The sequence below is a fragment of the Lacerta agilis genome, chromosome 3, assembly GCF_009819535.1.
Source record: "Lacerta agilis isolate rLacAgi1 chromosome 3, rLacAgi1.pri, whole genome shotgun sequence".
NCBI classification, from domain to species: domain Eukaryota; kingdom Metazoa; phylum Chordata; class Lepidosauria; order Squamata; family Lacertidae; genus Lacerta; species Lacerta agilis.
This window is the reverse complement of record NC_046314.1, coordinates 58,743,041-58,815,129: the sequence shown is the minus strand read 5'-3', so window position 1 is coordinate 58,815,129 and position 72,089 is coordinate 58,743,041. Positions and strand designations below refer to the sequence as shown.

Genomic DNA, 72,089 nt, shown 5'->3' with positions numbered 1-72,089 from the left:
AGTCTAACAACATCTTGAGGGTATAGCATTGACTACCTCTGCTCTAAAGCCCAGTTCCAGCCACCATCTCCACCCCCATGTTCCTTGTCCAGCAACTGACCCTTAGGGACAACAAATGGGCTGGAAAACATTGTCTCAACATCTAGGTGGCATATGGCTTCCTACAGTCCCACCTTGACCCTGACAGTCAGATGCCACTTGTAAATACTTAGGTGGATGACTTCTTGAGGGTTGGGTGTGATTATATTCTAACATTATAGCAATTCCCTTGATAATATAAAATAATTATGAAATTATGCATTAGGTTAATATACAATAGCCCAATTGAAATTTAAAAGACCTGTCTTCTCTTGATTAGAAGTGCAGTGACTAGGAGAGGTGTGGTGCAGAGGAATATGACCTCAAATGGACACTGGCCCAAGCCACATTGCATATGGCAGTACAGGTCCACCTGCTTCAGCTCTCAATCTTGAAGGCAGTGCAGATGATACAGGAACTTGTGGTATTGCAGGCATGCCCCACATGCATCGAGACAAGCTCTTTCAGAGCACAGAGAAGGCAGAAGGCAGGTGTGAGGCTGCTGAGCTCAGAATGTCACCTAAGGACCCAAGAGGCCAAGACTTCAGGGATACATTGCATTGCTGCTGGGAAACCTCATATGCTCTGTGTGCACAAAACCGAGGCAGCCATTTGCCAATTATGACCGTGTATACTGTAATCTAGAAGAACTGTGAATCATAATATCTTCAAAGTGCTTTGAAGATGCAAACAGGGTAGCATTAAATTGTAGCTGGTCACCAAAGGCGATGGAGGCAGATGGTTTCCCAGATGCCATCAGATCACCTTATTAAGAACCACACACCTCCCTCTAGGCAACTGCCAACAAGAGTCCAAAGAAATGCTAGCATGGTAAAGATGATGCCCACAATGACACTGAACAGGAAATTGCAAAAGAGGAAGAAGAGAAACTGTGCTAGTTTGTAGTAACAGTAAGAAAACGGGGTGGGGAGAGATCGAGCTTTTGGCTGCCTAGAGTCAACCCACTTCACTTAATGGAGGATGGGCTGGAAAGTTCAGCAATTTATATACAGTGGCAAAGAAACAGCATCTTTCCTCAAGTCGCACAGCACAGACCATGGTTGGCTGTTGACTGGCAGCTCCTGTGACATGAAACAGATATAGAGCTGAGAAGGAGAGGTGCTTTTGCTTTGATGAATGAGCACCACAGTCACGCAGGGCAAGTCGCTGGGCGTTGCCTTAGGACCTGCAAGACAGGCGGAACCAAAAGAGCTCTATTTTCACACTCAGAAGGAAAGTAATATAACAAGAAAGACTGCGTTACATACAACAAAGGTCTCAGAGTACACTGTGAATGCAGAGAACATCTGAGCACAGGAAATTGCCTTATACCAAGTCAGTCTGGTCTGTCTGGCCCAGTACTGTCTACACTGATTGGCAGTGGCTCTCCTGGGTTACAGAATGGGGACATTCCCAGAAGTTCTGTCATTTGGAGGAGTATAAGGCACACAGCATTTGTGAATGTGAATCTAAAAGAAGAAGAAGGCATATTTCCATAAGCTTTTTACAATGCTTAGGAATGAGACCCGTGTTCAAAACCCCACTTAGCCATGAAACTCACTGGGTCACTTTGGGCCAGTAACTGCTTCTCAGCCTACCTCATAGGATTGTTGTGGGGATTAAATAAGGAAGGGGAGAACAATGTACATCACATTGAGTTCCTTGGAGAAAAGGGTAGGATTTGAATGCAACAAATAAATAAGGCCACCAATGGCAACTACTCATGAAAGTTATACTCCCTTTAGTAATAACTGTATACCTCTGAGTACCAGTTGAGGTGGATCATTAACAGGAGAGTGCTGCTGTGCTCATGTCCTGCTTGTGGGATTCCCAATGATGGACCAGTGAATTCTGGAGTAGACAGGCCTTTGGTCTGACCCCGCAGCAAGGCTGATTTGCATGCTTTCCTCCTGAACTTGGAGCAAATTCAGAGCATGTTAATTACAGCTGCCTACAAAGCAAAGAAAACATTTGATTGGCCTATCTGAAAGTCAGCTTGCTTTTCAGAATGCGACAACAGTGGCTGTGGTATTTAAAACACGCCCATGCTTTTTTTTTTTAAATGGTGTTGAAAATGGATGTGGCCACAAGATAAAGAAGCAGTCATATGATTCCTTTTCCCACACATCTAGCTGTGAAATCCTTTGAATGCACTTCACATACGGGAATAGTCAAGGGACATGTATATCAGGTCTGGCTAGTTTGTGTAGAGTTAACAATATGGCTCACTATTTTTTATTACGGTTGAACTGCTGTAGCTGCAATTCTGCACATAGTTCTGCTGTTAAGTAGAGTTTCTCGGCTTAGCTTCTGTTCATCAAACACTTTCTGCTGGCTGCTAAAGAACCATTTCTGCTTCAACTGGCAAATTATGTTCTATAATTTGTCTGGCCTTTCCCTTATTCTCTCTGTTTGCTATCTGTTTAATTCACTTAGAGATTCAAAGGCAATGAGTGGAGATTCTTACCTTCCATGTGAATATTTCATAGATACCCAGGTCAGATTGGATATGCAGCTGCAGTAATCCAAATCTTTAGGAGAAGACAGCTTTTGAGTTATAACCCTCCCCCCTTTTTGGCTTCACATAACTGAACAAAAGGCACAATTATCCTATATTATATTTCTCCATTGAAATACAAGGTGTGGATGAAAGGAAAGCAAAAGCCACCCAAGAAAAGGAGAAGAAAACTGGGAATGCTCACAGGTAACTTGCTAATGAATATCTGCACAGTCCTTGTCTTCTGAGGTCCTACACCATTGTTGTTATTACAGAAAAACACAGGTCAGACAGCAGTTCTTTTCAGATAATCATCTCTTTGACTCCTATGTTTAATGTACTTTTTTTTGATACACTAAACACAGGAGCTAAAGAGTCGATTATCTGAAAAGGAATCAGATATAGCAGGCATGTCCAACTCCCAAGAGACTGTGATCTATTCCCAGAATAATAATAAAAAACTGACAGTGATCTACCCATTGTCATTGGAGGGAGGAGGAGCGTGCGTGGGGTGGGTGGATTGCCCAGAGTTGTTGAGCTTTTTGAGCTTTTTTTTGGAGGGAAGTGCCCAGAGTTGTTGAGCTTTTGTTGGGGAGGATTGCACAGGTTTTTTTGTTTTTTTTTTTAGCTTTTTCCTTGTAACTTTTTGTACACAATAAGGATCCCATGATCTACCATGATCATCTGGGGAGTCTACCTGTAGATCACAATCTGCTGGTTGGACATCCCTGAGATACAGAATAAACAGGGACGCGGGTGGTGCTGCGGTCTAAACCACTGAGCCTCTTGGGCTTGCCGATCAGAAGGTCGGCAGTTCGAAAGCACGTCAAAAGTGCAAGTAGATAAATAGATACCGCTCCGGCGGGAAGGTAAACGGCGTTTTCGTGCACTGCTCTGGTTCGCCAGAAGCGGCTTAGTCATGCTGGCCACATGACCCAGAAGCTGTACGCCGGCTCCCTCGGCCAGTAACGCGAGATGAGCGCCGCAACCCCCGAGTCGGGCACGACTGGACCTAACGGTCAGGGGTCCCTTTACCTTTACTTTGCAAGTAGATAAATAAGTACCACTGCAGCAGGAAGGTAAACAGTGTTTCCGTCCGCTCTGGTTTCCATTACGGTGTTTTGTTGTGCCAGAAGCAGTTTAGTCATGCTGGCCACATAACCCAGAAAGCTGTCTGTGGACAAATGCCGACTCCCTTGGCCTGAAAGTGAGATGAGTGCCGCACCCCACAGTCGCCTTTGACTGGACTTAACTATCCGGGGGTCCTTACTTTACCTTATAGAATAAACAATATGCACAAATACATAGATGTGCACACACTCCCTCTCCTTTCTCTCTTTCTCACATACACCCAGGCCCAGGGTGGGGAGCCGGGTACACTTGCCCTGGGCCTTAGAGGGCTAAGCTGGCCAGGGCAGGGAGCTGCCAGAGACCTGCCAGACTTAACACTGTCATGCCAAGAACAAGATTCCTGCCACGAGCCTCAGACAAAGCTCTGCACAGGCTTGCATACACCACAGGGAGCTGCAGCAGAGGGAAGTTTTGCACAGAGGGAAGTTTTGCACATATCCATTTGGAAGATTAGTTCTCATCATTAAATGACTGTTAGAACAAGTGAGTGTTTGAATGCTCATGAACACACATGAAACGTAACAGATGGAAATTCATACTGCCTTTAATTGAACATCATCCATGGGTATCCACTGGGACATTAAGAGATGAACTATATACAGAAGATCTGTGAAATATTTCTCTCCTCCCTATCTGTGGATGACTGCCCATTTCTTTGGAATGTAGGTGGGGGAAGACGGTGTTTTACTCTTCCTCTGCTTCCCCATCAAAATAGTCTTTATAAGATCCAAAGGCCTTCTGTTCCTTCAACTTACCCCAGACAAGGGAGAAAAACTATGCCAGCCCAGGAGCTGGTGTAGTATTTTTCTTCCCATTGAAACAACGGGAGAGGGTTGTTGTTGTTTTTTAAAGCAAAATAAAGGGGATTAAAGGGGACCAACACGAGCCCACTTTCTGCTCTGGGGGTACAAACCTGGCAGGATCAAGGCAGTGATGGTTCCTCTGACACAGAATCCTCATCTCCCTCACACCCCAAACAGGAATGTTCTGCCTCTGAGAGAATTTTGTAAGTTTTTACAGCTTTGTTGTTGTTGTTTAACCGTTTATTCGTGTCCGACTCTTCGTGACCCCATAGACCAGAGCACGCCAGGCACATCTGTCTTCCACTGCCTCCCGCAGTTTGGTCAAACTCATGTTTGTAGCTTCGAGAACACTGTCCAACCATCTCATCCTCTGTCATCCCCTTCTCCTTTTGCCCTCCATCTTTCCCAACATCAGGGTCTTTTCCAGGGAGTCTTCTCTTTTTGTTTTAAAACAACAACAACAACAACAACAACAACAAAACCAGTGGATGACAACCATACATAAATTGTCTTGCAGAAGCAACACCATTTATTTCAGCAACTATGTCTCACTACTTTTGCACCAGACCAGAATGACATACGGTTATGTCTGCGCTGAGAAAAGCACTCGCCACACCCTCATGGAAGAGTATAACATGTGCAATAATGAAACTCCAGTATTTTAAAATGTTCTTCATCTTTGCTCTCTTTTTGTGATGCCACACTGATAATTTTTCTCTGTTCTATTCTATTCTGTTTTTTAATTGGAAACTATATGAACAGGTGGGAACTGCATCAAAATATTGCCGTGTGGGAGTGCTTGCCCTGTTCTAGAACACTGCATTCCATTAACCCTCTACCCTGGGTGTCTGTTTCCTTCTCTCTCAGCAACAATTGTTAAATATTCCATGGTCACTGGGCATGCTCAGCTCTTACTGGGCATTTTGGTCCCCTCACCCAAAGATTTGTTTTGCACTCTGCAGTTCCCCCAGCCTGGCTGATTGCTCCCTCTTGTGCTTGGATGGTGCCTGTGGCTGCATAAGAACAGAGGATATTGAAAGGGTGTTCTGTTGAAAGATTGCCAGGGAAGGAGGGCGGGGCAGAGACTTCATATATATTGTAGAAGACAAAAGATTCTGTGAGAAACTGGTTCTGTGTCAGCAGCTAGTCAGCTATTGAAAGCCACACCAAATGCTGCTTATTATTTCAAGAAGAAAGTTCATGCTCTGGAAGCTGCCACTCCTGGTTCTGCAAGGAAGAATTTCTGCAAGGATATAGGAAATGCCGAACACCCAAAAGATCCCCATTCTGTCTTTCTGGTCCAACATCAGGTTCATACTTTCACACCTGGCTTCCAGACGAATTGATTTATGGTGAGAGACATGGAATCCCTACGGCCAACTGCACCCCTGTCTCCCCCCGGGGCCCCACCTCTCCAACCTGTGCTGGTACTGCAGAGTACCCAGGTGAGTGGAGCAGGGTCAGATCTGGTCCACCCAGCTCACCCACCCAGCTGGGTGGGTAAGTTGGCATGGCTACCAAGACTTCCTGGATTTGTTGTTTAGTCATTTAGTCGTGTCCGACTCTTCGTGACCCCATGAACCAGAGGACGCCAGGCACTCCTGTCTCCCACTGGTCAAACTCATGTTCGTAGCTTCGAGAACACTGTCCAACCATCTCATCCTCTGTCGTCCCCTTCTCCTTGTGTCCTCAATCTTTCCCAACATCAGGGTCTTTCCCAGGGAGTCTTCTCTTCTCATGAGGTGGCCAAAGTATTGGAGCCTCAGCTTCAGGATCTGTCCTTCCAGTGAGCACTCAGGGCTCATTTCCTTCAGAATGGATAGGTTTGGTCTTCTTGCAGTCCACAGGACTCTCAAGAGTCTCCTCCAGCACCATAACTATTAGACTTTCTGGATAGGGGTTGCATAGATTTGTTTATCTCCTAGGGTGCATGGCTACCTCGTCACAAAATACTTCTTCTACCCTTGATCCTGCCAATGGTGGCACCCCTGAATGCCTGGCCCACCCCATCCTTCTCTTGGACCCAAGCAGTGATACAAAAATACAAGCAGTAACAATAACAGCAGCAGCAATAATACTTGTGCTGCTGATATAAAGTGCCATACCACAAAATCTCAAAAACATAGTCTAAAATACAGGAATATTAAAATACTGCAATAACAGTGCAAAGCATTCACATCGTTCTTAAAAGATATGAGTCTTAAAAGATGGGATCAGGAAAAAAGTTAATAACAGGATTATTGAATTATTCTACTCTATGCTTTTCAACTCCCTTTGCTTGAGAATGCTAAACTGTATGACCTACACCCAACACCCAAAATTGGACTCTGTGGCTGAATATTATTATGATGTCTGTGCTCATTGTTAGGCACACATATGCTACCTGGAGGAGATTTATTACAAAGAATAATGAAGCAATATTGAATGCAGTAATGGATGAAATGGGTGGGTGGGGGAAATACAATGGAGGGTGTTTTCCTAACAAGTATTTGACAAAACCTTTATGCATTTGGAATATTGGAGGCTGCTTATTGCACTTGCCACCTCTGCCCCTGAAGTGGGAGGCACTTCAGAAAGCAGCCTGGCAAGCACCTCCCACCTCCTAGGATGTTTGCCACAAGCACTGCTTCCTTGCCTGCCTGCTGCCATCACACTAGATTTGCTGTGGTGACCTATTGGCAGCCACACAAACTGTAGCAAGATGACAGACTTACAATATTATTATATAGTAAGATATTGTGTACAGATGAAACTCATAACTTACTATATTGGCTGCATACACACCAGGCCTGTAAAGCACATTCAAAGCACAGCCCACCCACAAATAATTATGAGAATTATAGTTTGCCCCTCACAGACCTACAATTCCTAGCACCCTTGGCAAATTGCAGTTCCCAGGAATATGTGTTCACAGTGGTATGTATGGAAGACATTGTCTTAATTTTAGTCACACTGCCTATATCCCTCGCAGCACATTATCTTGAACAGTTTTGATGTAGGCTGCCCTCACCAACACCACCAACCTCAAAAACCACTCAAAACAACTGATATAGAAAGACTTGCGTATGTGTACACCCAGCACCTGCCTAAAGGCTCTTCTACCATCAGCTGAGGAGGAAGCTGTTCAGTTGAAGTGAGAGTGGACAGGCCAGCTGGGTCCAGAAGCATCCATTTAGCTTTTTTCTCAGGCCTTGAAAAGCTTAAGACTGACCCTGTGATAGAAAGACCTACTATCATTGCTCCAAAATTGTCCTGAGGCCTAGGAACATGCCTTATACCATGTCAGACCGCTGGTCCAACTACATCAATATTATTTCTATGAACTGACAGGGGATTTACAGAGTTTTAGACACATCTGATGATGCCATGGGTTGTGCCTGGGACTTTTACATGCAAAAGATGAGCTCTGCCACTGAACTATAGCTTTTCCCCATGCAAAGTTGACTGCATCCTTCTCTAGAACCTTAGAAAAGAATGCCACGTGAGACTGTACAATAACTGTTGAAAGTGTGATGATGACCTTTCCCACAGTCTCTTAAAAAGAAAACATATTTTGGACAAAATAAAAAAAATAAAAAAAATTCCTTCCAGTAGCACCTTGGAGACCAACTAAGTTTGTTCTTTGTATGAGCTTTCGTGTGCATGCACACTTCTTCAGATATTTTGGACAATCTCTGTTTGGAGATCCAGGAAAATCAAAGCATCTTCCAGGAATGGCTGTTCTATCTGGAAGTGAATTTGGCACCTGGAGCTAGAACGTTTATAGGCAATTGGGGGGAGGGGCACAGAAGGTGTGTGCAAACCCACAAAACCATATTGGGAATCTGGCAATACAGTTTCTATTAACTGATGGTGGCACAACTTTTTCGGATAAGTGGCTCCTCTGCTCTGACTTTCCATTGGATTCCGTACAGCAGCATGGAATCTCCCTGCATTGCTGGGGGAAAGTAGGAAAATCCTAGGAAAATCCTAGGAAAGTAGGAACTTGTCCTCCTAACCAGTTGGTCATCTGGAGAACCCCTAAATGATGGTGGAAAGTCAGAAAATAAGTCTGAAAAACTCTGGAATAAAATGACAGAAGAAGTGGAATAAATGTGGGGAATGCTGTGTGACTCCTAAACAAGAAAGAAGTACCAAAATGACACACAACGTAAATGGAACTGAACCCTCTCACTTCCATCAATCCCAGGAAGTTCAGATCCGTGTCCCCCGCCATGATTTGCTCAAAGATGCCTCTTTCCCTGTCCAAGCTGTGCTTTAAACTGCTCAAGATCCACCTGTTTAAGCACAAGTAAGGAAACATATATTAGATACTTTGGATGCCATTATTGTTTATTAGAAAAAGTAGGGTACATCACAAAGAAATCATTTTAAGACCAGTAGATGGACCTGTGCAGAATACAGAATGGAAGCAGTGTGATGGGATGAATGTGGCAGCAAAGGGGGTTACTTGAGCCCAGTTCTCATTGTTACCTGTACTGCATCCTTGTGACTAAATCGGATTCTAAACTGCTTGGGGTTTATGTATGTAAGGAGGGGAGAGCCTCAGACATGTGATAAGGCCATTCTAACTTCATCAACAGAATATCTAATGTCTGTCTCACTTTACACTGGAATCCACTGTAGTCTAAAATGATTCTGTTTAGGGATGTATTTTATGCGAGATTCTCATTCTTGTGACCCAGGTTTGATTCCTGGGCGGCGCAAAAAGCATTTAAAGTGCTGCCGGTATAGTTCAGTTGGTTAGATCATGGTGCTGATAATGCCAAGGTTGCAGACCCGATCTCCAGCTGCATATTCCTGCATTGCAGGAGGTTGGACTAGATGACCCTCAGGGTTTCTTCCAACTCTACTATTCTATGATTCCACTACATAAATAGAACCAATAAAAATATGTGTAGGATTGTAAGCTTTTTGGAACAGAGACTTACCCCATTATGTGCTGGAGAGCATCGTGCACATTAATGACTATATATATATAATTGACACCATGCAAAAATTATAACAGTAATCTATTTATTTACTCTCCCGATAAACTTTCTAAATTGGTTTATGTAAACTCAATTGTCCACAAGATGGCAGTGCTCAGCTAAGAAAGAAAACAGGGCGAAATGCACTAGGTAGAGGATGGCGTCATCTTCCTTGTCCTAAATGTCTTTGTGTCATATTTTATCCAAACAGAAGGTGGATGGGACTGGAAAGAAAGCACTGGTGTTGGCATGAGTTTTAAGAAAAGCTTGTAGAATGGAGAAGGAATAAAGTTGCCATCCTCTCCCCATCCCTGCTCGGCTCCTACATGACAAGCAGAAATTCAACTAGGGAAGCTTTTCCTCTCACCGTATTTGCATAGCTAAAAAGACTCCCTGGATTTACACTTGTCCTGCAGCTACTGCTACAGACACAGCAGCAAGGCCGGGGGAAGGAAAGTAGACAAACCTAGGAAGAACCTAACATATGAACTGTGGCTGCGACCAAATCTGCAATTATCCATGAAATCTCCAAGACAGCACAGCACAGCCATTCATGTGTTCTTGGTGCTGGTGTTTCAGCTGCATTTGGGAGACAGCTGGAATATTTAATCCAACCTTTGCCAACCTGGTTGTATTGGATGTCGTCTAGACATTTTGGACTCTAACTCTCATTAGCTGGAAAATGTAGTGGGTGGGGCATGGGGAGGTGGAAAAGGGTGAAAGCAGCCTTGCATAATAATAATAATAATAATAATAATAATAATAATAATAATAATAATAATAATAATAATAACAACAACAATAATTTATTTATTATTTATACCCTGCCCATCTGGCTGGGTCTCCCCGGCCACCCTGCGTGGCCTCCAACAAATATTAAAACACAATACAAAGTCACAGATTTAAAACTTCCCTAAACAGGAATAATAATAATTTGTGGGGAATGTAAAGGCATTTCAAATTGTCTTTCTAAAAAAAAACCTGTGGATTCAGCCATCTCCTCCTGCCCCCTCCCCAGGAGTGCCCTGCTGTCTTTAAAAAAAAAAAAAGATTTTTAAAGGATCTCCCAAGACCACATTATGCTGGAGATGTGGTCAGGACAACACATACCGATATGTTTATACAGTGTTCTGTACTTACTAAATTTTGGGAGAAACTGCTGGATTGTATAACTATGACTGTTCAGAAAAAAACTAAAAATTTCAGCAGAGAATATCATTCTGAACTATATACCTACTATGGAAGTTAACAACCGGACAACAAAAATGGATTTTACACACTCTAATGGTAGCCAAGAGGCTGATATTGAGGAACTGGAAGAGTAAATACACGATCTCCTATAACCAGTGGATAGATAATATGATAACACTTGCAACCCACAAACGAACTGCTTACAGACGTAGACTCTGCTTGGATACATATGACAATATTTGGAACAAATTCATACAAAATGTACCAGGCTATCAATAGTTACATTAGTATCAGGATAATACTATCAAATTTGTAAAAGAATGTATGGGTTAAGGTATTTTTGTATTTATTCATATAATGGATTTTTCCCCCTTTACACAGTTGCGTATTTTGTTCTTTTTTCCCCTTTTGGTATCACTCTACTGCTTTATATTTGAAAAATGTTCTATAAAACATCAATTAAAAAAAAAAGAATTTTGGCTGCCCCCCCCAAAAGGTATTTTATTATGAAGGTTTTTATAATATGTATGTAGAAAGTCTAACACAAGGGATTGGGCACACAGAGGAACTCCTCTAAATTTGGAGTCATTTTTTGCATACAATACTCTTCTGCTAAATTGGGAACAGCCTTTCCATGAGTAAGAGAGGCTTTCAACCAGCACAAGAGCACCTTCCAAGCCACTCTCTTGTTACTCATGACTCCTCCAATAAATGTGGTTTCCAGGAACCGATGTTTCGGGACAACTCACCAGGAAGTTCCTTTCGCAGATCCCATGGCACCAGACGAGGCCTTCGCAAGGCCATTATGGCATTTACCTTTTGTTTCCGTGGGGTTTCCACTTGGAGTACTGCCAGGCAACTGTTTACTTTTGCTATTTTTTCCCCATAGTCCCCATCATTACGTTTAATGGCAGTAGAATGTTGACACGTCATTCACAGCAGAGTATGAGAAACCTGTGTCTTGAAGTCAAATTTTTAGGACTTCACAGGAAATGGGGCCCTAGCGTAAAGGCAATTGCCCTGTGATAACTATCAGAGCCAGACAAATCAGAGTACATTTAAGATGATGTAAACTGGAAGTCACAACATTGCTCTGGTGTTCTAGGGAAATTTCTTGGCATTGTAGTGATTTTGTTTTTAATAATATTTCGTCCTTTTATTGCTGTCTGCCAGTAAACTCCAGGAAAGTCCAATATTAGAAATGAACTGGCATGCCGAGACATTTCACCGAACTTCCCATTGCTAATAAGGCAAGCGACCTGGTGAAAATATTTCTACCCAGTGTCATTTTGTGAGGAAAAGAAGCAAAGAGTCTGGAGGGGTTTTGCATACATTTCAGTGCAAGGCTATGGTAAGTCATTTGTGTTCTGAAAAGGCAGGGTGCTCATCTGCTTCCTGAGGGGAACTTTCAGGAAATCCTTTCATTTCTCAGTCCCCACATTGGCAGTCCGGTGAGTTTAGCGCCTTAGACTATGCAAGCGTTTATATTCTAAATCTGTGAAGCACTTTCTGCTAGGTATTGGAACCTGGGCTTAGCAACTTGATCATAAATAAGAAAGAGGTAGGGGGTGAACAGACAAAACTACATTCTTCAGGGTGGTTAAAGCAAAAAAGGATTGTGAAGAGCTCCAAAAGGACTTCTCCAAACTGAGCGAATGAACAGTAAAATGACAGATGCAACGGAATGTACACATGTGTGAAATGATGCAGGTTGGGGCAAAAATATATATCTTAATTTCACATATACACTCATGGGGTCTGAACTGACAGTGCCAGATCAGGAAGGGGAACTTGGGGTTATAGTGGATAGCTCTGTGAAGATGTGGACCCCGTGTGTGGCAGCCATGAAAAAAGCATATTCCATGATAGGAAACTTCGGGAAATGAAATGAAAACAAAACTTGCTGGTGTAATGCCATTATACAAATTTATGGGACGACACACTTGGAGTACTGTGTACCGGTCACCACACCTCAAAAAGGATATTGCAGAGTTGGGGGAAAGTTCAGAAAAGGGCAACCCAAATGATCCAGAGGGTGGAGCAACACCCCTTTGAGGAAGGATTACAACATTTGGGTGCGGTTTTTGTTTTTGTTTTAGTATAGAGAAAAGGTCAGTAAGAGGGACATGACAGAGGTGTATAAAATTATCCACGGTGTTGAGAAGGGGATAGAGAAAAGCTTTTCTCCCTCTCTCATAATGCTAGGACTTGGAGGCATCCAAGGATGATAAATGTTGGAAGATCCAAGACAGATCTTCACACAGTGCATTGTTAAATTCACTCGCCGAAAGGCAGTGATGGCCGTCAACTTTAAAAGAGGATTAGACAAATTCATGGGCAACAAGGCTCTCAATGGATGCTACCCAAGATGGCTATGTTCTAAATACCAGTTCGTGGAAACCGCAAGAGGGGAGGGTGCTGTTACACTCAGGTCCTGTTTGCGAAATCCACACATGTATCTGGTTGACCACTGCAAGAACAGGATGCTGTACTAGCTAGATGGACTACCGGCCTGATCCAGTAGGTCCTTCTTATGCTCTTAATTCTAACAGCAGCTTTAGGTTCTATACACTTTGTTCCAGAATTAAGGCACTGACTCTTGATTGCTACAAGGTGCCTTCAGACGTGTTGGGTGCCTTCAGGTGCCTTCAGACAGACTACCATCAGTCCCACAATGGGAATCATGGTTCAAAACATCTGGAGGGCACCAGGTTGACACAGGCTTCAGGTTTAAGAAAAGAGCAGAGAGGTAAACTTTTTACGAGCCTGTTGAATTTCTTTTGGAGGTTGTTTCTGGAATGTCACTGGAATGCAGTCTCTGATCTCACAATGCACCCAGCCTACTTCAGGATAGTCCCGCAATATCTTCTCTTCCCCAGGGTAGGTCTATGTATCTAAGGCATGCAGGAGGTAGTTCCCCTGATTAAACCAGAAGAGGCATGCAGATTACCGGAGGGTAGGTACCGGTACCTCAGGGTGAAAACGCTCCCAATATTATTTTAGTTAATTAAGATTATTTACTTTATTCCTTCGCGTTCTTAAAGTGACAGCATATTCCTGGGGAAGTAAAGAAAATGGTTGATGGGGCCTCATAGGTACCCAGGAGTCACCAATTATAGAGAACACATTGAGCAGAGGAAGCAATCAAAAGTTGCTGGTTGGTAAAGCCTAGCAAACTTTTTCAGCAGCCCAGCAAACTTTTTCACCATTTTACCCTCACAACCATGTGGGGTAGGTTAGGCCAAGAGAAGATGACTTTCCCAAGGTCAGTCAGTGAGCTTTTTGCCTGAGTGGGGGTTTGAACCTAGGTCCTAGTCTAGCACTCTAACCACTACACCATGTTGCGTAGGATGGGCACATCTATTATAATTTGCAGAGCCGGTGCTCCACACCAGCAGCTGTATTCTTGCTGTGTGGTACAACTGTGCAACCCTCTTACCTATTATGAGCGAGAATTGTGATTCAGGCCACTGCATTTGAGATCCCTCCTGGAAAATACTTGTCAGCTTGAAACCTGGTTATAGGCTATGCTAGTGGTCTAAAATGCAGCCTCCCCCAAAGAAGTCAGGGAAATGCCAGTGTGTTTAAAATGCTTAATTTGCGGTTCACGCAGAAGGCTTTGTCATTTGCATGAGGTACTTCAGCGTGATATAGAACACCTCTTGTGACTGAAAGATATGAGTAACAGCTTTGCAATGCTGAGCAGATAAGAATAAAAAAGAAATTTCGTAAAGGACATTCTTTGACCATTGACATATCAACATTTAACGATGCTGCCTCTTGAGTGCCTGCATATGATAAGGGAATGCGACTTTGAAATCTGATTAAGATCCAACCCAGTCACCATTCTGGCTCCGAGATTTAAAGCCACCAAACAGCTTTAGGCCAGGCATAGGCAAACTCTGCCCTCCAGATGTTTTGGGACTACAACTCCCATCATTCCGACAATGAAATAATCCAACAGTTTTTGGAGGAAAATGGACTGCGTAAAATACCAGAGGAGAATAAGACTACTCTCAACCACCCAATTACAAGGCAGGAGATAGAAGAAGCAATAAATCACATGCAATTGGGTAAGGCTCCAGGACCGGACAGACTTACAGCAAAATACTACAAAACCTTAAAAGAATGGATGATTCAACCGATGATGGAGGTATGCAACGAAATACTAAAGGGGAAAAGGGCATTGGAGTCGTGGAAAGAAGCCTACATTACCCTGATACCAAAACCAGACACAGATAAAACCCAAGTGAGAAATTACAGACCAATCTCCTTACTGAATGTGGACTATAAAATATTTGCAAGTATATTGGCTAAAAGGTTGAAAAGTGTTAGCTAGGGATGATGGGAGTTGTAGTCCCAAAACATCTGGAGGGCAGAGTTTGCCTATGCCTGCTTTAGGCTGTTTTATGTGCTTTTCAGAGCTAAGTGTTTAGTACCTAAGAAGGTGATGACCTTTGTCTTATTATCCTCCGCTTTGAAATTCAGGCTGCATCTGCACCATATAGCTAAAACTTTATTATACCATTTTATTAGTCATGGCCTCCCTCAAAGAATCCTGGGAACTGTAGTTTGTGACGAGACTTGTCAGGAGACCTTGATTTCTCCCACAGGGCTCAAATTCCCAGAGTTCCCTGGGAAGAGGGATTGTTAAAACTACTCTGGAAATTGTATCTTTGTGAGGGAAATAGGGGCCTCCTACAACTCTCAGCGTCTTTAACAAAGTACAATTCCCAGGATTCCTTGGGGGGAAAGCATGACTTGTAAAGTGGTATAATTGTGCTTGATGCTATAACAGTTTATGATGTTGATGTGGCTTCAAAGTAGAGTGGAGACAGCTTTCTGTCTGAATGAATCCAGAATGTTCCAGAGCCAGAGCCAGTTTAAGATTTTTGGGGGTGAGGCTTGGCAAAGATCCCCCTCCACTATTGGTGCTCTAAGTGCTTCTGGGTCTAGCTACCATTTTAAGTTCCCACAAAGGAGTTTTACTATGGGGCATTGTGAGAAATCCAAAATGGAATCTAGACCGACCCACTCTGTGCTGATTAGAGCACAAGAAAAATAATGTGGAGCCCAATGTAGAGCCCATGTTGACCATAGTGGTAAGTGCTGACAGGGAACTGCCAGGTCAGTAATACTAGTGTGAAAATGCCACCCCTGAGCACAGATACCTCTTTCAAAGACTCTCCAATGGAAATTATTGTTCAGTGGAATGTATGCAAAGTTATGTTTGGTGATGTGGTATGTAGTGATGTGCCTGCAGATATTATTATTTATTGAATTTATATACTGCCCTACACCCAGAGGTCTCAAGGCGGTTCACAGAATATGATAGATATGAACTAGCACATCACTACATACAGATCAACACTGCAACATTTCATGATATACTGGCCCTATCCAAATGTTCAAAGATGGGGATATAAAGTACGGAGAATGAGCAGAGACCCACCCACCTCTGAATACCAATTGCTGGGATTCACAAGCAGTGAGGGGAGCTGTTGTACTCTGGGTCCTGCTTGCAGGCTTTCCATAGGGATCTGGTTGGTTACTGTGAGAACAGGATGCCGAACTCTGTGGACTTTTCACCTGAGCCAGCAACGCTCTCCTCATCTACCTGCACTGGTTCTACCCCTAACCTTCACATATTGAGGCCAAAGGTCTTAAGCAGGATTCCTAGCAATGACTGCGAACTTTGCACAATCAAGGTTTCTGATCGCAAGGAGGATTCTAAGCATACTTAGCTGAATGTGTGAAGAATTCCCCTTTGGGCTTCCCACTCAGTGTGGAAAAGCAGAGACAAGGATATTCAGAGGCAGATGCACATGTCCTGGCCCATTTTATTCTGTATTACTTCCTTCCGCATTCTTTGATGCCTAAATAGGGCTACTGTAACTGGTGCAGGGGGAAAGGTTGGGTTATATCCCCCAGGGTTATAAACACAGCTTTATCTCAAAGGAGGAGGGAGTGTAAACTCTCTTTCTCCCCCAGCATTCCTAGCATGGTCTGCTGCATACCCCTCTCCCACTTTCCTCTACCTCTGGGAAAAGAGGTGAATAAAGCTGTTAGACTCAATGTTCCTGACAATCTGTTAGGAGGTGGTCATGTTGTGTGGCTTGGTGCTTCCTCTCCTGGTAGGGCAGCTGTGTGAGCACATTTACCTACTTACGGACAACAGCTGCTAGACTGGAATGACAGTTCTAAGAATAGCAACTGCAATAACTGCAAGAATAAAACAATGCTAAGAACAATGAATCCTTAAATAATTTATTTTTACCACTGGATTCTATCCCTCCTGCCCCCTCCGACAGTTATACACTTGCGCAGCTTTGGAGGTAAAATGAAATAAAAAAAGTAACCATACTTAAAAACATAACTGTGCAAATTTAAAAATTACACTTCTGAAATACATAATATAAATATTTTTAACACGTCTTCACATTTAACAAAGTTTACAAAACAGAGCGTAGGATTTTCACAGGAAATGGGTCTGGAGAAGAGAGAGCTATGGAAGGATTACAGTATATACGAAAGTAGAAGCACAAGCAGCACAGCAGAAGCAAGAGACTCATCAGGCCAGGTGGGGAAAGAAAGGACGTTCTAGACTGTGGGGCTTCAGGTGCCAATTTATTTAGTGCCTAACTCGTGCAGATCTGATAGTGGCTTCGTGATAACGGCAAGGAGAAGTTCTCCGATTGAAAAGCTGATCCCAAACACTATGGAAATAAACGGGGTTTCTGCAGAAGCAGCACTTTCCAAACTGCACTCCATTCATTCCCTTTAGATGGGATTCACTCACAGGTCCTTTGCAGCAGCAATCAGGTAAGGAGAAAAGGGAAGGGCTGAGCCCAGCTCTCCTGCCAGTCCCTGCTCCATATGAGTATGCAGGAGCTCAATTAAAGCCTCATTTCCCACTTGGTTCTGTAGAGATTGGGACGGCTTGGCTCCCATTTGGATCTAAAATCCACTACCAGGCAAGTGGAGCAAGCGGCTAAGTGGGCCCCTGGTATGTTCTGTTTGGCAGAGAACAACACAGGGCGGGACATACACTGGTCACAGCAGGCACTGCAGCTCCTCCACTGTTTTAACTTCACCACTGTAGGCACCCTCTTGCATTGTCCCCCAAGACAGACAGATGCCAGCCACAGTTTGCATCGAGCACAGGGTCTTAATGTGCCTAACAAAACAACCCCAACCATGTCCTACTGGAAGCATGTTTGAAGAAATTCAGTGGGACTTGCTGCCAGGTAAGTGGGGTTAGGATTGCACCCTTGGGCATCTTCATTATGCTTTCGTTATGATTCCAGCCTAAGCCCTGTCCTATGGCAGCAAGTATGTATGAACAGTATGTATTTAGGTGAACTTTTCATATTGGAAGAGATGCGTACCCAACTGCCTTCCATATTTCTAAATTATGACAGCAGGGTTAGAAGCAAACAAGCAAACACAGATTATGAAATGGAGAAACAGTGGCCAAGTTGTTGAGGATGACTGCTGTTTTACACCCATGAAACTCTGGTTAAGAACAAAGTGAGAAAGAATACAACCAGTTTCTTAGTTTTTAAGCGAAACTATCAAGGCTTCTACTATGACTTGCTAATAACCTTGTTTCATTCACGGCTTCCAGCAGACTCTGTTCAGCATTTTCAAGGACAACAAGCCCCAAGTTGTGTGGTAGTTGCAGTGCAGGAAACTCTTCATCTCAGGCAGGTTTCCTTAGATTTTGAACGCTTCATATTCAGACAGTGTGCAAGAGAAGTATCAGCAGAAAGAGGGGTGCAAGAAACACAGTCTTTATTCATTTCTTATGGTTGCGTATTAGCATAGAACAAAGTCAAGAGTACTGAGAAAGGAGTTTGTTTTCAAGTATTCGGCATAAGCATCCTGCATCTGCAAACTGTGTTTCTGACCCAGGATACAGAATTCTGGAGAGCATATTGTTCTTTGTGCCACAATATGCATTTGTAAGTACACGCACAAGCAGGTGTACGTGTACATGTACAATTCAGCTTATTGTTTTCCCCACAAAGTCACGTGTACTTTTTCCACAGACTGTGAATGAGACTGGGTTGAGTGTTTTGGAGGTTAGCACCATTTTCCTTTCACAAGGTAAAAGCCGGCATTTATTCTCTCTTGCTAGCCATAGATCTGCTTGAACTGGTAGCACTCGTTGCAGTAGCCGTTGCACTTGTTATTGCCATAGTGGTCGCAGGCTGGGGCTCGGCAGCGCTCCTTGGGGAGTTCAGCTGCTGGAGGGTCCCCCCGAGGTCCCCCCAACTGGGCCTGCTGACCAATGTGTAGGCACTCCGGACACAGTTCCCCGTTCCTGGAAGCTAAGTTGTTCCTACAAGAAGCTGTGGCACACTTGCGCTTCTGAGAGCTTGGGAATGTCTGGCGTAAATCTCTGTGTTGTCCTGTTCGCTAAAAAAAAAAAGAAGAACATTGTCAGGTCTAATTGTAACAGTCACAGCCTTTATCTGAGCTTTAGTTACTTTTATTCATGTCACATTATTGACCAGAAGTTCCCAAAGGTGAAAACCAAAATGAAAACAAGCAGTGGTGTGCTTTTTAAGTTAGAAAACAATCATGCTGCTTCTGTTGCAAGCACCCTGGATAAGACACTGACACAGGCGGCATGAGAAGTGGCTTGCCGAGTGGATCACTGTGGCAGGTGGATCACTGTGGCTTACAGGAAGAGGGCAGGACGCCCTGTGATTTGGGGTAGGTCTTCTAAAAGAGTTTGGTGTTAGGCTAATCTAAAAACTCAGGTTTTCCAGTTTTGGTACAGGCCAGATTTCTCTCTCCCTCTCCCACTCACCTCTCTCTCACACACAATACAGATTATGTACATTTTCCATTCCACTGTATTGTGACAGAGCAGCACCAGCAGCAGGGTAATTTCGGGGATGTTAATATCAACAGGAGTTAACACTTCTGAGAACAGCTACAGAAATAACCCCCTGTTCCTCTATATGCTTTGGATGTAGCATTTTTTTGGTTAGATAATAAACGCAAGTTTTAATTTTTTAATTGTTATTCACGGGCCTGTATCCATCATCTCCACAATCCTAGGCAATAAACTACTAACATAAAGGGATGATAATGGGAGTGTATTTTTCCTTCTTCTTAAAATGGGCTCATAAAAGACTTTTCTAGGAAGAAAGGCACAAAGTTAAATCAGGGAGAAAGATTTCGTTATGTTGACTGACCTCTGATTGTCTCACTAGCTGGTCTTCGGTTCTTCTGGCTTCACGCAGCCGCTTGCTCTGTGCTTTTATAAAGCATTTCTGGCAGTAGCCCTCGAGCATTGTGCTCCCAATTGTGCCACACTCTCGACCCAGGCAGGAAACAGTGTTCTGGTACACTGCAGCTGTGACTCCCGAGTGCCCTGAGGCAGGAGAAGCCCGCTGAGACCTTCTGTGATGGGGCACTGAAGCGTCTATGATGAGAGCAAAGGAAGAAAGTGGTCACTTAGGGATGCAGGATGCAGCCATCTTGCTCAGTCTTGTCTACAGTGATTGGCAGTAGGTCTCCAGAATTTCAGACGGGGGACATTCCCAGCCCTACCTGGAGATGCCAGGGAATGAACCTGTGACCCACTGAAGAATGATGACTGGTCCATTAGGGTGAACAGGGTACTGACCCACCAATCTCAGTCAGTCACAGCCAGCCCCAACCTGCCAGGGTGTGGCCCTGGCTGTCAGCTTCCACCTCCTCTGTCCTGGTACTGCCACTATAGAACTCAGAAGGGATGGCATGGAGGCAAAACTAGAAGTAGCTTGCTCTGCCTCTCATTAGCTCTGCCTCCACCTACTGTTAGGCTTGCCGCTTTCTGCCCCACCAGTCCCAATGATCAACATCTGCCACTGAGCTGTGACTTCGGCGATCAAACTTTGAAAACACAGAGCGGGAAAAGGGACTGTTGTCTGTGCTCCATCTTACCCATCACTTGGCTATTACTGAATGCAATGTTACATGAACTATAGAGGCTTAAAATGGTCCCTTTTGAAATATACTAGCAAGGATGCATTCTTGTTTTGCAGGGCCCCCCTGTAACATGGAGCAATTTTCAGCAGGTGTGCCTTTTAGCACTGGGATACGGCAAGGGGAAAGAAGGACTGTCTGAATTTCTGCATGCCACACAGCAGCTGGACGCAGAGAACAAATGGCAACTGTAAAAATGAACTGTGTGGATTCATTTTTAAAACACTCAGTGTTACAGCATATGCATTGCCTGCAAAACACCCCAGGAACAATCCCTGGAATCTGAAGATCCCCCAATTGACCCCTATTTGAAAACCCGGAGAGCCTCTGCCAAACCAGATAAGATAATATTGAGCTAGAGTGACCCCACATTCTGACTTCAAGCAAGTTATTCAGCTGCCCTCATATGATTAAAAGCCCTGTGGTCTATGGCTAGAATTTTCTCCTCTTTAACCCTAACATGCCCCCCCACCCCAATCCGGACTGGACAATTTTTCCAATGCAGTTTAAATGGTTTGTTCAGTGAGCATGTACATTTTGCCATATTGGAGAACTGCTTAGGAAACTATCAAATTTGTTCTATCGTGTTTCCACCCACACCCTATAGTGAACTTTTAAATTGAATCTCTAACAGGATTTCAGAAAGGAATCTGGGGACCTTTCTGGGGACCTGCCCTGGTAACCAAATGCATCCCCAATACAGCAAACCCTTGAAGTTAGGTTGCTGTTCTGCCTACTTCAGCAAAACATGAAAAGTGCACTGGAATTCCTCAATATTATAAGTGACTAATGCAGCTGGAAGTAAGCTGAGCTTTTCCGCTGCAGGCTTGCATTCCATCTTGCAGTTCAGCATTACTGACGCTTCAGAATTACACTTCATCTCACTGCTTCGTCCTGTTTGCATCTTACATCTCCTTGCAACCTGAGACTGAACAGGAGCAACTTCAGTTCCACCGCTCGCAAACACCCCCTCTCCCCGCCAGCCCAAATCTCTGTAACGGTGATGGAGAAGAGAAGCACATTCCTTTACGCTCACCTTTGTTTTCCCGGTACTCAAAATAGCACAGTGTGCAAAAGCCTTCGTTTTGAGGAGTCCCGAAAAAGCTGCAGCCGGGCTTCCTGCACTTCCTGCTTCCCTGCTTCCACTCTTCTGGTCTCTGGGGCGGAGGGCGTGGCGGTGGCAGCTCTGTTGCGCTGCTGCCGCTTGCCGTGTGGCAGGACTGCTGAAGGAGGCTCTGTGACAGATGGGTGGGGTCCGATGTGGACCTCTGGTGGCCTGAAGGTGCGACACCTGAGTTGCTGGCACTTGACAAATGGTCTCTCGTCCTTTTGAAGCAAGAGCTGCACATGCCATTAAAGGTCCTATTGGCGCCCTTGAGGCAGAACATGCAGGTCACCTGGTCCGGCGGCCTCTGCTCGCCTGGGCTGTTGCAAGGGCTGAGCTCTGCAGTGTTGTTGTAGCAGCGTTCGCAGAGCCCGTTGTATTGCACGTTCAGGGTGAAAGGGCAGCCGGGAGTCCTGCACTTCATGGCAGTGGTTTCGCTGTACAGAAAAAGGCTCGGGGCTGTGGGGGGTGCAGAGCGAGGCCCTGACACTAGTTCTTCGGATGTCCGTGTGGCAGGCTCGCGGTGTTCGCTCTTAGGTGAGCTGGATTTACTTGTCCGGGGCTTCTCAGACCCCATCCGGAGGTTCTGCCTCCTCGCTTTGCTCCCTCGCTGCTTCTGCTCAAAGCACTCATGGCAGTAAGGCTGGGTGCTCACGGACATGTAGAAAGGGCAGTTGGGAGTCTCGCATTTTGCTTCCACGAGCGACAGCTGGGGCAAGTTCAGCTCCACCTGGTTCCTCTGACCCGGTTCCCTCCCAGCGGGCCGAGCATTTTCTTGCCACTTCTTGTATTCGTGCTGCACCAGCTGGAAGTAATCTTCCACTAGGTTAATCTCTTTGGGCAAGTTTCCTTCATCCAACCTTCAAGGCAAAAGAGACAAAGGAATTGGTATCACCAGGTGGGGGAAAGGCAGCAAACTTTATACAGTCTGGGATGACATAATAACACTGCGGAAGCAGGAAGAGCTGCCATCCTACATCAGCAAGAGTGCATAATGGAAAGCAGCACAGCCTACACTTATGAAGCAAGGTGGGGAATTTGAAAGAAGGAAGAAGGGTGTGAATAGAATAGAGGGTCCCAAACATATGGAAAAGGAGAAGCTGACAATGGTCTTTAATGTCTCTTTTAGCAAGATAAAGAGACACCATCTCAGTCCTAGTTACAGGACTGGGCTAGGCTGAAAGAGAACAAGCAAGCTGTAGTTTCTTTAAAATTGGCTCTCCTTCTCTCCCTATGCAGTGTCGGATGTCTTCCCCATTAAGGGGGAAAGAACTTGACTCTCAGATATGACTGACAACTATTCTCAGTGGAATTCTACACTGTGCTTTTACAAATGTTCCATCTGTCCAAGAATATCAGCTTGCCAGATGGAATGATTTCCCCTTCCACCTTCCTGGGCATAGTTTTTTTTTTTTGTGTCTCTTGACCCCCTCCCCCAAGCCAATTTTGGGGAGCACAGCGGTAGGGTGAGGGAATCCCTGTTGCGCAAATTGAAGCCCTTCTCTGAAAATTTATTTACCGGTTTTCTAACAGAAGTTGCTAGGACCTTTATTAGTTCTGTAAGAGCCAGCCTGAATGTTGTTGTTTTTTTGTTATTTTAGACATCTCTTAATTGTCCGGGATTAAATGACACAGTAAAAGCAGAGAATGCACCCTTTGAAAAGGGCATCTGAAAGTGAGAGGCTGAATACATTGCCAATTTAAGAATATATGTTATCAAGTTAAGTGCTGGACAGTGAGAAGATGAAGACTCACTTTGCAGCGTTAATGAGATGTGTTGTCCCAGAATCCCAGCCTTGCACGGGAATTTCTATCACCATCAGGTAATCTCTTAGCAGCTTTTCTTTCTCCCTTTCTTCAGAATCTGTTAGAAAGTGCACCTTCAAGTCTTCAAACCTGCCTCTTTCACAGCTGACCAATGGAACTGCCCGGATCTCTATGGAAAGGGGGGGGGGAAGAGGATTGTTGTGAATTAAATGGGAAAAGACAGGCACAACACAGCAGTGAGCAATATTAAAAACCCTAAGGCTGATAACCAAAAACAACCATCCAGAGAGGTAGTTATGGAAATTGATTGGTATTATAAAAGAGCAAAAGTTATGAGCTACTTCAAGGTGAATAAATTGCCCAAACGAAGGATTTCCTATACAAAAGGAGTGGATAATTCCCCCCTCCCATTGAAGGCTGCATTACCTTGGGGGTAATCTGTTGGGGACTATGTGCCAATACAGTGGAACCTTGGTTGTCGAATGGCTTGGCTCCTGAACAAATCGGCTCCGGAAAGCCGCAAACCTGGAAGCAAGTGTTCCGGTTTGCAAATGTTTTTTGGAAGCCGAACTTCCGACGTGGCTTCCGCGGCTTCCGATTGAATGCAGGAAGCTCCTGCAACCAAGCAGAAGCCCCGCCTTGGTTTTCAAACCGTTTCGGAAGTCGAACGGAGTCCCGGAATGGATTAAGTTCAACAACCAAGGTACCACTGTAGTGGACAGAGTCTGCAGAATTGCATTGCGCTCTCTCTCTCTCTCTCTCTCTCACACACACACACACACACACAATGCAGAAGAGGAAGCAATTCCCAGAGGGGTGGTCTGGAGAGCAAGAGTGACTCCCAGACTGCATCTGATGTATAACAGCACGAGAGAGATCAAAATGGATTTGCTGTTGGTTTTAAGAGAAGAAACAGGGAAACACCAGCGCAGAACATAATATACCGGTAATGCCTGAGACCTACCTGGGCCACTCTCTTTCAAAACAACCAGAGGGGTGAAATGCATACTGTCATAGGCCAGGATGATGGGGTATCGATAACACTCTTCTGCTGGCCAGTGGAGAGGCAAGTAAATTCCGCCAACATTCAAAGGGGAGAAGCTTGAACCTGACTGCAAGCTTCTAAGCATTTTATCTGTTTCAGGAAAAGAAAAGCAAGGTTAAGTTAAACATGACTCTTGTCAGCAACAGAGCAAGGGAACCATTTCCATTTTAATTTCGAAACTATCAGAAGAATATCAATAACTCATTGTGAGGAAATATTAAAGCTGATGTAAGAACAAATAAACCCAAACCCTAAATCGCTTTCATAAGTGAGGTCACCAAAACTTTTTGTGTCATAAACAGTTTTTTGTTTTAAGTTGTAGATGCTGTTAACCCGGGGGTGATGGCAATTGCCTCTTTCAGAGGATAATTTGTAGAAATGTAGAAATTTCCAGGAAACAATCGCCATGAACAGGTGTTCTTCACATTATTGGTTGCCCACCTCCACTTCCATGACACTGAAACACCTTCCGAATGCTCTTCATAGAAGCGTGGGTGTTCCACACTAAAATTGGATCGCCAGTACTTCGAAAGCAGAAGACACATTCCTACCTGCAACAACTATGATTGGGCGCCGTAGGATGTTAACAAGGACAAATATGTGGATTTCTTCCAATGAGTTATACTGAAGGCCTCTGTGGGCGACTGATGTTTCTGCAGATGCCATTTTGATGAGGTTCTCCCATTCGTCCTCCCAATTCTAATGGAGAAAAAGAAAATACATCTATTTAGCTTTGGGTTACTATCATGCAAGCTGGGAGGCCTTGCATGCCAATTATTTTTCCTTATCCGAATACCGAGAAAGTTAATTCATACAATATGCATTCCAGATGTATAGAACCTGAAACACTAACTAATTAAGGGCATGGCTGCAGTTGATTTGATGTTGCATTCTCTCTTCCGATTTACAAATGCTCTCTTGCCTAGCAGGCAAGTGGTTACTTGCAAGCCTGCAACTTGAGGACTGTGAAACAACGCGGTTGCTTGAATCTTATTTTCTTGATACTTCTGTGAGTTGGAGGCACCAATGCAACTGTGTTGCACCACTCCACTCTCACCACCACCACATCTAAATAAGCAGCTGTGACAGCAGTGTCAAGAGGCAGTTTCATCTTAACATGTGAGTTACTATTGGCTGTTTCCAGGTTTGAGAAGACTAGTCTACTTGGGCTAGCAACTAATGGAGAGGATAATTTATCCCTTCAACCAGCATGTTCCTGTAGAAAGAAGCAAGAGCAGAGGCACCCACATGACGTAGATTCTTGGATAGGAAGTCTATGTCTAGCTGTATGTTTCTAAAAAGCAGGATGTGTGTTTTTTGTTTTGCTTGGGTGGTAGCAGCGCCTCTTCATAACAGGAAGAGCAGAGACATGCCAACTTTTGGAGATGTGGGTGGTCCATGGAAATAACCCATCTCTGAGGAGGTTACTTGTGTTGGAAACTCCACAGTAGTGAAACTCTTCGTTAATAAATTGGGAAATCCAGTAAACTTAATGAACTAAAATGTTTTAACTAGTTGGCAGCCCTGCAATTTTACTTTCTTAAGCTCACTGCCATAATTGCCTCCCATCCTGTGTAATTATACACAGGAAGTCACGATCTACCCAACCATACCAAGTTTTGAAACATTATTCGCTACATAAATAAGTCCAACATACCCTGGTGTCATAGCAGAGTCCTGTTGCCACAAATTCCTGCGATTTCAGTGTTTCTCGTTGCCAGCGTAGTTTAAAGTTGCGTGTGTCCACTTCCCTGAGTGCACTAAACAATGTTTTTCTCAGGACTAGGTCGACATCTTGGACGCCCCACATGTACTGGGATGCAGCATGCATCAGGCAATTCCCATCCCCTACAGAGAAATAAAAAGGGTTAGTTGTTTTATACATGCAAACACAAATAAATAAATAAAAATAAAAGTACAAAACATAATGGACAGCATACATATTTCAAGTTCGTTAAAAATAAAATCTCTGGTTCTGCACAAACCAGTAACGCTTTGGAGAAGCAATTAACGTTTCTTAGAAATCTCCCCTCAAGCAATCTATTTTTACTTTGGCTTAGTATCCTCTGAATCTTGGGGGGTATGGGGTAGTCTGTTCTCCTGCTCCCAGTCTGAGTAAGCTGAACACTGACAAATAGCTGTATTTTTCTAATCCAGCATTCCCCCACCAAGTATTGTAGAGTCGACATTGTGTGTGTGTGTGTGTGTGTGACGATAATTCTGAATGTGCAACTCCAATGGGATTATGCTACATGCAGAAAACAAGAACAGATCCAATGTTCTGCCTTTCTGTGCAGAAATCTTGTTGGTGTTGAAGGAATTCTATGCAGGTTGGCAGAACAGCTTTGATCCTTAAGACACACAGAGAGAGAGCCAAAACAGTGTTTATATAGTGTGGACAGCTGGTATGAATGAAAAAGTTGACAATCTGCCGCTCAATGGAGAAGTGACTGAATATAAAATGCAGATGAAACTATTCATCCTATAAAAATGTCAATATAAAAATAAACTCAAGCAACTTTCCGTGCACAGTTCCCATTTGTGCATGTGAATCACGCTCTATGAGTTTAATTTTCAACCACTTCCCAATAGCTAGTATTCAAGGGTGAAAGGATTTTAGAGCTTTGACTAAAACTTCAAAGCTTAAGAAAGTCCATTTAATTAATGATACAGCTAGAGGAGATTTCCCTATTCCAATTGCCGTTTACACTTGTTTAAGGTGAAGTACAGACTAAAAATACTCAGTTCAATTGCTGATTTTACTTTATTTTTTGCTGAAAAGGCACCATTCTGTATAAAGTGTTCAGAGCTGACATAAGTCAACACTATCAGCACTAGGTTTTATGGGCACAGCCTTTTCCTTCCTAGACAAGCTACAGAAAATTGAGAAGCAAAAGAGAAAGTGGATTTATAAGAAATTGTTTTACTATGAATGTGGTTAGTTGGGTTGTGTAAAACATACAAGTTTCTGGCACTCATGGAGAATTCTCACAAAAATATAGTAATGCATGCAGCACTGTGTGAACTTTCTAGGCACAGATTACTCCAGCCAATTGTTTCCAGACATGGGCTTAGTGGCAGAACGCTCTCATCGAGGAAAAAGTTGCTGGGATTGCTTTAGAGCAGTGGTCTTCAACCAGTGTGCCATGGCATCCTGATGCCTTGAATGGCGGCCAAGGGTGTCACAGGCAACACTGGCCTCTGTCCCTCTTTCCTTCCCTCCCTCCCTCCTCTGATGCCCCTTTGTGTTTCTGCCTCCCAAAGGGTTGCAGAGCTGTTTGTTGCAGCAGCCCTGGCTACAAGCTCCTGGTGCCTCTGGGGCTGGCCAGAGGGTGCTGGTTGCCAAGAGCTGAGGTGGCCTTGGAGCAAGCAAGCCAGTGGGTGAGGGAGTCCAGCCAGCTGATCCACGAGCCCTTGCTGTTGGGAATGGATGGACAAGTGGAAGGCCGGGCAGGCAGGCACTGAGCTGGCCTTTCTTGTGCTTGCTGTGTGTGCAAGGCCTGCCTGGGAGCCTGCCAGTGTGGAAGGGGAGCCTTTCCGCCATCCAGGTCTGGTGGTGCCCACTGCTCCCGCTGCTGCCTCCCAAGGTAAGGTGCTGGCGTCAAGTTCACCTTTGGCCAGCCTCCATTGGGCCAGTAAGGCAGGGGGCATCTTCTTTCCAGGCCCCTGGGGGGCAGTGTGAGGAGGCACCTCTCTTTGGGGCAGGGGTGGCAGCAACAGCTGTCCGGAGGCCTCCCAAGAAGAGGGAAGAGGAGAGGAGGCTGAGAGAACACTCCACAAGGGAGGGTGTTTGAAAAAGGGTGAGGGGCTGCCAATTCTGCAGGCAAGGGGTGACATAACTGGGCTGCTGAGCCCCACAGGGGCGCCATAGAAAGAATGTAGTTGGTTAAGGGAGCAGTGGACTCAAAAAGGTTGAAAAACTCTGCTTTAGAGAGAGGAACTACAGTAAAGCACAGTGCTTTAAACTTTGCACTTTAGGGCGGAAGGAGGAAATGATCTTTGTTGAAAAATCAGTATCCCTTCCTTTCATTCTTGGCCCAGAAAAGGAGGATGGATCCTGCAGCCAATTGGCTAGGAAAGGTTGAGATTGTGCTGCAGACTGCCTCCCTTAAAGGGGTTGCAGTGGGGAGAACCATTTTACCCTTGCAGTTCTACCTTCTCCCCACCAAAAAACCACAAATATCTGAAATCAAATTGTTGGAAAGACAAACTCTTCCACTAAAAGCAGCAGCGACAGATTTATGAATGTTTTGGGACAGAAGAATGTCAGGAGAATGACGGGAGTGTCAAGCAACAGAAAGGATCCCTTGCCTGGTTTTTAAAGAGACACTTGTTTTTACCGTGGTTACACCAACGTTCCATTCCATTTTGAAAAATGGCACCAAAGGCCTAAGTAAACAGTACCCCAACCAAATCCCAGTTTCACGGTCCTGACTAGGTGCTCTTTTTTGGTTTGTTAGAGCAGGATCCTTTCCTCCGCTCTACCAAAATCAGGACCAGTCCCAAGGTATTCTGCTGCCAGACAAAAGGAAAAAGACAAGATGGTGAGTTGTATCCGAATGTTAGTCCATCTCAGAGTAGAACCACTGAAATAAATGGGCATGACTACCTTGTTTCTATTAATTTTGATGGGTCTACTCTGAGAGAAACTTAGTTAGATACAACCTGACATCTCACCCCATTCCATGTACAGAAGCCAACCAGACTGGCAGCTCCTTCAACCTGACCGGCAATATTATTTGAACACTGGTGAGGGAAGCAGGCAGGGGGTGCAGGACAGAGCTATGTGGCATATACACCTTCTGCCCACCTGTGTACTAAAACAGAAGCATTTCTTATAAAGGGGTAGGTCCTCACTTACTACTACTCTTTTCTTTTTCTGCTTTAAACAGAATTATCTAACACAACTCACAAAGCTGGCTTGTCTTTGCATAATCATATTTAAAACAAACAAAAATAGATATTAAATGCAAGGGTAAAAAAAATGCTTGCAAGGCTGATTTATAGTCTTGTCTTCTGGCTTTACCGAGCATTAAAAAAATATGGCATACAAGTAGGACAATTATTGCATCCTGTAAAGAATTTCCCTTTGCAAAATCTAGAGCAAAGATAAGAGGGTTTTTTTCCTTGTGTGCGCTTGCTTTCAGTTCTGCACACTGAACCGCCAGTTCAAAATTCCCTAAGCATTTGGAATTCCCCAGTGTTAAGCTATTTGACTAGTAGTTGAGTAACAGCTATTGTACTTCTTGTTCCGATGAAGAGACATTTGAACTGTGAAGTACGCAGTGGACTTTCCAAGTAGGCGTGGCTAGGGTAAGTTGGAATGCCTATTCATTAGAGAAGCGAAATTGCTAGTCAGTAGATGTTGGAATCTTTTTAAAATGAGATGTTTCCTCCAATCTTTTACATTAAAAATACAATAAAATCAACAAGTGTGTCCCTTTCTAATATATCCTCAAATGCATGTCATGTTTGAAATCAAATTCCCAGAACTGTAAGCAATCTTTCTACACTTTTGGTAAAATTATTTGTGATGAAATAACAGGTGCATTTATTTCTTGGGTCTCAATATGGGCACAGAGCTACATTCCCTACAAATGGATCTATGACTGTAAGAACGACCAAATGCAATGCTGTTGGCTATGATGAAACTGCTATTTCTTTTCTTATTAGTTATTTTACTATTTATTTAGGGCACAAACCACCTCCTCCCATGTGGAGAGAACCCTTTGTGTGCATGACAGAGGTCCCGTCTATATCAGTCTACAGAGCCCTTAGCTCAAGGCCTTCTGTGTAACATGCCCACCCATGAAACTTCACGTGACTGTGAGGTTTCATCCAGGCTTCTGATGGGAAGCACAGGAGGGACAGGACTCAGCAGAATGCCTGTCGAGATCCATTCCATGCTCACAAAGCTGCATGCATGTGCAAAGGAGATGGATCGGGTTGTTTTATTTTGCAAATTTCCTTCTTTATTCTTGGGGGAGGGGCTGAATAGGGCGTTCCTTTAAGTTGTGGTGGAGGTGGGGAAAAGATTGGGACTGGAACTGTTCCCCAACCACCCGACAAAATTACAAACCCATATGGTTCTGTGCTTTCCAGGATCCATTCTTAAAAGTCCAGTACTGTAGTTGGGTTTAAAAAACAAACAAACCCAAGTCCTTCTCTCTACTTCTCTACTTTGAAGTGATGCAAAGTAGAACATCTTTTACTACTGTTACACTCTCATTTAGTAAGTGTGTAGTTTAACACACTGGCTGTGTTCACACATTGCGTGTGGATGTGTGGGCTCCTGGGGAGAAGGTAACAGCAGTTAACACCTGGTCCTTTTATTGGCTACAGCTCATGAAGGAAGAGAGAGATTACCCACAAGAAAGAAAGAGCAAAACTACCCAACACATTGCAGAAGCCATAGTTTGGCTTACTGCGCTGTGCAAGCCAGGCCACTGAAAGAAAATGCAACAGTTCAATAGCTCACATGATCAGAACAGAATATACACACACATTAGAGATAAGCAAGTGTAGTCCAGGTTTTAATATGTGCTCAGAAACCTGAAACTCTCTTTCAGGGCTCCAGTGAAAGGATCTCTCAGAGAGGGAAAGTACAGTAGAGGAATACCAGTATAGAACAGCGACTTCTCTTCTTTTAAATAAGACAGCCTATGCAAAGATGTTTGCCTTTCTTTGGATGCAAGTGAAGCATCCATAGGGACAACATGGGTGCTCGCAGACTACTTGTTTACCCAGCATTCATCCTGATATATTTGCCGAAGATTAGATGATGTTCAATAAATTTATTCATTTAATAAATGAGTAAATTTATATCCCACCCTTCCTCACAAAGCATCACACGTGGCAAACACAGGAATAATAAAACAATTAAATCATCTAAAAACAATTCCAATATGGATGCAGATGACCAATCACTCTGATTTATTTGTGGGGAGACTAGACGACACTGCGTCAAAGCAAGTGTCGCCCCACATGTTCCAGTGCATTTTCCTGTCACTGTCCTTATCATAAAGTTCAGTCTTTTGGGGAAGTGGGTTTGTTGTGCTGGGATGTGACGGAATCCCACACAAAAACAGCAATAGTCTGGAAGGGCCCCAAGTGACCCACTCCTAAAACTCCCACAGTCCAGTGAGAGGTCCAGATCCACCATTTGAGATTTAACACTTACTCTCTTAAGCTTTTGAATGAACTGAGAGGTTTTGATTTTAATTGGTCTCAATGTCTTGTGTTGCTCCTCTGCCCTTTCACTTGATATGATTTTATAGTAATTCTACTATAATTATCTAACTAAATTTCTATCCTACCATTTCTCCCAATTAAGCATATCAAATATTTGTATTTTATGATGTAGATATCATATATGTTGAAATCTGTCCAGGGATTACTGTGTACTGAAGGATGGTTTATAAATCTGGCAAATTAAATAAAAAGAATGCACAGGTGTTATCACTCTCATTTTCCGGGTGCATATGTGTTAAGTTTTATTTTAGTCCTCGTAACAGGAGATGCTGTGGAGCTGCCCTCCATATGGTTGTGTTGCTGCTGCTTACCTGGATGGCACAGGGCTGTGTGCATGCAGCAGCAGGAGCACTAGATTGGCTTTGCTGGTGCACCTGTATAGCCTGACCTTGCTGCCACACTGCACTGTCCAGGTAGGAGGGAGCAAAACTGCTCGAGAGGACACCTCATTATACCACTTCCTCTTGCCTAGCAACATTTAGCCCATATTAATTTAGATAGAACAACTTGTACAATGAGGAGAATTCAGGAGATGTAATGAAAGCTGTTGGTGGCTCTAGACATTACAGGAAGTGTCAAAAAGGGGATGTGTGAGCGACGTACATCCTCTTTCCACGCTACTGATGTCATATCTGAAGCAGCAACTTGTGCTTGGGCATTCCAGATGTTCACCTAACTCATGTCTTCGCACAGAGTTGTGCTAATTGCTGCTTCAGACATCACATTGGATTTATTTATTACGTTGGAAACAGGGCCCTAGTTTAGAAATGAGCTTGGAACCCACTGAAGTGGTGGGGACCACCAGCGAAGAGATTTGTCAGTGCCCTGATCTGTAATTATTATTATACGGAAGTCCTAACAGGTCAGGTATAAAGAAGGCACTAATCAGGATTCTGGAGACAGAGTCTTTGTCATCAATCCAAGCATTAATTTAATACCTGATTGGGCAAGAAGCATGTAATGACCCAATGCCCTGCAGAAGGCAGTCCATGCCTTGAGGGCTACATTCATAGGGCACATGAAACTGGTTTCACTGTCTCTTTAATTGTGTTGAAAATGTATACCCTGCCTTTATAGCCTTCAAGATAACTGAAATCAGGATATCTTAACCAATACAGACATACATGAATATTTGCATTCTTATATCACAAGGCCAATGGTTTGCATGGAGTGGCTCACCATACAAAAATAGCAATTTACTCCGCACAAGCACAAGGCAACAATATAGTGACCCAACTGTGTGAATGTGTATCAAACAATACTTTCTACCACATGGAGTAATTTAGAGTTACCTTTAAATTGATAAAGTGTGGGTGGGCCACTCACTGGCTCTCAAACTGACTTGAATTTTTTTCTGAAATTAGGCCCCAAATATATAGTTTTTTAAAAACCCTCCAAAATGAATTATTCCCCATGCACCATGTCCTGAGTAACTTGGAAGAAAGGTTTCACAAATATGTAACCTGATATACATCTGATAGTTGCATGGATAAAAAGTAACACTAAGAGCCAATTGATTCCAGTTCCTGGTTCAATGAGAGCAACTCTGGAGGGTAAAAGGAAGTGTCATAAACAACAAGTGGAGGATTACAGGTAGGTAGCCGTGTTCGTCTGCCATAGTCAAAACAAAATAAAATTTAAAAATTCCTTCCAGTAACACCTTAGAGATCAACTAAGTTTGTTCTTGGTATGAGCTTTCGTGTGCATCTGAAGAATGTGTATCTGAAGAAGTGTGCATGCACACAAAAGCTCATACCAAGAACAAACTTAGTTGGTCTCTAAGGTGCTACTGGAAGGAATTTTTTAATTTTATTTTGTTTTAACAAGTGGAGGAAATGCATAAAGAGGATGTTCCAGTCGTCTGTATATCCTCTTTGTAAGTTTCATTGAAATACACACAATCCAGATCAGTGTCTTTTTGTTCACATTCGGCAGCACGTGCTGCCTGTGAGCCAGAAAGGTTCTTGACGGCAATAGTACATAAGTCCATGAAGTTAACGTAACATACATCTATGCACTAGTTTGACATTAGGCAACCATTTCACTTAAAAGAAGAGAAAAACAGCCCCTTCATAATTTAATTTTAAATGCAATTTGAACTAGGCACACTCAAGGTCCATTAAGGTAACAAATGAAGCAAATGCTATTTCTGTCCTGCCAGAACAAGGAGAAAATAACCCTAGCTTACCGTTTGTCTTCAGGGGCACAAGTTTTTTAACTTCTCGACACCAGTTCAGTTTCTTCTGACGTTCTAGTGAGGTTTGAGTTGCTTGGTCAATAAGGGCCTTTTGAAGAATCTCCTGGAACTGTAGGCAGAATTGACACATTCTGAACATCTCTATGGTGTATCTATGCATAGTCTTAAAATGCTGGATTATTCCGTTGGTGCACTTGACAAGGTCTTCAGGCATTCTCTCCCTTATCTTCACAGCTTTCAGCATGTTGCTCAAGTATAAAGCTTGAGGAATGATTTGCGAGCCAGCCATTTTGCAAGAAGAAACCTAAAAGAGGAAACAACACTTGTAAAAGAAGGGTTTTTTTTTTAAAAAAAATATATCATTAAATCCTCCTTCCCCTCCCTACCCCAAATTCGGCACAAAACACAGACTTTTTTCATAAATTACATTAAACCAGGAAGTTCAGCCTCAATAGCTTCTGTGACACAAGTGCATCAGGAACAATGAGAAGCTTCTTTGGTATGGATGTCTTAAAATTACCACTCACATTTCCTACTGATTTATCCGAAATTCTAAGCAAACAGGCACCTGCTACTGAAAATGAAATCTGCATCGAAGGAGTGCCCTTTGTTAATTCTAGAGCTAGTGAACTGCGGTGTGCCCAAGGGTGCAGAACTGGAGAGCCTGGATTACTCAACTGTAAATCTATTGAGATGACAGCAGAATTTCCTCTTAGCTCAGAATCCCCCCTGTCTGTTTCTCCATTCCATATTCCCCTTATGATCAAACTAACTAGTGCTTCTGGGTTTTTTCTGCTGGATTTTTTTCGGGGAGTGGGGGAGCTTTGCTTGTAGCACATGGCATAGGTTGGCTTCTTGAACAGTCTTACAATATACACCATGAAACCCCACACACAACAAACTTATTTAGGCAACATGTCATAGTTTAGAGAAGTAGGGAAATATCCACCTAGTATTTTGAGTAACTGGTTCAAATAACCTTAAAAAATGTTCAGTCTTCAGTTTTGGAGCATTGCATAGGCAATATGGATTATTTTAGTCTAAATTGTCTTCTTTGTTCCTCAGTTTTTTGTTTTTAGCCTGTCTTCTATTTTGTCCTCTCTGTGGTTGTTGTTTTTCTTTAATACTGTTTTCATATGACATGTGAATAATTCTAATTCACACTTTTCCACACTGCCCTAGAATCTTCTGATGAAAGGTAGTTAAGAAATATTTTAAATAAATAAGCAAGTTCCTCATTCAGGCTACTTATTTAGTCTAATAGGCCAATGATAAAGGAACAGTGAGAACTTGTATTAAATTGGCCTTGCATTTGCTCTCAACAGTAGCACTCAAGACTGCACAACAAAGAATGCACCTAAAAGGTTGCGTTTTCACTGTCTCCCTCATTTCTCCTCTTTCTCTAGGTTCTGGAACTTTTATTTATTTATTCTCCAAGCGTGCAAAGCTTAACACAACAACAAAAGCATTTTTGCTACTAAAAACTTAGCAAAATGTATTGCTGCACACCACCCCATTCTCCAAGCAGTGCGAGATTCCATGGGTTCCAAGTGCTTATCCCGGCTTCCATTTCCTTGGAATGAGGGACAGTGGAGACTGTGGTGTCTTTATTATATATGGTTTATTACACATAAATACAAACTAAGCCTACAATGGAGGGGTTCACAGCATTAACACCCCTGAAGGTCTTTCTTCTTCCATAGCCACAGCGTTGGATTCAAGTACTGTAGAAAGTAGGCACCTCTCCACACACACCCCAAGCTTCTGCCTGCAGCCTACTTCTAGCTCTGCTCTCTCACACATACGTCTGGCCCTTGTCCTTCTCACCAACAGCTTGGCGAGGGAGGGGAACCCACACTTTTGCCCTCTGGCACAAAACCACTTTGTTACCCTATCGACCCATACTTATGGGGCTATTAACTCACAAAGAATCTGGCTATTCCAGGAATTTTATCCCCCTGGATTCAGGAACTAGAAGGGACCCAGATATACAGCCTAACACACACACACCCCACCAACTCAGAACAGCATTACTTAGAAATGGTGAAAAGTTGCTTTTTTTACTTTAAAGAAAAGCATGTAATTCAAAGCAAGGTCTTAAGGATAATGGGATAGAAGGCAACTGAAGATGGACAGTACCTGCCCTAAAATGGAAAAATAGTGAAGAACTGTGCAAACTACTAATCCAAAGTCACCTGGAAGAAAATAAGATAAATGTGACTTTCTTCTGAATAAATGTGGCCAATAAGCTATTAATTAAAAAAAATAGGAAAAGCATCAGTAACCCATAGGTTGGGTTTGATCCAGATTCAATCATACTAAAGAGTAAACCCACTGACAGCAGACTAACCACTGATTTTAGGGGGCCTACTGTAAGTATGATCAAATCCACATCCTGCCCCATAACTATAATGCCAGTGCTAGCTCCCTTTCCACGAGACTTTTTGTCCAGGAATCCTATGCACATTTAGACTCCGTGAGCTACAAGCACACATTACATTTCTCTGTGCATTTTGAATTGTAGAAGTGAACAGATGTGTATGCAGTTAACATGTTCAAATGAAAGATGTGATCCTGCAAGTACTTAACACAAAAGGACAATTTTGAGTCAGTGGTGTCCCTGGTAAAGTTTGTATGTGTAAAGGATGATGACATCAGTAAGGGATGCTTAGGACAAGCACTGGTTGTTTCCAGTATTAAGTAATAATAGACTATCCAATTTGTTAAGCTCAATTAGAACACTAATTAACATTCCTATTCTGCCAACAGCTGTTCTCCTCCTTAGTGCAACATGTGCTATGGATTGGAGCACATCTGCCCATTTTGAAGTTATGCTGCACATATTTGCTGAGGAGTAGGTCCACTGATTTCAATGAGACTTCCTTCCAGTGGTGGTGAAAGTGGGAAAGAGGAATTGGCTAAAATGGCGTCTCCCGTTCCTACATTAGCAAAGGTGTCCACTGGATCAAAAGCCAGGATTGCAAAATCCAGTTTAAGCAAGATTGTGCCTGGTCAGGCTGCCCAGTAACTCTGCGGAAGACACTGAGTTCCATGGAAGAAACCAATAAACCAAACAAAAGCTGCATAGGACTGGAGCCTCCGGAAGCCATAAAACAACAACCCAACCCTCACAGGTCTTGGTGCCCACAAAGTAATGTGAAACAAGCAGGCAAAATGTTATACAGCTGGGCAGTTTACTGTGCAACTCATAAATGCCGGCTTTGTGCAGTGTCCCCACATTATCCTCATCGAAACACCACCCTACATTATTTCCCCATTTATCTGGATTTTATGTTTCTGTGGAAAATCACAAGTAAAACAAACAAAAACTAAGTATGGAAACAATAAATCCACATTAAATTGGGAGAGGGGATATGGAATGGAATTTTGATAAGGGCAACATCATGCATATGCTGAGGAAAAACAAAAACCTTGCAGGTACAAGCAGGTACAATAAATGTGAAAAGGGCCAATGTCATTTTGAGAGGGAGCACGTTCAGTTTTTGATGCACCGGTCAATACTTCATTGCTAGGGTCCACAGTGTAAAAACAAAAAAGCATTTACTGCAGAGGCTCGCAGTGGTTTTTATTAAGCAAGTCCACTAGAGAATTATACTGTATATTTTTCTGCTGACTCCTACAGTGGACCTTGAGGTTGTCTGAAAGCAGTGTTAGAAACAAAGATATGAAAGCTAGAAGCTAAACGGCACCTTAAGCCTAAATTATGGGCACAACAACATAATACAAAGCTGAAAATGAATGAACTGCAGCTAAAACATTGTGTTCATTTTTCACATGGTCAGATCAGCTGAATCAAACTTGAAGATCAATGGAGTGTCATATGTTGCAACCAGATTGTCGCTGTATCCCTCACTCACCAGCCAGTTGTATCCCACATCCTGTAAGATACCGGTATCCCCAAGCTGTTACATCCTTGCACTGAACTGTCTCAAATGTCTACAGTTCTAGCCACAAGCATTATACTCACGGGCAAAGTCCTAAATGCCTACATTTGGGGGCTTTTTTTAGTACTATATACAGAAAAGGTGAGTAATAGGGGCATGATAGAGATGTATAAAATTATGCAAGGTGTTGAGAAAGTGGTCACATACATTCTACATACAGACAAGGTATTGACCCCATTATTTGGGTATTATTTTCTCAAATGCATCATGCAGGAGGAGACTGCTTTTCAGTTCTAACTTTGTATCTTGCAGTACGAATCCATGCAAGTTTATCTGGAAGCAAGTTCCACTGATATCAATGTGACTTATGTTCACTTAAGTGTGTCTTGGATGGCAGTTTAAGGGTGTGTAGTAAAGTGAATGCATATCTTTGTAATGTTGGAATATTCAGATGTGACTACAAGTCCCGTGTCTTGCAAATTTCTTGGGGCACTCCTGGAAACAGCTGAATGTCAATGGGACAGCAAATGTTTTACATGCAAGAAGTCCCACGCAGGGATTGGCATCTCCAGGCAGGGTTGGGAAAAATGGCTGAAACCCTGAAGAGAAGCTGCCAGTTAATGTAGAACAGCACACATAGACAACAGTGAGCTAGGAGAAAAAATGGTCTCATAATCTATGTCCTGACAATATACATTCCTCAGGACAATCAATGTCTGACCACCTACAAGCATTTTCAAACACAGTTATGGAAAAGTACTATGCTCCACGTCCAGTACTTGATATGAAAGTGAAAAGGCATCCCTAACACCCAAGGCTGGGGAACCATTCACACCGTTCATTAGGTAGGACTAACTAGTGCAGGGTCCGGTCTGTATCTGGGTTGAAAGTTCCACTCTCTTTATCTAAAGTTTGGAGATTCACGAATGCAGGCCCTCTTGGAAGGTGCTAAAAATAATTTGCTCAAGTGAGGGGGGTTGGTTATTGCTTTAAATAACCAAAATAATGAACAAAAATCCTGAAACTGCAATCTTATGCATGTTTCCCACACAAATAATTTGGCGATTCCCTTGTAAGTATGTTTAGGATTACAGCCTGGAGATGTTACAAAAAAATCTGGATTAGTATGAATGATGCTCTGTTCTTCCTCAATGTCCCTTTTTAGTGGTGTAATAAATAACCATTAGAATTAAATAGCTAATGGTTTTACTTCGAAAATGCACATACTGCAGTGTCCAAATAGCTTATGCAAGTCTTTGCTTTAAAAAATGGGAAATAATACATATTTCATAACTGTTTGTATGAGCTGTCGTGCAGTTATGTAACTTTATGCAACAAACAAGTATTACTTGAATGCATTTAGCACTTGTTGCAAGGGCATACTTGTGCCAGGGTTCAAGCCCAGAAGTTTTTTTTCCAGTATTGAACTTCTAGAATAGGTAAAGTAATAAAGTCACTGAGCTTGTGTAGATTACACAATGAGAAAAACGCTAGGATACCACTTTAAACAGTCAGTTGTTAAGAGACCCCCCTCTATCCCCCTCACAGAACTACAATTTACAGAGTAGTTTAACCACCAATCCGTCTTCTCGGGAAACTCTACAGCATTTTTTTTTAAATGGAAACACACAAGCAATAACCGAAACTACCGAAGCATCCTCAGAATTAACCTGCTCGCTGTTTGCGCCTAACTGGAGCAAACTAACTAAGAACTCCTTCTCTTTTGGATGCTATACCGGTACACATTTCGCATTAAACAGAAACGCAACCCAGGATGGCGGAGAATCGGGGTGGGGGGAAAAGAGATGCGCATCTCTCCAGCAGCATCTCCATAAATGCAAGCAAAAATAGACCCCCCCCCACCCCAGGCTGGCTCGTCGTCCTCACCGACCCCGCGAGCAACCCCACAAACTGCAAAGCAGCCCCCACAGCGAAACAACAACAACAACACAGGACAAACGACTTACTCGGCGAGCTGGGGGCTGGGGGGAGGCAGCGACCCTCGAATGACTCCGCCAGTAAATCCTTCTCAGCACAAACGAGCCGGACTTGGAGCGATGCGGCTCGGTGGAGCCATGAATCCCGTCCTTTTCCCCGCGAAGAAGCCTCGGGATCTCTGCTGGCCTGGTCCGAGGATGGTGGCTGGTCCACAGGCGCCTTTGTTAGCCGCCCCCTCGCCCTCCTGCTGCTGTTGCTGCTACAGTTGTTGTTTTGCTCTTTCGCCGCCGCCTCCTGCTGTCTGTGTGTGGTTCTTTCTTTCCGCTGTTTTACTATGTGGAGCAAAACACACACACACAGAGTGTGGATGCGGGGATTTCCACGGCTGAGGGACTTTCCGACATGTGACACCAGCTGCCTGCTTGCCTGCCTGCCAGAACAACAGCTGCTTCCAGGGCGAAGGGAAGCGACCCGGCGCGCTGCAGGCAGAGCCCCTCCAGGGGGCGCCCTGAGAGCAAGCGACGCCTGAGGAGGAGCACGTACAAGCACGTGACTTCCTCCCCTGCCGGCATCTCTGTCAGCGCACGCGCACGGATGACCTTCGCAATTCCTCCGCCCCTTTTTTTTTCTTTTGCGTTTCTCAGGCTGGGATTCTCCCGCATGAATCACCTTGGGCTTCCCCTCCTACCCGCGTCAATCTTTTATTATTATTATTATTACTTCCATTCAGTATTTTAATCTTTTTAAATTTCTCCCCCATCCCCCTCGTCCCAGCTTTCTTCGTATTTTTCTTGACCCGAAATTGCATTCACACAGCCAAAGTAATATTAATAATGAAGCGTTCTGTTCTTAGGTATTCCAATAGGGTGTATGTATGATATATTGCATACTGTATAACACACACACACACACACACATATCACAAATCACAACTTAGAACCTGATAAATTTGTGAGCCACAGTCCACTTAGTGAGATGCATGAAGTGATAATCCTGAATAAGCAAATGGAATTTAGAAGGGTGAAGTCAGAAGAAAAAGAAATGCAAAAAAGAGCAGGCACCGAGGATGCATTTAATTTCCTTATCACACTTTTAAACACCCTCCTCAAATTGCATGTGTTGCATATACACACTTAGGCATCTGATGAAATGGTGGACTCTGGTGAAAGTTTATGCTATAATAAATTCATTACTCTAAGGTGCCACAAGACTATCCTGGCAATAGTTACCCAAATAAAGCGTACATTTATGCTGCTACTGCACCACAGCCACGTTTGCACATTTCAGAGCTCTCAGAATGGTAGCATTAGGGATTTTTATTTGTATTTTTTTCTTGGCAGTGAAAGAGATATCTGAGTACAAGATTCACTGCAAGATTCAAGGACCCGTTCTTTATATATTTTCAAGATTAAAGTAACAGAACGGCAGCATGTTTTAAAGGCAGCTTGAGTTTTATTTTAAAAGCCAGAACAGTTGTAAACACAGGGCAGTGAGCCTTTAAAAAGGAAGCAAAGAAATGTACACTACTGTATTGGCAAGCAAACCTGGTCCTTTGGCCTATTAAAGTGTTCATCACAATTGCCACTCAGTATAGCCAGGATTGTGTTCTCACCCTAACTCTTTTCGGAATATTCTCCCTAGTACTCCCATATGCCTTCAACTTGACTAAATATGGTGTGTACATCCATTCAAGGAGCAACAGGGGTTTGTTCACCCCGGCACATCTCTGCAAAATGAAGGTCTATCAGCCTTACGTGTTGAGCACACTACTTTATGGAATCTGCACACGAAAGCTCATACCAATAACAAACTTAGTTGGTCTCTAAGGTGCTACTGGAAGGATTTTTAAAATTTTTTGTTTTGACTATTTTATGGAAGTGAGTCATGGGCAATTTACAACCACCAGGAGCGACGTCTTAATGCCTTTCACATGTGCTGTGTCAGGAAGACTTTGAGCATCACATGGCAGGACACAGTCTCAAACAAAGAAGTGCTCTCCCAAACCCACATCTCCAGCATGTTCACACTCCTGTTTCAGCGATGTCTATGCTGGCTTAGTCATGCCCACAGAATGGAGGAAGGCAGGGTACCCAAGGACATAGACTGCTCTTATGGGAAGCTGGTTTCAGGAACTAGGCCCATTGGCAGACTGCATTACAAATACATCTGCAAACAAGACATGAAAGTTGGTAACGTCAACTCCGCCATGTGGGAATCCCTTGCAAACAACCGCAGCACCTGGAGACAGACAGGTTGTGTATCCACAGCAGTGATCAGAGGAGGAATAACCGTTGAGAGGAGTGCAGAGAGAAGAAACATCATGGTGCATCTGCAGCAGCACAAATGGATGCCTTCACCTGTCCCAGCTGCAACAAAACATGTCTCTCCCGTATCAGTCTCTACAACCTCAGCAGGCACTATAAATCTCCGTTTGATTTCATCCTCAAAGGCACACTCCTCCATTGTTTCCCGAGACAGATGGATGCCAACCAACATAGCCAGTGAATTAGCTAGCAATACAGACCCTCCAAATGTCCCTATTTTCCAGGGATGTCCCAGATTTAGAGACGCCGTCCAGGTTTCTGATTTGATCTTGAAATGTCCTGCTTTTCCTTAGGATGTTCCTATTTTCATTGGAGAAATGTTGGAGATTATGGAATTATCTGATCCCCAAACCATCTGAAGGCAATCCTGTACAGGGAAGTTTTTTAATGTTTAAAACTTTATTATGTTTTTATATATGTTGGAAGCCACCCAGAGTGACTGAGGCAACCTAGTAAGATGTGTGGGGTATACCTGTAACTAGTAAAATTATCATTACGTTATGGGACGTTCCTATTTTCATCGGAGAAATGTTGGAGGGTATGGCAATATAAATCCAATACAGAAATAGAAGTGTGGGGTCAATGTTAGGTTTTCAACATTGCAATGTTGAAAACATCACGGTTTGACAATAAACCATGATGTTGAAAGAAGCTGCATTCGTCCCAGCTGGCGATGCATCAGGTGAAACTGTCTCGCTACCTGCTTAGGCTGTAACCTTGCTGTCTAAAGAAGCATTTTTATATATTCTGTCACTCCTGTTTTATATAATAAACCAAGCTTTCTTTATTTCTTTGTGTGTGAGCTTCTTGTGGGCATAAGATTAAGGGTTAACACTCATCCATAAAAGCACTCCAACAAAAGATCCTAAACGTCTCAGCAGTGTGTATATACATGAGTGCTGGCTGTGCACATGTGCGTTCAGTTACACACTCGTAACATGGATGTGGTTGTGAAATTGGCACGTGCAATCTTTTGAGCATTGCACCATACACGTGTAACTTATGACACAGCCACAGCATTCACAATGGGGGTTTCCTGATCCCTTTTTATTCCTGGCGGGTATGAGAAATGAAGGCGGCAAATGTATCAGAAAGGAAATGACTTCGTATGCACTCAAGAGGAAAGGTTAAACCTGGCCAGGTGAAGCTATTACTGAGTGCCTGGATAACGCTTAAAATGAGATGTCATTATACAAATTTCAAATCATGAATCTAGAGTTTACAGACTTGCACAACTACATTCTAAAACCTCAATACATCGAAAGGTGAACATGTAACATTACCATTTATAGGGAGGATTCATGTATTTATTTTTACAGTAGAACAGCTTATAGGATGATGACTAGACTTGTTATTGTTAGAGCAGGCATGTTTGATATTGACTTGTTAGAGCAAAACAGCCCTGTTCATCAAATGCTATCAAAAAGAATTCAAGAGGCAGGATAGATTTTTAGCTGTTAGTCATATAATAATAGTAAGAAACATTACTAATAACTTTTCTCATAAGGAAAGCAGTGTAGTATAGTAGATGAGAGTTCTGGATAAAGGAGAAAAGGATTCAAAGCCATGTAAGTCATGAAACTTACTGCATGACCTGAGCTACCTTACAGGGCTGTTTTGAGGATAACAATAGGTAGGACTCTCCTGAGTCCTATGAAAGAAAAGTGGGACAGAAATGTAAAGTGATACTAACAATTCACTTTACAATAAACATACTTAATTAGAATGAATTAATGCCCCCCCAATAATCCTGACATAGCGTCACATATTCTGATGTGAGTCAGAATGCATGCTGTTATCTATGTCCTGCACATCTGGATTGAGATACCCCATGAACATCCTTTGCATGTGCTGGAACATGAGATTATGTCTCATCATCATTGCATTATGAGTATTTACTCACTAAAACTGCTTAAATTATACAGTAGTTAGATGTAATTCACCATAAATTATATTGTGATTCAGTAATCAAAGGTATTTCTTATGTCACACTCACAAATGTTTATTTATCAGAGGCAGAGTGGTGTAGTGGTTAGGGTGTCAGACTAGGTCCTGGGAGACCAGGGTTCAGATCTCCACTCAGCCCTGAAGCTCACTGAGTGATCTGGGGCCAGTTCTCACTCTCAACCTAACCTATTGCATAGAGTTGTAGTGAGAATAAAATGCGGAGTAGCAGTAATATGGACACCACCTTGAGCTCCCTGGAGGAAAGGTGAGATACAAATATAATAATAAATGAATAAATAGCCCACCTTGTCTCCAAAGAGCTAACAGTAGCATATGTGATCCTTCCCCTTGCCCATTTTTTATTGTCACAACAACCCTGTGAGGAAGGTTAAACCAAGACATAGTGACTGTCCCAAGGTCACCTGGTGAGTTTCATGACTGAGGGGGGATTTGAATCCTAGCATTATAGGTCCCAATCCCACACTCTGATCACTGCAACACACTGATTGTCATATTGTACCTTTTTTGCATTGTGTGTGTGCAATGTTCTCTCTCTCTCTCTCTCTCTCTCTCTCTCTCTCTCTCTCTCTCTCTCTCTGTGCTTTAGGGGTGACTGGTTCTTCCCTGTTTTACTGCATTGGACTTAAATCTGCAACCTCAGGATATTGCCAAAGCTACCATGTACAAATGTAGGTGTTAAACAGGCAGTATGAACAATACAGGAATTAAAGAATGTTACAGTGTGTTCTTCTTAATGCAGCCTTTCCTCATCTGTTTTCTCAGGCTTTTGCAGAAATAATTCCAACTTCTTTAAACATTTAAGCTATGGAGGCAGATGAAATGAAAGAACATAACTTCCAAAAAGTGTGTGTGTGCAATCCAAACCCCTTTGTGCTGTGCTGGTGTATGTGTGTGTTTGGATTGGACAGAGGTGTTCCTCCGCCTAGCTGTGCCCATGGAGTGATGCCAGCATCAGTCTGCCCGTGTGGACCTCCCCGTGCTACTATTGAGCCCTAAATTTATTTGTTGATAAATTGTAGTTCAGCAGTGTCACACAGCAGTCTACCTTGGAAATTCTTTTTCTGCAGAATGGTGACCTTCAACCGAGCAGAAGGGTCCTTTAGGAGATGGAAAATTTTCTATTGGTTGTTGAATGATGTACTTTTGTGACCTCTTATCCTTTGAGGTAAACTCTGACCTGATTGTTTTGTATAGACAATTAAAAGGGCATAATTGGCCATTTGTGACATAAATTGCTTGATCATCTGTGTAATCTATGGCTTAAGGATATGTCAAAGGGACTTTGTGGTTTCTGTGTATGAGTTTCCATGGTGCTTGATAGAAACAAGAAGTAACCTTTTTCTTGCATCTCAGATGTTTGTTTGTGCTCCCAAAGCTTGTTGTTTTGAGTTGTGCTGATAGGGAAGGATCACTATATGGAAATCCCTTAGAGATCCATAACTTGTGTATTATTTTTTCTGCAATAATTAAATTCCAGAGATTTTTATACCATGAAGATAGAGTTAGATTTTAAAAAAAATGATTGTGCTATAGAGATCTTGGCAGCTGACAGCATTCATGTCAAAAGCTCCTTTCGGCAAAATGCCTTCATATGATCTGTCCCCATATTTAGTAGGGATAACGGAGGAGAAATTTGAATGGTTTTTTAAACAGTATTTGATACCTCCTAATCAAATTCATTCCTACCAGAGATGGGGAAAAGTTTCTATATTCTCACAACCTCTCCAGCAATTCAGTGATGTACTAGAAGTAATATGAGGTAGCTGAATGGGTGTGCATTGCCATCAGTGTAGAATGTTTAAGGAACATTTTCCCACATGTGCAGGAACTGATTTGTATAGCTTAGAATTCAAAAGTGCTTTCCAGTCCATGTCCTCTATACAAATATTTAAATCCTTTTCCCAAGAGGATTTTAATACCGATAAAGGGCCTGTTGCGGTGCCAGAGGTAGTCAATTCTCTGACTTCCTCCATGCTAATCTTTCATAAACAATAGTAAAACTTGAAAGCCTCGTTATCACCTCATTCACTAGCCAGGACAAGAAGGGTCCATCAGTTACGGTACCTTGGTGCTCTGACAGATGACGTGCTTACTCTGAAAATAGACCTGGAACTGTGTACCCTGCATTTCTGCTCTACTGCACCACTGATCTTACTGTGTTTTAAGTTGTTCATTATTACTTGGACAATGTAAGCTTTTCAATATATGAGTACACTGTTATTATCTGTTATTATCTGAAGTCTATTCCCTAATTTTATTTCTCATGCAGTAAAGTTTTAACTTTAACATTTGTATCTTGTGTGCTCCATGGGTTTACACAAGCTGTGGTTAACGCAATATTGAAATAGGGAACCATTGCACAATAACGAATCTTAGATTACTGAAAAGCCTTCTAGATAGAGATGATTCCTTTTAAAATGAGTAATAGTTAGATAATAACTGATTACACATGCAAACATCTTAAGTTTAGCCAATTATTAATCCATTAAAAAGCAAGTTGCCTTTTTGAGTACAGTACAGTTTCTGTTTCCAGATTGTAAAGAGAGTGTAAAATAAGCTGAAATATTTCTGTTCTTTATTTAATTTTGTATTATTGTTATCCATATTTTCCCTTTAGATCATGGCAAGTCACAAATTCAAATTAATAATATATGCAGGAGTACATGGAATTGGATCTACTTAAAATTCATACATATCCACAATATCTGATGTATATTTTGCTCTAGGAGGCTTAATTTGGTCAGAATCAAGTATACACTTCCATCATTAACACTAAATACATTACCGGTACTTCTGGTAAATGAGCCACCATAGCTGCTAGAGGACCATGAAAATTTGTGTCCCAAGTTTTTTAGACTCGTCAACCGTGTACTATCTGAAACCACAGGGGCCCATTGGTTGCCAGATGTGAAATATATTGCCATTATTTCCAGCTCCCCAGCTCCACTACTTTGTATTGGTGAGATGAGAGTTTGGGTGTCTCTAATTGGACCTAATTATAAATGAGATTACCCAGCAAAAGCAAGCTCACACCTCTCATTGAGTTTGCATACATACATACAAACCTATGCAAGAGGCTTGTTTATAATGATATTTAGGGAATGATTCATGTTCTTATGTAGCTGCATTGTTTCATACTTTCTGTTTGTCCCAGAAAGACATACCGGTAGTTGTGTTCTATTTTATAAATCAAACACTGCTAAGAGTTGTTTCTTTCTGTTTCCCAATGTATTTCTTATCAATAAAAAAATCTGGTGGGGTGCAAGCAAATGTTTATTCTGAAAGTGTGGCCCAGAGAAAAAAGTTTGAGAATCACTGGTAAAGAGTGATAAGTCAGATTTGCAATATCTATCTACTTTTAGTTAAAGGTGGGTAGCCGTGTTGGTCTGCCATAGTCAAAACAAAATAAAAAATAAATAAATTCCTTCCAGTAGCACCTTAGAGACCAGTTAAGTTTGTTCTTGGTATGAGCTTTTGTGTGCATGCACACTTCTTCAGATACATGCATGCACATGAAAGCTCATACCAAGAACAAACTTAGTTGGTATCTAAGGTGCTACTGGAAGGATTTTTTGTTTTTGTTTTTGTTTTATCTACTTTTAGTTTCACAGTGCCCATGGCTGTGTGAACTGAATCCAGTTCTGAAAACAATATGCAACTCGTCCAATGGTCACTTTTTGTGTCATATTTATGTTTCCTAGGGCTCCTGAGCAAGAGCCAACTGCTGAACTTTTCAACTTTCTTCTCACTAACATATTATATGACATCAGCTTACTCTGATGTCACCCCCTCCTCCCTTGCCTTTTGAGGCCAATACCATGTGCTGATCACATGTTCCAGTGGCTGGATGAACAAGAGTAAGGAAAAAACTGAACAGGAGCCCCATATAAGTTTTGCAAGAGAAGCATATGTGTGTATATATAGATGCCCAAGTTGACAATCCTGAGGGGAAAATATCTACCATGGATCAGAATCACTTCTTGGAAAAGAAACCACATTTCTCATTACCTAACCATTGCAAACTCTGAATGCTGAGAAGAAGAAGAAGAAGAAGAAGAAGAAGAAGAAGAAGAAGAAGAAGAAGAAGAAAAAGAAGAAGAAGAAGAAGAAGAGTTTGGATTTGATATCCCGCTTTATCACTACCCGAAGGAGTCTCAAAGCGACTAACATTCTCCTTTCCCTTCCTACCCCACAACAAACACTCTGTGAGGTGAGTGGGGCTGAGAGACTTCAAAGAAGTGTGACTTGCCCAAGGTCACCCAGCAGCTGCATGTGGAGGAGCGGAGACGCGAACCCGGTTCTCCAGATTACGAGTCTACCGCTCTTAACCACTACACCACACTGGCTCTTCAGGGATCAAAACATATGTTATCTGATGAGTGAATGGTCTAATGCAGAGGTATTCAACCTTTTTGAGTCCATGGCTCCCTTGACCAACTACAATCTTTCTATGGCACCCCTGTGGGGCTCAGGAGCCCAGTTATGTCACCCCTTGCCTGCAGAGCTGGCAGCCTCTCACCCTTTTTCAAACACCCTCCCTTGTGGGGTGTTCCCTCAGCCTCCTTTCCCCTCTCATTGGAAGTCCTTTGGGCAGCTGTCACCACTGCCCCTGGTCTCTGAGCTTCCCCCTCCTTGCCCGAAAGAGAGTTGTCTCCTCCCTGGCCAGCCCCAGAGGCACCATTAGCCTGGGGAACTTGTAGCCAGGAGTGCTGCAACAAACAGCCGCACAAGCCTTTGGGAGGCAGAGACATGAGAAGGCATCAGTGGAGGGAGCGGAGGAAAGAGGGACAGAGGCCAGTGAGCGGAGGAAAGAGGGACAGAGGCCAGTGTTGCCTGTGGCACCCCTAACCATCATTCAAGGCACCCCAGGGTGCCACGGCACACTGGTTGAAAACCACTGGTCTATGGGAAGAGGAAGGATGAAGAGCAAAACTGGATGATTGAATAAGTAATGTCTTTCTGAGACTCCTAAGGTTGTATCTGTCATATTGAGCAACAATCAGTCAAACTGATTTTGAACATGGGTTCACCTGCCATCCACACTGGTGTGGTGCCCCTCCTGTGTGGATTGTCGCTGGCTGAAATGGGCTTGCTGGTGTATGAACTGTGCTGCAAAAACAGCAACAGTATCCCCACAAGGCAGCTGGTCCTTTTTGCAAGGGGAACTTCCTCCCTCAATTCATGTTTGACTCTGCCATTGCCGTGGGAAGCTGCCATATCAAAGTATGCTTAGAGCTTCATATCTCTTAAATGTCTTACCAGCGCCTGAACCATACATAAAAGGGAGGTGTCAGAATAATGGATCTTTCAGCAAATGAGACAACAACACCTGCAGAGCCCACAAAATGAACTAAGATGAAAGTGCAACTGCGAAGGCAATCTTCATTCATTTTCTGCCCCCACCTTCCCTGCCTACTTGTAGACATCTTTTTAACGATTCCGGAAAAGGCTGACAGAGCTATCTATCTGACTTGTTCATTTTTGCAGTTTATGTGCAGCCAGTCTGCGTGGATTTTATCCCAGGTGTGTAGGCTGCCATGAAAGCTCATTCAGACAGATAAGTGTGCCATCAAGATATAAAAACGTCGTTAGAAGAGGAGTTTGTGGACATGTGCTCAACTGCTTATTATGGGATTTTATCTTATGCTGCCCACAACTCCAGGCTAACCCTGTTGTTATGTAGGAGGTGGTCACGAGCTTCTATGCTCCATCGATAAGGAAGTCAAATAAAAATAGCAGCAGAAACAAAATTGTGTAACAACATCCGCTGCCATGGAGAACTCGGTAAGTCCTTTGCTCCCCACCAGTGACAATGCTTCTCACAGTTGAGTCCCACCGCCCCCCACAACACACTCACACACATTGGTCACCAGTGTGATGAAAAATGAAATAGTGTTGGCTGGGATGCCGAGGTGAAGTTGAAGAACTCTTTCTACACCCCCCGCACACAATGAACAACCAGGCTACGTGAAAGGGCTCGCAGTGCCTTTTCTAGCACTAGGTCTCTATAACCTTGTGATTTGGAGGCTTGTGCACAAAAGCCATTAAATCTTCTAGGGAGGCAATCGCCCTCTTCATTCGAAAAAGAGCACTTATCAGCGTGTACAATGAGTGAGTGGCAACAGACCCCCGCCTCCAATCTCTATGTGTTGAAGTCAGAGCCAGCCCAGCCATTAGGCAGGATGAGGCCGCTGCTTCAGGTGGCAGAAGCCCTCCGGGCAGCATGCCCCATGGGTGCCCCACCTGCACTGCCAGCTTAATCAGCAGCAGAGGACCGCTGCCATCAGTGCCGATTTCCGGCAAGATAACATCCATTTTGGGTGAGATCTCAAGTGGCGAAAAGGGATGTGCCGCCCCTGGTTGAAGTGTCTGCAATACCCACGTAGGCCAGGTTCCCAATCATTTTGCAGTTTACACAGACACACTTTGCAGATGCCAGTCCCCGATATGAGGATGGTGGAGGACAGAACTTCTTGCCACACATTATGGGGTTGTTGTAACTGTGAGTAGGGATAGGTGTATCTGCCAATTTTGGATTCTCTCTGTTTCTCCTTTTTTCCAATCTCCACATTTACGCATCAATTTGTGAATGTCTTTCTTTTTAATCCCTCATCAGCTTTTTAAGTGTGGATTTCTCCATACTAAAGCACATTTCCCCTAATCATAATACATGTTATTTTCAATAAGATACACATTTTTATGCACACTTTACTGTAGATAATGCATTTTTTTTTTTTACCCATGACTTGGCCAAAGAACCGCATTGTGAAATTCAGTGATCTGCAAATTTCAATGGCTGCTTCAGTTTCAGTTCTTGTTTTATTTTTGAAAGTGCAACTTAGGTAAATGCTCCTTTAGGTGCAAACTTCCTTATTCCAACCTGTTAATATGAGCCCAAATGTGAGGAAGAGGGCTAACAGCATTGATAAAACTGCACACAGTATGTATTCATTGGTATATCTGGGTGAGTAATTCTGCAGTGCATACATGCTGAGTGCAGTTTTATGAACGTTAGCCCCCTTCACGGGTTGATGTGACTTTTCCCAGGCAAAGTTTTTTTTTAGGGTGTGTGCTGCTGGCAACTAGCACTTTATTTACAGCAGGAATAGAAACCAAACCCTGCATAACAAGAGCTTAGCCACATGGGCAAAGGAACAGGCTGTTGTAGGGCTGCCATATACTCAAGGGACACACGCGGAACTTCAACTCAGCAAGGCTTTCCCAGGTTCAGTCCCTGGTTATTGGCTCCCAAGAGAGAGCTGGGATCAACCATGTCTGGAAACCACTCATTTTCCTTTACTCTCAAAACCATACAACACACCAATTGTTCTTCTTGAGGTTATCCAGCTGGACTGCAGCCTCGAGGAGTGAGATTTTCAGAGCCTACCAAGGTGGCCTGCTCATGCTTGCCATAATTTTACTGGGAGAATGCTACTGTTGTTTTATATGTAATTTATATGTTGCAACCAAATATGGATTTTTTAAATTAAAAACAACAACCAACAACACGAGGAATGCTTTGGTACTGTTCTTTGTGACTGTAAGGACACACCCTTTGTCACTGTGTGATGAATGATGGTTCAGCCATTTAGAAACACATTTTACAGGATGCTTGGCAGAGACGATATTTACTTACTCAGAATGAATATATACAGGGAATTTTTAAAGCATTGTGTCATACAACTGCTTTCTTCAACTAAACTCATATCCTGGAAGACTGACCCCTTTGTCTCCCCCACTACCCTACTGACTTCTACATCCTGTACAGTACAAAGGCAAATCTTGGGCAGCACATGGTTTTTCAAGTGGCTTTATTTTCCTTTGAGCTTGCTGATCTTGGACAGATATTTGCCTATACTAATTAAAACTTAAGCATATGTGTTAATGTTAACCTAGGGCATTCCTGATACTAATTTTTTTTTATTAAAAAAAATCTACCATTTTCCAATATGCATTCTTCGGTTCCGTTGTAGATATATATGACTCTAGCTCACTTCTAGCTCTTTCATTGCATGTGTTTCCTGCCAGCCTTCTTTCTGGTTTTTAAAATTATTATTATAGACCCTACTGAAATGTATTGTTACATTTATGCCCCACCTTCCCCACAAGGAAGGTTGCAATCAGACAGAATGATGGAAGGTTACACGCCTGGGGTTCATAGTTGAGTAGAGATCTGAGCCCTCGTTCTCCAAGTCCTAGTCTTGAACCTTACTGGCACACTGGCTCTTATTAACAGTTACAGCAAAATGCTAATTATTATTATTGCATTTATACCCTGTTCTTTCTCTCAAAGGAGCCCAAGGCAGCAACAAACTGGATTTTAGGCTGGGAGATGGCATAAAGAAGTTTGCTCGATGCAAGGAAACCTGCTATGGCAGAAGCAACACTGCAATCTGAGCACAAAAAACAAACACCATTAATACCATAACCCAAATGTAGTGAAAAGTTCCATGGAATTTTTAGCAGACCAGAACCTTGTGGTCATGTCTCATGAGTTTCCACAAGGCTGTGTAAGTTTGTTACATGCCACCTCTAGCCCGGCTCTGAGCCAATCGCAGCAGTTTATCTAGATGGTTTTTGGAGAGGGCTGATCAGGCAAGCAGAAATGTTTGTGCTGAAGGAACTTAGTGTTATGTCGGATTCCACCCTGAATATGCAGCTGTTGGGGTGTATGGCTTGCAGGCACATTGGCATTTGAAGGCTTTGAAAATACAGGGAAAACTTTTTTAAAAAATTGCTGGGCATTTCACTTGAAGGGCTGAGCTCTGGTTGTTCTAGACCCTCCTGCACTGGTGTCAGGAGTAAATCTTTTGTCTTTGCTTAAACAAAGCTGGAGTAGGAGCCAGTTTAAACTGGGCTGCACCCTGGGGAGCATGAGAGTGGGGAGATAAGAGCTCTTCCTTTTCCCTGTGTTCTGTTTTGCTGAAACTCTGACATAAATATGCATCCAAAGCAGGCAATTCCTTACCCCATTCCTTCGCTTGCATGAGACACACAAGGTTTTAAAATATTTAAATTATTTCCCATACAGATAAACTGAGGCGTGTGTTCATACTAACAAACCCCTCTGTCAATTACTTTTGCTTTTAACAAAAAGGATTACAAGGGTTTTACACTCCCACTCCCCTCCAGTATGACAAATCTTTTCCTCCAGATGTTTGCCTCTGTCAGCTTGCCTTGCCTGTAGATCAGATGGTGCCAGGCTGCTTTCTTTGATCCTAACAACATAAGTCACATAAGGAGTCAGTTATCTATTTTTATTTTTTTTGTTGCTGGCAAAGCTGTTTGAGTCTGATAATTATTTAAACAGCAGGAAAGTTGTGTGCCTTCCTTAACGGATGCATGCAAAGGAAACAAGCTTCACGAATTGAGGGTAAAGAAAACTTGCATTTCATCTTGCACAACAAATAACAGATGCCCTCTGTAATTGTTGTGAACATTGTGGTAAAACCCTCAGGCAGTTATGCAAGCGCTTAAGGAAAAGGCCACTACTGCTTTCTTGCATACATGCATGTGTGCATGTTACAGATTCCACATTTTGAGTGTTTGTCTAGCGCCTGCAGAGATCGTCTGTAAGCAAATATTAACAGGACATATACATGCATGCAGAGATGGAACCTAGAATATAGTATAAACAGCATGCAAGCTGACTTTTGCTACTTTTTGTTTAAATACACACAGGCATATGCACTATTACAGGTTTTTTTTTTTATAAAGGGGAATGCCAGACTTGGGTAAGAAGACCAGGTGACTAAGTGTTTCCTTAAAGGGAAGCCACTAGCTGTACATTGAGCAAGCGAGGCAGGAGGGGGAGAAAACCCTCTGAACGAGCCTGAAATATTCTTATGCAAATTGAAGTTGCACAAAAGTGCATTTTCTGGTGGAAGATTCACGAGCTACAAAATTACTTCTTTTAATTCCTGGGAAATTTTGCTGAAAACTTGAGGGTCTTTGTTCCAGTAAGACTCTTTTAGGTCATGGTGAAATGGCACTTGTTCTCATCAATGGCAAGTCTTTCTTGGACATTTCACTTTTTATGCTCAACCTTGTCACTCTCACTTGGTTTTGACCAGTTTGTCTTGCAACATTGATGATATGATCATATGGCATGTTTACACAGAGGTTCATTGAGTTCGTTCAGAGTTGCCATGTAAACTGGGCAGGGAGAAAGCTGATAAATATATATTTATTCGCATCAGATACCAACCATTGCAATTTGTTTATGAAGTACAAATATATAAACACTCATGCACCCAGACCAAGCAGGATCGCTCTCCCATTGCATCAGCCGATATGGCGTGGGGGGTGGCGGAGGAGATCCTGCTTAGCTTTTTACCTTTAAGTGGTTAGACAGTGGCAGTGAGGTGGTGGGAAAGACTGCTCTTCCCTACCCTATTGCCACCAGCCCAGTGGCTTAAAGGAGAAGTGTGAACCACCTCAAACAGCTCTTTTGCAAAGGGCTCTACTCCCCTCATTAGCCTATGAGTGGGAATAAACTCCTGCTGACTTGTCTCTGCAGTACTATTCACTATGGGAACAGGATTTGTGGCCAATACAATATTAAACCCTGTCCTCCTGCACATCAACTGATGCCATCAGTGACATCAGCCAATGGGTGTGCATAATTTGGGGAAAATGGCCTCTTGGGCTGCACTGGACCTCCTAGGCAAGAGGTTCCCTACCTCAGCTTTAAAACATCACTCAAGTTCTCCAGAAAACAGCACACGGAAGTGTAAACGTTTCCACCCATGTCATGCCATTTTTATTTATTTATTTACAAAATTGATTAACTTCTTAACAGAAAAAAGAGGTGCACAAAGTTCTACAGGCAACCTTTGTTCAACACAGCAGCTTAAATGTTCAATACATAAATCTCCATTGAACAAAGAAATCAAAGTAAAAGGTTGATATCACCACTCTAGGAAGTCTTGTCTGATTAAGAATGCCTTCGACATGCGCAGGAACGCACAACCTTTGGCACCTGTTTAATATCAAGTGGGAGCACATTCCACATTTTTAGTCCATATTCTTACAAACAATTAAAAAGTTCTATGTCCTAGATATGCATACCAATTAAGGCACATACTCTTTCAGTTGTTTGACTTACATTGATAACAGTAGTTATTATAAGGTGTACATAAGTAATGCTCTTAGGCTGCATAACACAGCTCGTATGAAATTAAACCTAAGAGGAGGCCTTTAAATTTTGCTCCAGTCCCTGCTGAAATCTGAAATCGCACCCCTAAGTACAATAACTTTGAGTGCATCCACATGGCAGTTTAATGTGGATTCAGAACTACACATGCCTGCATGTTTTGTTTTCCTGGCGTTCTCAGGATGGTCTCCTCATCCAAATACTAAGCTGCACTTTTTGCCGTTGAATCTGCATCCCACCCCCATCCTCGCATAACCTGAAAAGTGAAGGAAGTCCCGCATAAATTTGTACTTTGCATTTTAACTGTTGGGTGCTCTCTGTCGCCACACCCGCTACTTTCATTGGGTTTTTGCCTGTGCACAATGCAGTCATTTTACTGTATTTCTAGCAGCCCAAAGGAAAGGACTGTGCCCATTTGCAGGAGTTGCTGAAGGCACATTTACATTGCAATTTTATTTTTGATACACCTGCTTTGTGCAGATCTGCTCATGAGGAAGACAGGTATATTAAATATCAGTATCAAACTGAACTACTTCTGCATGCATAGAATTGGCAACACTCGCCAATTCAGATATAGGGTGCCCACTCAGTAACTCATAGCTGCTCCTTGTGAGCTTGTGAAAAGACTGTTCATTGCCTTTTCATGCACCCCTTTTGCACAAAACTGAAGTAATTTTTGTAAGTTGCTTTGAGTTTCTTTTTCTTTCTTTTTTAGAGTGACAAATAAATAAATAATTTAAATAATAAAAACACTGGCACATTGATATAACGTGGCGAAACAGCCCAAATATGCTCCTTTCTGGGTGTGTGTGTGTGTGTGTTGGGGTGTGTTGAAGAGAGGTACACACTTGGAGGAGGAGATGGAGGACAAATTTGGATTATTACCACCATCATCCAAACATTATCTCAGAACTGGCAATACAAATGGGGCTAGGAGGGAGGGGTGGCAGCTGCCCTAAAGCAGGCACGTACTGAGCCGCTTGGTCAACCAGGGCGGCAAACCCGGGGACCCAGCGGCGGCGTGCGTGCGCAGCGTTGCTGCGTCTGACGCACGCGCCGTGCGCCATACGCAGTGGCGTGTGCACAGTGCGTACAATGCACTGCGCATGCGTACTACGCCATAGCGGTGCCGCCGGACGGGCCCCGAACAAGCTGCGGAGTGGAGCGGCCTTGTCTCGCAGTTTTCGTATGCCGCCGAGCAGGTTTGCGAGCAGGCTGCCGGGTGAGCCCGTTCTGCCCTGCGGCCTGTCTGGGGCCCACCGGCGGGGCGGGGCGGGCGGGGCCAGCCGAAGTGTCACCCCCCCTCCCCTGGAACACAGTGCGGACCGCCCCCCGCCCCCTTGCTCCTCCCCTGCCCTAAAGTGGGAAAGGGCATTCCCATCACAGCAGATCAGGAATGACATTCCCATCACAGCAGATCAGGAATGACAAAATCTATATTTTAGGGTAAAAACCTTAAAGCCAAAGAAGGCTGGAGTGCTTATCTACAGTTTGCCAATGTGCACAGAAAAAAGCACTCCTTTTCAGGGAAATGTGCCTGAAATGAATTTATGATTGGATCTTCCTGTACGGTGCATTCCCTAGCTATGAAAAGGTGTGAATGCATAGTCACAGAAATAGCTAGACATGCTTGAGAAACAATACTGAAGGGTGGGGAAGTGGAAATTGAGTGCAGAAACCTCTCCATCAAGGAAAAACAAAATCGAAAATTCTTTCTAGTAGCACCTTAGAGACCAACTGAGTTTGTTCCTGGTATAAGCTTTCGTGTGCATGCACACTTCTTCAGATATGGCAGACCAACACGGCTACCCACCTGTAACTCCATCAAGGAAGAATACCTTGTGTGGGTGGGAAAAAGCTTTACATACAGTATACCCAAGGCTGAAAATTTAAACTGCTCACGTGTGGACACTCTTGCTCAAATCTGCACACATAATGTGACATAACGCCCCTGTATGGATGCACCCATTTAGCTCCTAAGTAAGTGTCGGCAGGATTTTCCTTGTGCCCCCTTCCCCTCCTTTCGGCAAATGTAGATTTGGACGTGATATTCTGTAGCAGAAGATTCACACAGGGGAAGAGAACGATCAACCGTACCTAGTGGTTGAAGTGGGAATCAAAGGCCATTGCAGGGGGGAAAGAGGCCTGCTCTCAGTCATGTTGGACAGGTGCAGACCGCAGGAGACCCCAGAGGGCAGCCCCTGCCCTTTCCTCTCTAGGAGTGGGAGGAGACCAGAATTTACCATAGATATTATACCTGTATAGTGAGCAGAAAATAAATGTATTCACTAAGAGGGAGCATGGATGGCAGTGGGGGCGGATGGGGGGGGGACTGCTGAAGAGGCAGCAGATCCAGCCTCCAAGGAGTGTGCGGCAGCAGTGGGCAAAGCATTTGTCGGAGGATGGATCTGCTGCTCTTGTGAAGCCTGCTGCCCAAGGCAGTCGCCTCATCTTGCCTTATAGGTGGGCTGGCTCTGCCTAGCTACCACCCCACCAACTGTTTTTCTCTCCTGGAGAAAAGAGATACGGGTATATTTTTTTCTCAAATTGGGGGAGGGAGCAGCTTGGGTACACAATTTTTAATGGGGAATCCACAGAGGAAAAAGAGTTAAGAAGGTCACCCCTCTGTGACATTTGCAGCCTCAATTGGCTTCATGTTACAGATGACTAAATATAGTTCAGTAAGTACATCCTTTGATTGCAAGGTTCCTGGCATGGGGACTAAAATGTCAGTTCTGAGTTCTAAGTTACTGTGGTGCCAAATGAATGTTACCTAATAGGAGTGAGTGAATTTTTGAGGGCACTTATTAGAAGGAAATTCAGCCCACATCTGCCTGGTCTCTCTCTGTTGGCTTTCTTCCTTGAAACTCGCAATCAATCAAAGAGATTGCTTTATATTGAATCATACCATTGGCCCATCTAACTCAGTACAATCTACACTGACTGGTATATGCAGGGTTTACTTGTGTAGAGAATTGCACTGAGAAATTTGGAGAAGTGTGAACTTTGAAAGATGGCTCTGTTTCAGTTCACATGTGGTTTTGGAAAGTGTGAATTGGGTGGGTTTGTGTTTAAATGTGAACTGGATAGAACTGCAGCTTACTCGCATAGCACCAAAGCCTGGGATTCTGGTGCAGCAGTCACTGCATTCCAGTAGCATAGAGTGGGTTGCAGGTGCCCAGGGCAGGCAAGCCACCACCACTGGAGCGATCCCCCACTGGAGCAAAGCCAGGCTGTGTTGCCCCACTTGCCTGCTCATGCAGGGGGGAGCTCAGCAGGCTGACGCAGCCCTTGGTGGGCAAATCACCCTGATGCCCATGGAGAGGAGTGTCAGGCTGAGCAAGGCGGCACTGGCGTAGGAAGGGTGGGTCGTAGGGGGCGCGGCGCCCCGGGCAGCACGATCCCGGTAGGTTTCTATCTCGGCTGCCCCATCCCAAAATGGGATGCTCTCTCACCTTTGCCAGGGCATGATGGAGATCCCTGTGGAAGCCAGTGTGTGTGTGTGTGTGTGTGTGTGTGTGTGTGTGTGTTTGTGTGCCTGGTTGACCTCCTCAGAATTTTGCACCCAGGGCCACTGCCCCCTGGTCCCCATGCCACCCCCCCCCATGTATCTGCAAGTACAGTAGCTCATTATTTCCCATTGTCACAAAATTAACTTGAAGGAATGGGAAGGAAAGAAGCTGTAGGTGGGACACCTTAAAAACTTAGTTTCCGAGGTTTGTGATTTGTACTTCTTCAAATACAATGGTGGTGGGTGGGGGTACTTCTAGACTTGAAAGCATGTGGAAAAGGTTACTTTAATTCATTGCAAATTTGTATTCTTGTTGTGTATATTACAAGAGAGAACAGCCAAAAGCAAGTTTGAGTAACCATTGGCAACTCCAGTTTGCTGTACATCAACATGAGTCTTTATAGACTTTGGGTGGTTAACGTGCAAATAATTAGTTCCTCTATGAAACAAAAAAAATAATATGCTTAACAAGGCTCAAAATACTTCCCTCTGCCCATTTTATTTTGCCTGTATGCACAACATCATCCAAGGGAAAGGTTATGAAAGCCAGTTTTCTTTAATGGGGGGGGGGGGGGATAAACCACATAAATAGAAGAATATCATAAGCAGCGTGCTTAATATTATGATTTCACCATTCTCTTGCCAGCTTTTCGCCATGAGGTTGCTGGGAGTATTACAGCAATTTAAAAATACAATATTAAAAACAGTTTAAAGCAAACATTAATAAAAAAAACTTATAATGAACTTATTAACTATTTTAAGCTTATATTTTTTTGAAATGGAACCTGACTTTCTCAGTTCACTAGGGATTACTGGAACAGCTCTACAGGGTCAGTTTCTTGTGGGTAAAGGGTATTGGATTTCACAAGTGGCTTCTAGGGTAGGGTGGAGGTGTGGAGCTTCTCTGCTAGGTGGCAGGTGGGTTGCTGACAGCAACCTGTTGCTTACCAGGAGGGGATGTGTGAATTAGCAGAGAGGCTGGTATGGAGTTCCAGATTGGCTCTGTTAGTGTGTTTGTCACATGCAATCTCCCCAGTGCCCCACGCCCCTCCCTCCATGAGACTTCTGGGTTATTTTCCTGTGATCTGGTTCAGACACTTGCAAGCCTTTTGCTTGGATAAATCTGAAAGGCATGATTCAGTACTAGTCACATACAAGGTTTTACATTTGGTTTCCTTTTCCTTACTCAGTAGAAAGGTATTCTGAGCCCATCAATTCCTTGTCTTCATTCTGGGATTGCAAAAGAGGGAAACGGTATCAGTGATTACATCATGTAGGCTGAGTCATGTGGTCCAATTACATTGAAACATGTATTTAAGACTTAAATGGTTTTCTCTTTGACTGCATATAAATGAAACCACTATTGGGAGGGGGGAGGGAACTTGCCCAATTATTATTAATAGTGTGAATCTTCCAATCATTTTTCATAACGTATCAAGAGGCTTTTTAAAAAAGCAACAACAAGGAAACAGCAGATTGGATTGCTAAGGGAATAACAGGACAAAACTATTTCTGCTTTTCATTTTCTCAGAACCACATACAGGTTTGGAAATGGATGACTGAGTAAATGCCGAGGGATGTTCAGGTCTCTAAACAAAAATAAGTATTATTGAGCAGTAAACTCAAGACCGTGTGAAGAGTTGTCAATGATGCCCCAGAGAACCCAAAATCTTGTCATACTCTTAAGTCACTTGAAAATTGCTGAGGGTATTTGCAGGACCATTTAATTTCCCCCCTACCTCGTGTAACAATTGTAATGTGCTGTGCCAGATGCTGTATATTTTTAAAAAGGATGCTGTGGACCACCTGAATGATGTACACTTTGGCAACTCCTGTTGTAAGTAGTTAATGCAAATAAATAAACAGTAATCTGGATGTCCCTTGGAAAAGCTGACAGGGCCAGTTCTAACGGCTGACAAGCTAGCAATCTCAGTCTGTTTTGTGGTGCAGATAAATGGCAATTTAATTCAACTCAAGGGTAGAAATATTTCAGTCTCGGGCACTAAAACAGACACCTTATGTACCTTCTCTCTCTCTCTCTGTGTGTGTGTGTGTGTGTGTGTGTGAGAGAGAGAGAGAGAGAGAGAGAGAGACCGAGACCTAACAGCCAGCTAAAATATATCATTTATACTTCTTCTGATGACTGTCATCATTTCATTGCTTGCTAGGTATGGGCAAATCTGTCAGTTTCCCCCCCTCTTGGTTTCTCATCTTTCCAATGTTGTGTTCAGGTCTCTGTATTTCTGCATCAGTCAGCAGTTTGTTTTTAAAGTCTTCATGATAATTCATCAGCTTTGTAGCGCAAAGGTACAAGCTTGTTGCCTAATACAGATTTTTGCAAAGCAAGTTTCCCTTAATATGCCCAATTGTATGTTACCTTTAAATGCAAACTGAATCAGTTTCTTCTCCCATTCCTACTGCTTGCTAAACTCTTTTACCTGCCATCAGGTCTGCCTTAGATCCTCCCATCTCTAGCATTTCACCAATTAAAGGGCCAGTATAATTGTTTAATTGTACATTACATTGAAATAGAAAGTGGTTCTGTATGTGTATTACTAAAGGGATAAAGAAAAATTCCATTGAAGTTAAGAGCTCTCTGAGTACCTAACAGGTTGATAATTTGTTGATGTATCTCTGCTGCTCTCTCGCATGAAGTGTGCATGCACACGAAAGCTCATACCAAGAACAAACTTAGTTGGTCTCTAAGGTGCTACTGGAAGGAATTTTTTTGTTTTTTGCTCTCGCATGATGTTTAACTTAGATCGCATGGGAGTGTTATTCAGTTGCAAATCTCCCTTTTGAGGAAGTTGTCTTTGTTCTCAAGCCACTGTAGAGAAAAGGTGTGTGTCTTTGTTCTCAAGCCACTGTAGAGAAAAGTTTTTTTTAAAGCTTTTAAAATGCATTATGGGATGCGGGTGGCTCTGTGGCCACCCGCATCCCATAATGGGCTTGCCAATTGGAATGTCGGTGGTTCGAACCACTGAGCATTGGGCTTGCCAATTGGAATGTCGGTGGTTCGAATCCCAGCGACGGGGTGAGCTCCTGTTGCTCGGTCCCAGCTCCTGCCAACCTAGCAGTTCAAAAGCATGTCAGAGTGCAAGTAGATAAATAGGTACCATTCCGGTGAGAAGGTAAACAGCGTTTCCGTGTGCTGCTCTGGTTTCACCAGAAGCTGCTTCTTCATGCTGGCCACATGACCTGGAAAAACTGTCTGCAGACAAACGTCGGCTCCCTTGGCCAGTAAAGCGAAATGAGCGCAGCAACCCCAGAGTCGTTCGCAACTGGACTTAACTGTCAGGGGTCCTTTACCTTTACCTTTTTTAAATGCATTATAACACTGTGGCACCAGATGGCACTGTAGAGTTCCATCTTTCAGCAATGTGATTTTTCATTACGAGGTTTACAACTTGTTTTTCCTGAAACGGTTTTTTTTTAATGTCTAGATCCAGCCAAGGAAGAACAGCTTAAGGCTGGAATGCAGGCTAATGGAGTCTGTGTGTGGATAGAAAGACCTTTGATTTTAGGTCTAGTTGGGGTAAATTTATATTTGTAGGAATCTGAACCATTGCTTGGATATGCAACTATTTGGATGTAACATATTTGTTATTTTGTCTGTTTGAAGAAGGCTCTGTTAGTAAAGCTTTGAAGCCATATTCTGCTCTGGACAATTTTTATTCCAAGAGGAGTCAGTTTTTATGCACCCTATATTATGCAGTTTTTATGCAACACGGCAGGGCAATGGGTGCGGCAGTAGGTCTATGAGCAGATCTCACCACTGCTATAAACGAACATTGCTGTGCATGTCACTAGTGAAAACTCCCTGAGTTATTTTGATCACTAAAATCTAAGTATTGGAACATTGCCATGGTTAAGGAATTCAGGGTATGCAAAGATGACTTTTGCAAGCCAAGGCTCTTTATTTTTCCACTGAAATTAACAGGATTAAAAGTTTTAACGTATAGGTGGATTGTATGCCCTGTTTGTATACTCATGACAATTATTTAAATCCTGTTTTCATTTCTTAAAAAAAATGTGAATCAGAACTTTATAAAAGAGCTGTCAAACTCTAAAACACAAATATACACACATTAAAATAGTTGTTTATTGCTGTGGTATTCCACCCAGGAATGTTAATTTTTATTAGTAAATCAAAAATATTACCAACATACCTGCCCCAGTATTGTCTAGTAGACCTGGTTATCCAAACCAAACTTTCAATTTTGTTCATACTCAACTCCTATCCTACCCTTTAAACACTATGTGTTTGTGGTTTTTCTTTCAAGTCATTCAATCTTTACTGATTCCTCATCACGAATCTCAGGTCTGCCTTATCAACTTCTGCAAGCTTAAGGTAAAGGCACCTCCTATTGAAATTCATAGCACCACTATGTATCATCAGACAGGATGGAATTTCCCCTCCTCCCAATGTATTTTGGTCACGTCAGGGTGGGAGTACTAGAAATCATATATGAGAGAGATGAGGTGGGGAAACACGCTGGAAGCCCTTTGAGAGAAATATAGTGGTTGATAAGGTTTTCCCCCTGGTTAAGCATTGAGGAGGTTTTGAGTGGGCTGGAGCATATGTGGTCACAGAAGCATTTTAAAAATAACTAGAGAATTCTGAGGTGGGCTAATTGTTGGTGCGGGGGCACAATGTGGTCTGTCTGACTCTGAACTTTCTCTAAAAATAGCCACATTGATCAGTCTCACCTACTGCCTCATTGCCTGGCTTGCTGTTTTATCAGCTGCTTCTGACATAATGCCCAGAATAGGAACTTGTGCATTGTGTGGAAGATTCTGCGATACATTTTACATTAAATCAGTTGTGTGCTGAAAGTTCTGGGTGGAAGTTTTTTGGAACATTTGCAGGGGTGTTGTAGTCGTTCAGTCGTGTCCAACTCTTCGTGACTCCATGGACCAGAGCACGCCAGGGGTGTTAGGGGGAATTAAATCGTGTGTGTGTGTGTGTGTGAAGAAGTTTAAAAAATGGGTAGACATGATAATGATGATAATAATTTATTATTTCCCCAGCCACTCTGGGCGGCTTTCAACAGAACATTAAACACGAGAATTAAAATTTTGAGGGTGGGGAACATCACATTTGTAAGAATCAGCACAGAAGAGACTTCTCTTTTCTCCCTTTGTTCTTTTTCAAAACCTTTTTTTTTCCTGAAGGAAAGTGGTGGAAGTGCTCCTAAGGTAATTCCAGTTGGGAGTGTATTGTGGAAGCGGTACTGCTCATGCTCAGAGGTTTCTCATATGGTGTCATGTTTATCCAAATTCCAACCTGTGTACTTTCCCTTCATTTACTCTGGATTTACCCATTCCACAGTAAATTCACCGAGTGGAACAAACCTGGCCAACATCTAGTCCCTGGTGGTATGGAAACTTGTTTGTGGGATTTTGTGTGTGTGGTGGTGTTTCGGTGGCTGGCCTCTACCACAAAATCCCTACTTCCATTGGTTCCTCATCCGAGCACAACCTAGCCATTTTGTTTAGGGCAGCCCATATAATGCCGAGTACCTATTTCCACTGGTCGCCACACGCTGGAGGTTATATCCACATTTCAGCAACCTGGTTCAGAGTACGATACTGTCAGGTAGAAAAGGCAATAGGTGGAGGTCTGGAGCAAACCACCCCCGCGGTGAGTCAGAACAAGAGAGAAAGCAGTGTGGGGGTTGGTAGAGTCCCTACTCTGCATAAATCACAGGTATTAACATAAAAGCTTCACCATTCTAATAAGCGGAGGAGAGACTGGATCCATTTATGAAAAGAGCCCTAAACTCAACAGAGTAAGGGCTCACCAGGTGGTCTCTGAAGGCAAGAGACAGCCTTGTTCTGTTCTGAAAATGCTTGGGCACCTAGAGGAGGTAGAGAGACAATGTGTGCTTTTGTTGTTAATGGTATTGAGGGCCTATGGATTATTCTTAGGTTTATTGGCTGTTGTTACCTTCCTAAGCCCACAAATGGAAACTGATAACCCACCTCCCCAAAAAGCCCAACCTCCATTTTCTCTATTGTGAAACGTGGTAACTGACGTCTGGTAATATTGCTCTTGCACTCTTGTCCACTTCTGGTGAAAAGCTTTTTAAAATAATAATAATAATAATAATAATAATAATAATAATAATAATAATAATAATCATCCATATATAGAGGTATCAAAATATCTCCATGCTTGTCCAGAGTGGAAAACGTTAGGGAGCAAGAGAAATGATGGGGATTGGGGACAAATCAAGACAGCATGAATACATTCCATCATGGTGTGCCCATTGGTGTGGATGACAAATGACTGGATAGTAATGAATATCAAATCAGTATATGTAGAGGCTAGCGTGTCAGGCATGCACACATAGATCTCAATGGCCCATCTGCAAGATACAGACCCTGCCTGGATGCTAACATGCCAACCATGCACACTTACATAAGGGATCCGATGGTCCATTTGTGATATGTTGGGAAGAATTCAACTAAGGCGACTGTTCCGCGAGGGCAAGCCCTTTGGTTTGCCAGACAGAATAATTCCCACTCTCCTCCTTCTGTTCCAGGGGTTCTAGCAAATCCCCCAGTCAATTTTGGGTGGTGGGGGTGGTGCATGGAGGGAGCAGCAATGAGAAAGTTCCATTGCTCATGTGGAAGTCCTTACACAGGGCGTCTGCTGATGGTACACATTAGTTGAATCCTGCCAATATCTCCCAGTGAACTCCAGGATGATCATGCCCCACTATGCCTCTAAGAAAGGAGCGGGGGGTATGGCTGTCCCTACTGCCCTACTGAGGGCAGCCACACACCCACAACCAACAACAATGCTCCTGGAAAACTGCTAGATTATAACAGCACATCCTTCCTCAGAGGCATTGTGGGGTACAATTGCTCAATAAATCATTAGAAGCGTCACACCACTTTTCCTGCAGTGACCAAAAATAGCTTTAAAGGGGGTGGGGAGAAAGAGAGAGATGCCTCTGTTTCTTACTACTACTGAATTAGATTTGTTACCCACCCTTCAGCAGAAGATGCTACAGCAATATCAAAAATAGCATTAAAAACAGTTTAAAACAACTGAAATTCCCTGCCCTTGAGTTTAAAGAATTTAGCCAGCCCACCCCTCAAAAGGGGGGCAGAAGGTGGGGAGGTAGTTTTGGCTCTACACACATTTGCACAACTAAGTTGACTTACAAATATTCCAGAAACACAGACTCAAATAACAAAACTATGGTATTAATACATTAACATTTCCGACCAAAGGAAACTGCAGGATGTCTGATAAACCCCCTCAATCTTTTTTTTTAATTAACTCTTCTTCTGAACAATGCATCATCCACACATCATGTGGAGCTGATAGCTCATGTGAAGATTACAAATGGCAAAAGAGCTGGAAGAAGATAGGAAAGAACCTTGGAAACCACGGACTTATTTTAAAAAGTTTGGAAAGTGGTGGTAATGGAAAAGCTGCTGCATCATATTGCTAATTCTATAGGGAAGAAGATATTGTGTCAATGATAGGAATACTTTTCACAACTAGGTACATGCGAATTGACCCCTAACCTTCGATTCAGCTTTGACTTACTGACAAAATGTAAACAATTGCCAAATTATTAGATTTCAACCACAACAATAACAAGAAGAATAGAAAATTATTGGGTTATATCCAGTGCTCCATAAGCATGGTTCTGCTAGTGCACCGCATTTCCTGTTTCTTCTCTTCTTCTCCTCTCCCTGTAAACCCCACCCCCCAAATCTGCACTACCCAGAGCTGATTTTGAGGGTGCACGGGAAACAGGAGAAGAAGAGGAAGCTCTGCTCTGTGCATGGATGTCTGCTGCATTTGCGGAAATGCAGTATTGGATATGATCCATTGTTTTGTTATTCATTTATTAGTAGTAGTAGAGACTGTGCCCCTGCCCACTTTGCTCCCTGCCCCCATGAACCTCTTCTCCCTCACTAATCCCCTCCACCTCCATTTATGCCTAGCCAAACCCCTTCCCTTTAAAAAGGTAAAGGACCCCTGATAGTTAAGTCCAGTCGCAAACAACTCTGGGGTTGCAGCATGCATCTCGCTTTACTGGCCGAGGGAGCCGGCGTTTGTCTGCAGAAGTTTTTCCGGGTCATGTGGCCAGCATGACTAAGCTGCTTCTGGTGAAACCAGAGCAGTGCACGGAAACACCGTTTACCTTCCCGCCGGAGCGGTACCTATTTATCTACTTGCACTTTGATGTGTTTTCGAACTGCTAGGTTGGCAGGAGCTGGGACCGAGCAACGGGAGCTCACCCCGTTGCGGGGTTTTGAACCGCCAACCTTCTGACCGGTAAGCCCTAGGCTCAGTGGTTTAGACCACAGTGCCACCTGTGTCCCTTCCCTTTACACCTCATCTAAAAAAACTCCACTCCGATCTCACCATAGCTCCTTACCTTGCCTGGACCACTCACCTGAACTGCCTGGCCACCTGCATCTCTGCTCTCCAGATCTCTCCTCCTCCTCACATCACCTGGGCCTGCATCTCCATGCTCCAGATCCTTCCTCCTGTCCAATAGCTCAGCTGTTAATAGCAGCTGTCTGAAACCAGGCGAATTGCAGCATGATGGCATCCTTACTATTTTGTTTATTAGAGAGAGAGATATTAGCATTATACAGTCGTACCTTGGTTTTGGAACAGCTTAGTTCTCGAACGTTTTGGCTCCCGAACACCGCAGACCCGGAAGTGAGTGTTCTGGTTTGCAAACTATTTTTGGAAGCTGGATGTCCGACGGGGCTTCCACAGCTTCCGATTGGCTGCAGGACTTTCCTGCAGCCAATCAGAAGCTGCACTTTGATTTTTGAACGTTTTGGAAGTCGAACGGACTTCGTGAACAGATTCACGAAGGTACGACTGTAATTGTATTTCATATTCCTAAACATTCCTTTTATGAGCCCAGGGTGGTTAGCAATAAAACAAAATTAAAACAAAATTAAAACAATAATATGATATATGATCCAATACAACAGACGGCATTAAATTATATAATGGACCCAGCAGTTTGTTGCTTTTCGTCCTTCTCCTTCTTTCTCATTTCCCCCCTTTATCTCTCCCTTAACTTTTATCCTTCAGCAGTGTATGAGAATCCCCACATCATCCATAAATGTGCCTTGGGAGTTTTATTGACCCTCCTTGAATATCCTGAGTAAGCATGGTGACTGGTGGAAACTAATCACCAGGGCCATCCCTAGGGGTGTGTGGTGCATTGCGTTCCTTTCCACTGAAATTAATGGTGTGGAATAACATGGTTACATAATTAATTATATAAAATTCCATCACAGCGGACAGTGGGATGAATATTTTGTTGTTGTTGGAAGCTAAGCTGCAGCAGAATGGAAACAGCAGTGCGTGCGACCAACACAGATCTGAATGGAAATCGATGCTTACTTACACCAAAATGAAATAATCAATAATCTCTCTCACCTTATTTATTTACCAAAGCTCAGGGCTGTCCACATTTCCCTACATTCATTTTCTCCTCACAACAATCCAGGGAGGTAGGCTAGTGGCTTGGTGACTTGCCTAAGGACAGCAAAGGGATTTCCTGGCTAAGCACCCATTTGAACCCATATCTCTTTCACCCAAAGTCAAGGACACTATCCATTACACCATAGCTGCTCTTTGTAAAGTGCTGGGATGACTGTAACTGTGAATCATTCATTCATTCATTCATTCATTCATTAGTTCAAACAACTTCAATTTAAAATTCCAGGTATTCTTGAAATCTATTCAATCACTTTCTGTTTTGTTCTTGTCTCAGGGGATTGCAGGGCCTCCCATTGAAGACCTTTCAGTGAGAAGAAGTGTGCATGCACACGAAAGCTCATACCAGCAACTAACTCAGTTGGTCTCTAAGGTGCTACTAGAAAGAATTTTCGATTTTGTTTTTTCAGTGAGAATTTATGAATGGGGATGTGAGGAAAGGAAAGTCTTTTGCTTTTTTCTTCTCTCAGAATGAGTTTTGACCTATTGCCGCGGCTCCTTTGTAGTTGGTCTGAGAAAACCCTGCTAGTCTGCATAAGAGAGTCAGTAGCAGCTGACTTGAGTGTCTGCAGGAAGTGTGCAGCCATGACAAGGCTGGAAAGTACAGAATGAACAGAATAAGTGGCAACTTTTTTTTTTTTAAGGCAGGAAAAAAGTCTGTATAACTGGCATTGTGTGTATCTGTGTGTCACAAGATCAGAAAATCCAGTGACATTCAGTATTTCTTGCACAACCATCTGAGCACTAGACTTTGTAATATCACTTAAGGGATTATAAGGAAAAGAGCACTGATTCATTCAGTAGAATCATATCCCTTATGCTAAGAGATGAGACACGTTTGACAAGAACATTTACTATTCTGCAACATTGCAGTTTCGCTGGATGTAGCAGATGGCCCTGAATTCAAAAGCTTCATCCATTCAAAAGTTATTTCCTTGTTTTTTGAAAATTTGATCTGGAACAGATGAATTTGGGGCGGTTTAAAGACTCAGATTTCAGTTTGAATGAATGATAAGGCATTGTGCTTGAACCTAGAAAAAAGAGAAACATCCTGCTACTCAAAATACTATTTCCCCCCCTTAGATAAAGGCTCACAATTCAATAAAAAATCCCTAATGAAACAACAGTTAAAATACTTCAGGTCAAACAAGAAAACCTGCATAAAAGCCCCAAATATCAGCATAATAAGCCATCATATAAAGCCTTTGGAACAAAAACACCCTCCCCTCCCCCCCACCCCCGCTCCACCCAAGCCTACCTAAAAGCAGGAATAGAGGAGACTTTGCAAATGCCCCTGGGGAGAGAGCTCCACGACTGCACCCAGGCCCATTGGCTAGGGGGACTGTGTCAAACAGGTGTGATGCAGGATGTGGTTTGGATATTTCCCCCCATCTTAATTATTTCCTGTGGGTTTTCAATAGCGCAAGGTTCAAGCAATCTAAAGAAAATCACCAAGCTAAAAGGTAGAGGATACATAAAAGCACGCTTCAGAGGAAAACCCCTTGGGTTAATTACACATTTCCCCTTTGAACAGAATTATCTCTGCTTTGGGAGGACTGAATCTAACTGCTACTGTCCTACGAGAGCCACAGTTCTTGTGAATCCAGCATAAGCCATTTGGTTCTGCAGAAGTCCTTTCTGGTTAGGGAACCAGGCATCAAGTGGTGCAGAATAGATGCACAACATGAGGCCCAAGTTTTACAAAGAACAAAGTGTCTTCTAAGTATCTTCTCCCTATCTCTGTTGTGAGCTAGAGGATGATGAACTGCTTCCTCTTAAAAAGAGAGGAACTGAGAGATTTCCATCTTGAGGTTTAGGTGCTTGGTGTTCATCTATCTAAACTTTTCCTGTCTTAGACATCATGATTTTCATGGTACAGTCATACCTCGGGTTGCAATCGCTGCGGGTTACGCGTTTTCGGGTTACAGATGTGCCGAACCCGGAAGTACCGGAATGGGTTACTTCCGGGTTTCGGCGCTCGCGCATGTGCAGAAGCACTAAGTTGTGCTTTGCGCATGCGCAGAAGCGCCGAATTGCGTCACGTGCGTGCACAGACGCGGCGTTGTGGGTTGCGAACATGCCTCCTGCACTGATCACATTTGCAACCCGAGCGTCCACTGTAATGTCAACGCTGTATTTTGTAAGATAAATTTCAAGAGAAGCAAAATCTGTGACACATAATTTATTAGGTGATTTATGAACCCAATGTTTTACCACCTAGTTAACTTCTTGCTAATAAGAATAACCCAGCACTTACGTTTTGCTGGTGGAGGGAAGAGATGTGCTGCCATCATACTGGCAGAATGGCTGCCATGTCCTACGCATTATCATCCCTGGAGGTGCTCAGGAATTCCTGAAATGGAGGGGAAATAATGCATCCCCCATTCCTTGGACACACCAATATGTGCCATCCCCATCAAGGGCAGGGACTACACCATATGCCATGTGGGAAGGAGCCAATCTGCCAGTAGCAGTGTGCATGGTGGAGTGGAGCTGCAAAGTCACCCATCCATCATCAGCATCTCTGCAGCTTACCTAGACAGACCTAAGGTGGCGCAAGTTGGAAGCGAGGTTGGGGCTGTGTAGACACACCTGTGAGTGCCAAATTGGCTTCAGTGGTGCATCCTCTCAATTCCAGTCTCGCCACTGCCCTACCTCATCCCCTTTCAGGTAAGCGGCAGTGAACAGAGTGTTGGGAAGGCAGTGCTGCCTCACCACATTGGCTGCTGCTGCAATAAGTACAGTCCAAGCCGGAAGCCTGTCCTTCAGATCGCTGCAACCCCAAAATGCAAGAAGTGTGAAAAACCAGCAGTTACAGTCACAGCTAACTTGTAGACGCTCATGTGTGCACCCTTCAAATGTCCCGATTTTTCAGGGACATCCCAGAATTTTGGAAGGCTTCTGGTTTGATCCCAGAATGTTCCGATTTTCATTTCCAACACCGCCACCAAGCTTGGGGAGGGGAATGAGCCAGCGCTTGCCCCCAGTGCTGGTATTTGCTGTGGTGCCACACTGTCACACAAATCAGCTGGCTTCTACAAGAGCACAGCACCAAAAGATATGTGTCCTGATTTTCATCAGAGGAATGTTGGAGGGTATGCACACGTCCCTGGGCAAAACATTATTATTATTATTATTATTATTATTATTATTATTATTATTATTATTATTATTTGAATTTATATACTGCCCTATACCCGGAGGTCTCAGGGCAGTTCACAAAATAAAATCAAAATATAAAACTACAAAAGACATAATCAAAATAAAAACAACCCAATAGCACCCTCCCCCCATTTTAAAAGGGCATAGGATGTCCATCAAATCAACCAAAGGACTGGTTAAAAAGCAACGTTTTTGCCTGGCGCCTAAAGGTGTATAATGAAGGCTCCAGGCAAACTTCCCTGTGGAGAGCATTCCACAGATTGGGAGCCACAGCAGAGAAGGCCTGTTCTCGTGTTTCCACCCTCCTGACCTCTCAAGGAGGAGGCACACGAAGAAGGGCCTCAGAAGATGATCTCAGGGTCTGGGTAGGTTCATATGGAAAGAAGTAGTCCTTGAGGTATTGTGGTCCTGAGCCCTTTAGGGCTTTATTGGTCAAAACCAGCACCTTGAATTGGGCCCAGAAACAAATTGGTAGCCAATGCAATCAGACCAGGATCGGTGTAATAGGCTCAAACTGTCTTGCTTTGGTGAGCAACCTGGCCACTGAGTTCTGCACCAGCTGAAGTTTCTGAACCGTCTTCAGAGGCAGCCCTACGTATGATGCATTGAAG

General features: G+C 43.2%; 1 protein-coding gene across 1 annotated transcript; it reads right to left on the bottom strand.

Annotated features, from left to right (window-relative positions):
- Positions 1–16,923: 16,923 nt before the first annotated feature.
- TNFAIP3 (TNF alpha induced protein 3) lies at positions 16,924–40,357 on the bottom strand. Its single transcript, XM_033143871.1, has 9 exons — positions 39,892–40,357; positions 34,011–34,323; positions 26,229–26,419; positions 25,123–25,270; positions 24,491–24,661; positions 23,515–23,695; positions 21,691–22,619; positions 19,880–20,109; positions 16,924–19,091 (listed from the first exon to the last, which is right to left on the bottom strand). The coding sequence occupies exons 2-9, from the start codon at positions 34,306–34,308 to the stop codon at positions 18,807–18,809; spliced, it is 2,433 nt and encodes an 810-aa protein (XP_032999762.1). The 5' UTR covers positions 34,309–34,323; positions 39,892–40,357; the 3' UTR covers positions 16,924–18,806.
- Positions 40,358–72,089: the final 31,732 nt, after the last annotated feature.

Bases quoted from the DNA above. Each gene is read 5' to 3' on its own strand.
- TNFAIP3 (XM_033143871.1), bottom strand. From the start codon at position 34,308: ATGGCTGGCTCGCAAATCATTCCTCAAGCTTTATACTTGAGCAACATG. The intron at 25,271-26,228 runs GTATGTTGGACT...TTTCTCCATTAG, and splicing joins GACTCTGCTATGACACCAGG to AATTGGGAGGACGAATGGGA. The intron at 19,092-19,879 runs GTCAGTCAACAT...TTTTTTTTTTAG, and splicing joins AGCTAGTGAGACAATCAGAG to CGAACAGGACAACACAGAGA.